Source organism: Ictidomys tridecemlineatus, chromosome 9, assembly GCF_052094955.1.
Source record: "Ictidomys tridecemlineatus isolate mIctTri1 chromosome 9, mIctTri1.hap1, whole genome shotgun sequence".
Taxonomy (NCBI): domain Eukaryota; kingdom Metazoa; phylum Chordata; class Mammalia; order Rodentia; family Sciuridae; genus Ictidomys; species Ictidomys tridecemlineatus.
In genome coordinates, this window is record NC_135485.1 from 26,544,109 (window position 1) to 26,616,197 (window position 72,089).

Here is a 72,089-nt window from a genome sequence, read left to right on the forward strand (position 1 = left end):
ATTCTCTGACAGTTCTTTTTATATATCATATGTAATGTACGCCTCATGAGAAATGCATTGCATTCCCAAATAATTAAGAATAATATTGTCTAATCACATTTTCTCTGTGTGTGTGTGTGTTTGTGTGTGAAATTTTAATTATGAGCTACAATTAAAATTAAGGATCTTTGGGCTGGAGTTGTGGCTTAGTGGTAAAGCACTTTCCTAGCATGCATGAGGCCCTGGATTCTATTATGATATTTTAAATAATTTTAAATTTTTTCTTCGATCTAATTCATATCTGAAGAATGTACAAAAATACAGCACTAATTTTGGTAAATATCACTATGTAGAATTATACAATTTATCACTAGCCAATTCACATTTTTAAAAGTACAAATTCATAAAACAGCAAAATCTGAATTCAAAACTATTTCCACTTGAATTTTTCTTTGAAGATATCAGGAAATGACATAAGTGTATTAGTGTTCATTGTTACAAATCAAAATGGCAAGCAAACTCTTCATGCTATGTGCTTGTCCAAAGTAGCCTCTGACTATTACTTCATAATGAAATGATGAATCAAAAACAGTCAAAAATAAATCTTCTGCACTGAAAATAACTCACTTACTCTTTGTTTTGTTTGCCAAAGGTAACTTTGGGAAAGTTACTCCACTTCTCTTTATCTCATATGCCTCTTTGGTAAAATGTAAATAATGTGCTTAATTTTCTTAGTGCACAATATTCTTATAAGAATAAATGAAAATCAGTAAAAAGCCTTATAAATTACAAAGATTACGTACAGTTTACCAAGACAGAAATTTCTTAAAACAAATTTTGTAAAAAAAAAAAACAACAACAAAAAAAATTGGCATCTTATGAGACCACAAAGAGAAATTTTATTAAATATTCTTGCTACTTCTTTCCTTTACCTCACATTCCTCCCATTTCCAAAACCACCTATTAACCTAATGCCCTTATTATTACATGAAAACTGGTCTGGAAAATGTTCCTAAATATCCCTACCACTTAAAAAAATAATGAATTCTTAGCAGGATTTAACAAAAGTTGGCTTTTCAAGGGAAATCTAGGGGACGGCTCACACCTATCATTTTCTCTAGGACCACAATATGATGTAAATTAAACTAGTCCCTGCTTCCACCTTTCCTGCCCCCCACTTCATGCTGTCCTTAATGAGGTTCTCCTGTGTAAAATTCTAGAGCTGTCACCCTTGCATATCTACTTCTAAATCAAGTGCTTTTTCTCTTGTTTTTATCAACACACTCTCTTGATTTCCTAGGTCATTTGTGGCCACTCTTTGTAAGAACATTTGCTGAATTCTCATCTTTCATCTGGCTTCTAAATGCTGGAACTCTTTAGAACTTAAGTTCCTCTTCTATTTCATTTTCTTTCTCTGAAACATGTTTCTTTCTCTAAATAAACATAAGTATTCCTCGGTTTTCTGCTAGCTATATTCTTATTCACAATTTTACACAGACACAGTATAGAAATATGTGTTGTATAACTGATATGGGATTCTTGTTTTGTAAACATTTTCATTTATCATTTCTAAAATTTAAAATATTTGTCCCCCACTTTTTTTTTTTTTTGCTTTCTAGGAAGATTTCTCTTGCAGTAATTGTCAATTCTATCAAAGTCAAGATATTGTAAATCACCAAACCATTCTACTTATCACACCCAATATCTACTCATCCGAAACTTAATTTGTTTATACTGACTAAAAAACCATCTCTAGGGTAGCCAGGATTCTACTGCCAGCTACTCTGTCTACTTTTACCTCTTAAATCAATTCCCTACAGAACACTCAGGTTATATTTTAAAAACACTCCCTACACATAATAAAGTCTTACAATTGTCTATCCATGTCCAATCTTCTTTACATACCTTCATGAGCCCTTGCTTACTTTTCTTACTCTGTCCAGTGTTATTATTTCTACTCAGCTAAGGTCTTCAAATCTTTCTCTTAATCACTTTCTTGACTCATGGCTTGGAAAGCGCTGCTATTTATGTCATGAATGAAATCAATCCACATACTCACAAGCCATCTGACTCCCTTTATCGCTTCTCCAGATCTCTACTGGTCATTCAGGTGATGTCTTGTCACCCTCTGCCAACGACCTTCCCTAACTATTTGGAACATGACCATCTCATACTATACCTCAAAAAGTTGTGCTTTTTTTTTTCTCCCTTGTGATTCTTTTTATTTATTCTGTTATTCACTAATGTCTCTTTTTATCACATTAATTGCTTATCTGAAGGGGGCAAGAATCACAATTCATCTCGTACTTACCTCAAGGCGCAGTAGTTACCTCAAGGCGCAGTTTACAAAAGGAACAGGGCAGCAGAGGATTATAAATGATACAGCCTAATAGTAATTTTCTATGTTTGCAAAATATTAGAGAAGTCAATGCAGTGATGCCTCTCTACCAAATAAGCTAAAATATCTAGGTCATTCATGTATTCTCACTTAAGTATTTCTATTTATTTCACATACCACATACCTTAAATACAATAGTTTCAAGTTTAAAGTGTTTTCAATATATTCATCAATGTACCACTTGTGATCATTGACTTTAATTTGTGGCTGTGTCATCTAAAATTTAGAATAGGTGGATGATTTTTTCAAGATAATAGGATGAACCAAGAATAGAACGAAAAGCCCTGCTCATTCTTTAGATTATGATAGTAGGTATTAAAAAATCACTTCAGGTGATTATGTTTCAAATGAAGACTCTACTTATCTGTACATTATAATTAACTCTTGTCATTTCTCCATTAAGCGCCCATTAACTTCAAACTCTGACTTTTCTGCAAAAGGTCAATGTGCATGTTCTTCACCCCCACTTCATCTCTACCATCACTGTTAGTCTGAGTGAAAGGTTATGTTTCTTGAGGGCTCAAGGTTGGAAGGACTCAGGCAGGAAAATTATTTCTTATGGCCCTTATATAAAAGTGAAATCACTGAACTATTAATGAAAATTAGAAATTAATCACGTATCCATTAGCTTGCAAAGCATATGTGCAGCTTAGCTAGAACAAACTTAAGATGACTTATGGTCAAAACTTTCACTAAATTTTCCTGTGAGAAGAAGGAATGATTTCAATCAAAGAAACAGCAAAGGTAGATTTTCTTAGATATATTAATTGCTAATTGTGAGCTTTGTCACCTTTTGAAATAATTCATTCAAATCACATACCACATCTTGGAACTAACTTGGCATGCAGCACCCACATGACAAAAGTGAGGGTAATATATTCATGTTAATTAGTCTGAATAATTATCTCATGTACAAAATTGGTCATACACATCATTTATGATTTAATTTTATATAAATCAATATGAATACAGTGAAGAGATGTTAATGATATGATGAATAATAATTTCCTGATTGCTACAATTTTATTGTTGAGCAGATGAGGAGGAGGAGAAAAATGGGAGTAGTTAGTTCCTGTAGCTCAATACAACATATGGAAATGAACATTTTCATTAATTATTAGAAAAATAATGGAGAAAATGTTCTCCTTTCCCTTAGAGAAGATTATTCAAATATTTGTTTTTGGCAGAGCCAGATAATTATTTAAGGAACTTATATCTCTAAAATCCTATGATTATAAAGAATATTTACTCTAAATGAGGGTTATTTGCCTCAATGATTCCTCTAATTATATACCACATATTCCCCTTGCTTGAGTGTCAAGCTAAAAAGTCAAGTTAGGATATAAATTCATGTATTTTGTCTTTAAATAACTCACCGTTTACCATTTGAATCTTATCCCTTTCACTCTTTTAAACACTTGCTACAAACTGGTCATTTTAAGATACAAATTTAGACTTTCCCCATATTTATTCAATTGAGGTAAAGATTAAGTCTATAAAATTAAATTCAGTTCAAAAATTAATCAAATAGTATATGTTAGCAAAGAAAAAGCAAAGCTAGGCAGTAAAATGGCATAGCAGATTGTATTTACAAACTGTTGCAGTAGGAGAGGAAAAACAGCATAGATCCGAGCTCCATATCAACTTCAATAGGAGAAGAGGTTTGGGGCCAAACCGATCTAGCAAGATCCTTGCTGAAGACAGGCCAGAGTCATCAAATAGCACCTCAGTGGAAGTTGAAGAACCCAATAGGATATTGGATACTGAGTGTGGTGAGTACTGGCTAAGCTGACTTATCAGAATCTTTGAAAACACTGGAAAATAAGGGAACAAATTCAAAAGCACAGAAACCAGAGCCTATTTGAGAAGAAACTTCACAGAGGGCTGACTGAAGTTTATTCACAGAAAGGATTATGAAAGTTTTCAGCACAATATTGGAGGTTGAAGACATAAAGTTTTTTAATGAATAGCCCTTATCTTCCAAAAACTGAGTGTCTAGTGAAATCTGATGAAAAACTAAAGAAAAACAACAAGACAATAATGAAATTGCTGAAATAAAGGCAAGGGGAATTACAGGGATTTTAGAAATGCTTCACAGAAGTGATATTGCAGTTGAATCTAGAAGGTTGTATTTTTTTCCTAAGCAGAAAATGGGACAATTGTAGATAGAAGGAAAGCATATATGAAGTTGTACATTGTTAGAATCTGAGTATGTATAGAAGTTGAAGAGAAATAAGAAATAAAGAAGATGAATAGGGGCAAGGTTAGGAGATAACACCACTAAAGTAAGCTGGATTCAAATTGATATGCAATGTATGTGTATTATATTGTAAATGGGATTCTTTCTTGAATTTTTTATCAGATAGTTCACTACTGAATTTTGTGTATTGATTTTATATCCTGCAAGTTTATTGTATTCATTCATTCTAACAGTTTTTTTTTGGTGGAGTTTTTAGAGTTTACTGTCTTTAAAATCATGTCATCTGCAAACACAGACAATTTGATTATACCATTTCCAAATTGATTGCCTTTCGTTTTCTTCTCTTGCCTAATTGCTCAAGCTAAACCTTCAAAACCTTCTTAAGATATAAATGGTGAAAGCAAGCATCCATCTTTTATTTCAGATCTTAAAGGAAAATTTTCCCTATTCAGTATGATACTGAATATGTAATATATGTCCTCACATTGAATTGTCTATTTTCTATGCCTAATTTGTGAGCTTTTGTCATGAGGGATGTGGAATTTCGTCAAATATTTATTTCTACCTCATATATTTATTTTGACTTGTTTTGTGGCCTAACATATGCTCTTTCCTGAAAAATGTTCCAAATGCACTAGAAATGAGTATATGTTCTGCTTTTGCTTGACAGAAACTTCTGCATGTATCTGTTAGTTCTATGTAGTCTAATGAGCTTTTCAATTCTGGTATCAAATTAATTTTGTTTGGTTCATCTGTTTTTTATTAAAAGTGAAATTGTGAAGTCTTCTAGTTCTCACTTCATGTACATTAATATTTGCTTTGCATATTTAGAAACTGCAATGTTGTATGCATATATATTTAAAATTGTTTTTTTCCTCTTGGTGAATTTAGTTGTCTACCCTTAAATAATGACCTTCTTTCTCTCTTTAACAATTTTTGACTTAAACTCCATTTTACCTGATCTAAATATAGCCACCATGCACTCTTTTGATGGCCACTTGCATGTAATATTTTATATCCCTTTACCTGTAACCTCTGTGTGTCCTTAAGTCCAAAGTGGGTCTCTTGTAGGCAAAATAAAGTTGGATTTTTATTTTTAAACCATTCACCACATTTTATCTTTTGACTGGGAAATTTAATCAATTTACCCTAAGAGTAATTTCTTATAGGTAAGAATTTATTACTGCCATTTGTGTTGTCTTTTTTTAAATTATTTTGTAGATCTGTCATTTTATCTTTTTTTTTCTCCAATTGTTTATCTTTGTGCCTTCATGATTTTCCTTAGTGCTGTCCTGATTTTTAGCCTCATTCCACACGTGTATACCTTTTTCGGACTCTGTGTGCCTTATTATATTATGTATTTCTTAATAACTTATTATAGTTCTTATTATTGAACAGTTTGACTTGTAACCTGGAAACATATAAATTTATAGAGCATCATAACAACATTGTAATGCCCTGAATTTCATCCTGTATTTGCCTTCACAGGCGGACGTTTTACTTTCATGTTTTCCTGTTCATGTTTTCACTGTCACTTGAAGAATTGCCTTAAGCATTTCTTGTAAGTCTTGACTCATAATGCTGAATTTCCCCAGCTCTTGTTTGTTGGGAAAGATGTTATTTCTCCTTTACTTCTAAAAGGCAGCTTTGCTAAGTATAGTATTTTTGTTGGATTTTTTTGTTTTGGCTTTGTTTGTTTGTTTCTAGCTGGTAGATAGTTAGCTTATTATTTTTTTGTTTTCATTTTAGCACCTTAAATATATCAAATTCACAGTCTTTTCTGGCCTGCAGGATATCTGCTGAGAAATCCACCTGTACTCTCATGGGGATGTTCTTCTATACTTTTCTCTTGATGCTTTTAAAATTTTCTCTTTGCCTCTGACTTTTGACCGTTCGATTATGCTGTGCCATTTGTGAGGACTGCTTTATTTGAAACTATTTGGGGATCTTTGAGATTTCATACATGTGGTGGTCCATCTTGCTTCCAAATTTTCAGCAACTATTTTATGAAATAAGATGATCTTTGTTTTTTCTCTTTATGAAATTCCCATATTGCAAATATGCCTTCACTCAATGGTGTTCTTTAAGTATCAGAGATTATCTAAACCCTTTTTTATTTATTCTTTCTCTCCCCACCATGGGTAATTTTCAAAGATCTGTCTTCAGTTCAAAGATTCTTTCTTCTATCTGACTAGTCTGCTGTTGAAACTATGTACTGAATTTTTATTCCTTTATTAAATTACTCAGCACCAATGTTTATATCTGATTCTTCTTATTATATCTCCGTTAAATTTTTATTGGGTCATGAGTTGTTTTCCTGATTTAATGGTATTTTTGTCTGAATTCTCTGTTATCTTGCTGGTTTAAAAAGTCTTATTTTTAATTTATTAATATTATTATTTATTTATTATTATTATTACTTTCATAAATTTTCTCATTTTTAGAGTCAGTTAGTAGAGAGTTATTGTGTTTCTTTGGTGGCAACATGCTTCCTTTCTTTTCTTTGTTCCTGTGTCCCTGAATTCACATCCCTGCCTTTGGAGGAGCAACCCCTTCTTCCAAACATTACAGAAGGTCATTTATAGAAAAAGACTTGCCTGAAAAATATGTTGGCATGTGCAATTGAGAAAGAAATGGTGTCCCTGGTTCCAAGCAGATGCAGTGGAACAGGCTCTGTGCACCTTCTTTAGCTCCCGTCAACATCAGTGACAAAACTGGATAGCTCAGTGCCCCAAGATAAACGAGCGTAGGCAGTGGAGACGGTAGTGTAGGTAGTTGGAGTTCAAGAGAAAAAGGATTTTGGTATCCTCTTATTCTTGTTTTCCCCACAGTGAAGAGATTAAGCCAACAGTAATCAGTCTTGGCATGAGGTCTGACATGGCCTCAAAGCAGCTATAGCAGCATTAAGTTCCAGGACCACCCAGGATGGCGATGGGGCCATTGTCCTGGTTTCAGGGGTCCTATAAGCAATAGTGGCACCTGGGTCTTAGAGTTACATTCAATCTATGAAGTAATGTCCCATGAAGATTGTCCACAGAATCAAGTTCTGAGACTCTGGGTTATCCTCCAGCAGATCAGAGCTATGAGTTCAGGCTGTGGCTATACCTCTTGACTCTGGAGTGTAGGGCACAGCGCTGGTGCATCTCAGAAGAAAAAGTGCTCTAGGGATTTCAGGCTGGGGAATAGTTTTCTACTACAGTTGGGGAACCAGAGACATTACGGAACAGTGCTAATTCAGGCCCTGGGTTACAATGATGTAGTAGTAAATCTGAGCCCTAATACTGTGATACCAAGAGGAGCAGCAACAAGCCCACCAGAAAGATGTAACAGGGACCAGAATTTTTCCCTCTGTTCTGATGTGACCACCTATGTTCTATAGAGTTTCTGCTACTCTGAGACTCTGTTAGTTACTCACACCAAAAAGTAACCGCTTATTCACTGTTTTGGCTGTGGGCGATTAAGTATCAAGGGCTTCCATTAGCCCACGCAGCTAATAACACTCCCACAATGTACAGATATTTCAGAACTTTCTGTTCATAATAAATATACACAATTCTCATTTTAAAACTTTAAAAAGTAAATAAGGATAAAAAAAGAAAACTATAAGTTTGGGTATAAAAAGAAGATTAAGAAACTTTTTTTTTCCTTACACAATGACTAACCTTTATTTACTAAAGAATGAAATAGGTAGAAAAATAAAATTTAGAGTTTGGTACTTAAAGTGCATACTATCCTATTTTCTGAACTATTAGATTTCATGGTATATGCTACTTAACCTTATAAAGAGCATTCCACAAAGTCCCATATTTTATAAAGAATAAATAAAAATGTCCTTTCCTGAAAGGCATAAGTAGGAATAAATTAAAGCAATTGTTAAGATATATTCTCCTGATTATTGTAGAGAGGTAGCTGCTGTAATAGTTTTCTATTGTTGCATATACTAAAATTTTTATATGGTTTTCCTTGTTAAATGTTTAATATGTTACATTGTATAAATAGATGGAATAGTACTCTTTTAATTCATTACTGAGGTGAGTTCAGTCAATGACATTACATTTACATGCATTATTAGATTCATTTTATTCTCATATTTTTATTTAGGTCATTTTATATTTATGAGCAAACTTTGCCATCAATTCTTATCTCATTTTGTTTTTAAAGCTATATCATATACTATTTAAGTGGTGATCATTTTATCTTTTCTAGAACATTCTATAAATAATTGCATTTATCTTATTCCAGATTTGTTGAGTAATATTTGTTGCAGCATAAGATTATAAGACATTGTCTGTTTTCTATATAATATAAAGGAATACACAGCATGTTAATTGTCATTACGTATATACATACATATATGTATGTCTCATGCAGGAAGGAAACTTTTCAGAAATGATGCAAATGTTTGACATTATTTAAAATAGATTTGATACACCCAGTTCAAATCAGATTGTTTCATACAACACAAAAAGAGGAGAAAACTTTTCTTTTTCCTACCACTTTAACTTAAATTACCATGCTTTCTTCCAGAATAATGGATTTATATTTTAAAGTATAGAAGAACAAGGTATCTAGATTAAGTGTGTGTGTATACACACACACACACACACACACACACACACACACATACATTCACACTTTCTCTGGCTTGCTCAACCACATAAATAATTTTCCTCTTTCTTCATGTTATATAATTGTAATGTAGACCTCAAATAAGACAGAATTCATTTCCTTCCTTTTGTTCTCAAGCATTTTTGAGAATATAGTTAACATTGTATAAGCGAAATGACAAGAAAGATTAAGAATCTCTTTATGTAAAATAAAAATGTATAGTCTCTGCTAATAATGAAACAATCTCAATCTATGTTTTAGTATTCTATGTACTAACTTCTGAAGCATTTCTTTGTGTTTCTTTAAGAGATCTGTCTTGAGAAAAAAAAGTGTACATTCTTCATCCAAATAAAATATTATCTATCTGGATTGTTTTTGTTTGTTTGTTTTTGTTTGGGTACTTGGGATTGAATCTAGGGACACTTTACCTTTGAGTTACATAGTTACATCCCCAGATCTTTTATTTTTTATTTTGACACAGGGTCTCTCTGAATTTCTGTGGGTCTTGCTAAGTTGCTGAGGCAGGCCTTGAATTTGGCATCCTCCTGCCTCAGTCTCCCTGTTTCTGAGATATAGGAGCACACCATCAGTTCTGGCTACTTATCAGCATCATTTAAGTTTAAAGGTATCAACTTAAGACACCGAAGTCAACTGAAATTTTACTTTGAAAGCAGACAAGGAGACATTCTATTTTCAGCATCGGTCCCTGAACTGACTTCAGTATTCTCTGTCTGCACATGCAGGACACAATTACATTACTTAGAAACTGAATTAGCACTAATCTCATTAATTCTATTAGACTAAATTATTTTATGCATTTTCTTTTAATTGAGAGTGCAGAATTCATCAAAATATCATGCTCCTTGGGAAACAGAGATAGCATGACTTGACTTGTGGCTATTCTCATATTCTCAATTGGTCACTTAAGAGATCAAGGGATGGCCTAGTAATAGATGCCAGCAGGAAAGGATAACATAGTTCTGGATACTTATTCTATGTTGACCTTAAAATATAATCTTGTTTATAGTCCCTATGAGTCACTTTTTCTCCCTGTTTCTCATTGTGATAAATGATTTTGAAATATAATTAAAATCATTTTTGAGTAGATAGAAAGTGAAATACGCTATTGATATTCTTATTTTGTATTATAAATCTTAGTTTATGCAGTAAAAGCAGCCTTTTCTCATAAACTTGCCAACTGCTCTTCCTTTTTAACTTTAGAGTATAGTATAAATAAAGAACACACAGAATTTAATCTATGTTTATTGATATAAAAGGACTATTCATTATGTAGTTGAAGGGAGTCATAATGTGTGAGAAATAATTCATGATACATGAAAGACTTCATCACTCTTTGTTCTTATTTTTATATTCTAATTTTGGAAATAATTCTAAGTTAAATAAAATGTCTTTCCTAAGCCTTTCAATTTCACACTTGCTTTTTATCCCCCTGAAGTTATAAATTTGTTAAGTCTGTAAGCTTTTTAAGTATGAAAGTTATCAATTGCTAAATATACCTGCAGCACAGGCAATATCATATCTGAATGTCCTCAATTGAATTTGTTTTTTTTTTCTTCTCCATTATAACACTTGTGGGAGATCCTGATGTCGTCTTTGGTAGGTCTACCTTGCCTGCTCCTGTCCTCCATAAATTGAGGATTGTGACAAGCTTCATCTATTTTGCAGATTTCCCAAATCTGAATGGCTCATTTGAAAACATACCACAAGATAGTTCTTGTATTTCTTTATTTGCCAGTTTGGGAGATATTCAGCAGGGATCCTGAATACTGTGACTTCTACAAGGTTGCCACCTGCTTCCCCATAATCATGGATGGGACAGTTTTTGGGAACCTGTTGTTTTGCACATGCAGATGAGCATGCAGTTCATGACACTTCAGTCCTCTGGCATCAAACACAACTTGGATGAGGGCTGCTGCTTATCTTTTAAGTTAAGGTATAAATCATTGTCTTCCTTATTTAGAAAATCCAACATAGCATACACATGCACACACATACATTAATCTAGAGAAATAACTTGAGGTCACATCATAGAAAATAGTGTATTGATGCATCCTGGAATGGAATTATGGTTGATATTTGAGTTATTTTTCATTCATGCTAATGAGCCTATCCATTCAAAAATGCCATATAATTTTTCAACAATTTTTCTACCTACATTGCATTTTTAAAAGTATGATCTCATTCTATTGTACTCCTAAAATTATATATTATTATATACTGAATAATGTAAATTCCTAAATTAAAATGAATATATATTTATGCAACTACTCAGAACTTAAATATGAATATATGTATATATATGCATGTATATAAACACATATATCCATTTGTGTATGTGTGTATATGTGTGTGTATATATAATCAGGACATCAGGTAATCAGGACAATGGAAATATTACAATACGTTAAATAATTTCTGTTTTTATTCTCCTTCAATATTACATTCTATAACCACTTTTTATACACTTTCTAAAGGCTGACTCTCATAAACATTAATCTATAGTTTCCACACCCTGTATAAATATCTCTGATGTTTCTCCTTTGACCCAAATGGAAATTTTCAACATTGTTTACTTTTCACCTGGAAGTAACTATAACAAATTGTCTGTCTCTGACTTCATAGTTAAGATTATTTACATGCAAAAAATAATTTATGGCACTATAATATATATATTCATACATATATGAATATATAAATATAATCAACTGCTTTCCCAATGCATGTGTATAACATCATACAAGTGAATGACAAGTATTGCTATTGGGCTACATTTTATATAATTCTAATTAAAATTTTAAAAATAAATAAATTGTGTCCAATTAGAAATTAATTAATAGCAAATCAATTTCTCATATTTAAATCAGAATTTTTAGATTGAACAATAAATGTAATGTTCAAATTTACAGTAAAACAAATCCTGCAAATACCAATGCCTATTTATTTCCTTACCTTTTTTTTTTTCAAGTATGACTATTCTATAACATTCTCATAGGGTAGTTGTGCTCATAGTATACAGGACACTGTATGTACCACCCTCTCCACTGCTTTTCCTAGTCTTATCTCCTTTTACTTAATACTTTATAGCAAATATTTAACATGGATAAAGTTCATAAAACTCAGATGAATCAGATCAATCTCTTTGAAATCAAGTAAGACGATTTTGAAAATGTTTGATTTTATTAATATAATTTCTTTAAAATATATATATATATATATATATATATATATATATATATGCTGAGGGCCATTACCAAGTAGGAATGACGCATCGAAATTTCCTTGCCAAGCGTACCCCATGCTGCTTAGAGGACATTTGATGGGACATTGCATGCATGCTTTAATGAGGTGACCTTGCTCAAGGACCAAGGCAGATCCGGGTTTAGAGCTGATCAGGTTTGAGGAAGTAACCGGCTCCTTGAGTTTAAGGCGTTGCCAGTTTAAGATAATGGGTTTTAGGGAAGTTGGCGGTTGAAGATTATTGCTGGGATTAGGGTGTTCCTGCTGCTTGTTCCCGTTGAGTTCTCGTGAGATTAAAATGGGATTTGGAGATAGCCTCGTGGAGTAGGTGAATTGTGCGGGAGACGAGAGAACGTGTTTGCCCCTGGACCTGTGTGGAGGCGGTGTGAGAGCGGGAATAAAGAATTGCTGTTTGAACCTACAAAGCTGTGAGTGCCTCGTGATTCTGGTGCCAAGCCGAGACATTGGCCTTGGCATATATATATATATAAATTACACACATGTACACATAAACACACATGTACAACATATATATTTATATGTATATATGTACACATGATCCCGAACTCACTATAAAATGTTTATGCCTAGCATCTGAACATGAGGTATTCTCTAAGACACTTGAAATAATCTCAGTTCTCCAATAGGGAATTGTCCTAACCAACACATTTAACAGCTTGTAGGGACATACTGTTGAAATCAGATTTATCATTTTAGGTTGGGAGCCATTTTATCCAGAGGTTCCAAAGTTTTGATTCTGAGGCAAAGCTGCTTAACTTCCATAAGAACACATGTCTGCTATCAACCCCACCCCAGCTTCAACTCTTAAGCAGTTTATGAAATTCCTTTTGTGGGCTATAAAGCTGCTCTGTGAGTGCTGACAGGCTGCCGCTCTCCTCAGAGGAACAGCCTTGTTGGCATACTTCATGTTACCAACAATAAATCTCTTGTGTGGTGTGGTCCTTGGACTTTGCAGGGATTCTGCAAGTGTCCTTTCACATACAATCTTATAATTGAACACAACTTCACGTTGACTTCAAATTTCACATGCCTTGATGCTTGCTGTGGGTACCTGGACTACCTGCTTCTGATCTCTTCTCACTGTGCTGCACGTACCTGGGCATGCAATTTTATCATGGCGCTCCATTCCAGAGAGTTGAGAGAGAGACAGAGAGACAGAGTTAAAGAAAATATTTTATTTTTAGCCTGTCTGTGTGCTCAAGACTAAAGCATGTTTTAAAGAAATTGAAACAGGACTTGAGGTAGAGTGTAGGTACTGAAGTTTAAGAAACAGTCAACAACACTGCTCTTTGAAGTGTTTCTGCCACTTTGCCATAAAGAATTGTATTGATCTCTTTCCCCCTAGGATTCGACATTCTACAATATGGCCTGTTCTGTGTTCTCTACTTTCTCTCTGCCCTTGCCCTTTCCTTTGTTTCTTAATTTCTCTTTATTTATTCTGTGGCCTCTTGGCTATTTCTTTCTTTTTTTTTTTTTTTTTATAGCTCTCAATATAGACTGAATGGTGCCCTCCCTCCAAGTTTACATGTCAAACCCTAAATATCAGTTGGACTATATTTAGACAGAGCTTTTAGGAAGTAATTGGAAGCCAGAATTAGAGAGGCAGTCAATATCGATAAGTAAATCAAGCCAGGTCAGATCAAGGAGGCCAATTTGAGTAAGTCCTAGAACTTGGAAACTGCCCCCTGAGAGACTGAAATGCCTTCAGAGCCCTTCCTCCAACCTGTTACTAAGGCAATCTGTCCCAGGAATTGCCACTCTCTACAGGGAATTATAAAGTCCTTAATTAACGTGTCCTGGGCTGCTGGCCCTTCCCCCATCCATCTGCATCTCACCTTTTGGCCCTTCCACCTACATCTCTTAGGCCTAGTCACTACACAGGAAGGAGAGAGATAAGGGGAAGAGAGCAGGAGGACAAAGCAAGCCTAGGACACAATAAAAGGCAAAACACCCTCCCTTCTTTGATATCAAGATACTATCTATGGCCCCTTCTCCCTCCCAGAAAAAGTCTGTTACCCTTTTTGAAATAAACCCTCCTTTATATGCTCGCCTTTGGAGTGCTTTTTAATGTTATACTTCAACATATGAGGAAGCAGTGCTTATCACTGGTAACTGGCAGTATCACATTTACGGTTAAATGATGTCATGACGGTTTGTAAGGTCCTTGCTTAGCACCTGGATGGCCATCTTAAGTGACAGCCACCATCTTAAGAAAAAATTTTGCTTTCCCACCCAAGGATATTTCTGAGACAGGCTCACCACTCTTTCATACCAACCCCACCCTTCTCCATCTGCACTTGCCTCTAATTCCTGAGCCTGCCCCATAAAAGTCCCAAACCCCAATCCAGTTTTGCCACTCTCCATCTACAGAGAGATTTGCCTTAATTTTTCATCTCTGACAAATAAATCCTTACGTGTATCTCTGCCTGGTCTCCATCTTTTCTTTCTTGCTCGCCCTCTCCCCATTCCTCGCTTTCCTTTCATGGGTGCCAAAACCCAGGATCAGGTTTCCCAGTGTGCCCACTCCCCTCTTGGAGGATCACTAAATGTCTCTGGGCCCTGATCTGGATTCCATCATGGCCAGGTCCTCCTTCTGCCAAACGCCCTCTCTGAACCTTTCAAGTAAGAACCCTGTCTCTGGTCAACCTAAATGACCTATGGGTCCTGGGAAGTGATCATTGATCTTCCCGCACTCCCAGAGTCACTGTGTGGTTGGGGGCACCCCTAGGCACAGCTTTCACAGCTGATCTCTACTGTCGACCAGGTCTGTAGGTGGTCTTTTATTTGAGTCCTGGGTTTTGAGAAAAACCATCAAGGGTGAATGGGAGTTGTTCCTGGTGAGACCTCTCAGGGTTGGGTTAATCTCTACAGGTTTCTGCTCCTTCTATGGGCTTCTGCCCCTTCTACGAGCTTCTGCCACTACAACATAGTAGCAGCCAAGCACCCAAGTGCCTCTAAGGGACCTGCTCCCAACACTTACCCAGCGGTGGTGACGACCCCTTGAATATAACCATCCTCTTAACTGGGTGATACTAGAGACTGGGAGACCTCCACCTCTAAACTCACCTCCTACATCTTACTGTGGTCGGCTCCTCATCATACCCTCCCATAGTCCTCTAGGCTGCCTCCTGGCTAACCTAGAGTCTCTCTCTCTCTCTCTCACCCCAGACCTAAGCCACCCCAAACTTATCCTTTGGTGCAATCAGATCTGGCCTCAATATCCTTTGGACTCTAAATGGCCACTTAATGGCACTCTATATCCCAATATTATCAGGAATCTTTTCAACTATTGTGAGCATTTGGGAAAATGGAAAGAGATATTATACATTCAGGCTTTCTCCTCTCTATATTCTAAGCCCTCTCTCTGCAACTCTTGCTCTCCTACAAGTCCTCTTAGTTGTCACCTCCCCTAAGCCTGCTTCCAAAGGGACAGAAAATCCTACCCAGGACACCTCCTCCTTCCACCCAGGGGGTGAGCTCCTGCCATACCACAATCCTCTTTCTGATGAAGCTTCCACAGCAACAGTCCCCTCGATCCCTCCACCCTTCTCTCTTCCTACTACACACTCAGAGGCTTCCTCTGCCCAACCCCCATCTCTGTGTCCTCTATGTGAGGTGGCTGGGGTATATGGTGTCATCTGGGTTCAAGTGCCCTTCTCTTTAAATTTCACAGATAGAAAAGTGCCTTGGGTCCTATACTTCAAGTCAAAGGGTTTCAATCTCTGACTCAGTCATATAATTTGACCTTCCAGGATGTCCTTATGATCTTGTAACCTCCTGCCCAAGGAGTGCAAGCGAGTTTGGGAGCAAGCTAGAAATCATGTTGATGAGATACATCTTCAGCCCTCTCCTGCCCGTCCAATTGGCACTGAAGTGGTCCCTGATCGGGAACTCAATTGGGATTTTAATTTGCCTGGAGGAATAACTAATAGAAACCAATTCATTACTTGCCTCATGGCGGGGCATAGAAAGGCAGCCCATAGGCTATCAATTATGAAAAGCTCCAGGAAGTCATCCAAGATAAAAATGAAAACCCTTCAGCCTTTTTAGATTTCTTGACCAAGGTTTTATTACAATATCCTAATCTGGACCCTGAGACTCCAGATGGGAGACAACTATTAATGACCTACTTTTTCTCTCAGAGTTTCCCTGCTATTAAGGTCAAACTAAGGTGCCTCAAGAAAAGGCCCCTAACTCCTCAAGCTGAGTTTCTGGGAGTGGTTTTTAAGGTGTGTAATGGGAGAGACAAGAAGGCCCGGAAGCAGAAATATCAGATGCTCGCTCAAGCCATCTGTCCAGCCTTAGCATCTGTCCTTGTTTCCACTGATCTATGGAAGGATCCTTCTGGACCACCCAGACCCTGTTTTAAATGTTGTCTTATGGGTCACTGGGCTAGTACATGTCCCAAGCCTCAAAAGCCTCCAGGCTCTTGTCCTAAATGCCATCAGAAGGGACACTGGGCCATTGACTGTCCTCAAACCTATAGAGGCCCGCAGGCATCCAGCCCTTCTGGTTCCCCTTTCCACCTCTTAGGACTGGCTGCAGAGGACTGACGAAGCCCAGGTCCCCATCACCCGACAACTACCATCATTCTACGAGAACCCAGGGTAACTCTCCATATTACAGGTAGGCCTGTCTCCTTCTTCCTGGTCACCGGGGCTATATATACAGTCTTCAAGGATTTCCGGGGGCCTACTACCAACCCTTACAGGTACCTAGCCTTGTTTGTGCTTTTGGCTCTCTAATTTTCACCTACTCCTTTTTGGTCTTTCGATAGTGCCCTGTTCCCCTTATGGAAAGGGATCTCCTCACAAAGTTGGGGGCTACACTTTCCTTCTCCCCTTATATATGTTTCCATCCAACTCACTGGCCGCTCCGCTGATCCTCACCCTTACCTTAGGACCATCCCATATTCCATCTGCCAGTGACTTTCCATTGCCCACTTTTGAGGTGGACACTGCTGTCTAGCATGTTTGAAGTCTTTCTACCACCTCACACCATGAACTCATTCACATCCATCTCAAAAACCCCTTCCATTTTTTGGCCCAATCACAATGCCTGCTCTCCCTCCTTGCTGTTGCTGTCCCTCTCTTCTTGAAGAGCAGCCTTGTCAGGCTCCTGACAATGTGCCCACTTCTTATCCCAGATGTGTGTGTGATTAGTACTGCACCATTTTTTGTTCATTGGACTTGATCATGTTCTGCCATCAGCTTTGCTGTCTCCTCTAGAGATTTAAGCTTCTTGGGGATCCTGGCCTGACAGCCCAGGACAATTACCATATACCTTCTTCCATTCACCTAGTGCTCTTTTTCTTCATCCACACTCAGGCCTCATTTGGGCCTCAAAGCTTCCCACTGCCATTGGAACTGAAGGAGGCAGCTAAGTAACCCCCTTATCCAGTGGGCACTTCTTTTCCTGACCTCTGTCTTTGTCACAGGCCTTTTGCTAATGTTTGTCCCCTGCATTATTAGATTTATTCAAGACCAGATTCAAAGGATCTCTAACCAAAGGGTGGACCAGCTTCTGTTACAAGACTTCCAGCCCCTGACCAAAATTGTGCCCCTGGGAGTCAGCATTACCTGGCACCTCCTGCCATCACCACTGCTTTAATGACACTCTGCATCCCTAACAAGGGTCCGGACCCCACCCTTTCCCAGCAGAAAGAAGCTACAGAAGATTAGTCTACATCCCTATCCCTTAAGGGTCCCATTAACAAAAAGCAAGAGAATGTAAGGTCCTTGTTTAGCATCTGAATGGCCATCTTAAGTGACAGCCACTATCCTAAGTTTTGCTTTCTGCCCAAGGGCATTTCTGAGAAAGGCTCACCACTTCCTCATACCAACCTCACCCTTAACTGCCTGCCTTGGACCAGCCAGGCTCTAATCCATGAGCCTGCCCCATAAAAGTCCTGAACCCCAAGCCTGTTCTGGCTCTCTCCGTTTATGGAGAGATGACCTTTATTTGTCAGCTCTGACAAACTCTCCTGTGTATCTCTGCCGGGTCTCTGTCTTTCATTTCTCACTTGCCTGTCTCCCAATTCCTCACTTTCCTTTCACTCTTTGGTTCTGATTTAAAAGAACTGCTAGCCTTATAAGTAGAAGGGAATTATCTCTCTCCTCAAAGTCCCCATCAGCCACACACACAAAGAAAATGCCAGGGTTCCATGACACAATGAAAATGTGTCAGTTTTCTTACCGAAATAAGAGCCCCCACCAGGAAACAAATCACTGGTATTATTTAATTTATTTATTTGTTCATTGGTTTCTTTGGTACTTTACTACTGAGCTACTTCCCAGCTCTTTTTTTCTTTTTATTTTGATACAGGGTCTTGCAGAGGTTTATCTCAAACTTGTGATCCTCCTGCCTCAGCCCTCTTAGTTTCTGGGATTACAGGCATGCTCCACCACATTCTGCATCGGCATCTCAATTGAGCACTTCCAGCCTCCAGTTGTCAGAGAAATATATTTCTGTTGTACAAGCCACACATTCCTTCTGACAGCCAAAATCAACAAATAGCCATTATGAAGCCTCTAAAATTGTATTATTCATAAAACATTTTATAATATTGAGGCCAGGGGACAAAAAGGCAGTTAATGTAGATAATAAATAATTGGCTCTAATAGGGGAGATGGGGACTGATTCAAAAGGAAAAGAAATCAAATGCTAATACCTCCAGAGCCCTTCCCCTCTTCCTCCAGCTGTTGCCAAGGTAACCTGCTCCCTACAACAGGCTGTTATTAATGCCTCCTGGGCTGCTTCCTTCCTGGCCAGGATCACTCCACTTTTTTTTGTCTAAAAGGAAATCTAAAATGTATCAAAGGGGCAGGACACCTCTACTTCTTTGGATATCAACTCTGGATCTGCTTCTTCCTCCCAGGAGAAGTCTGTCTCTGTTCTATCCTTTAGATAAAAGTTGCATTCTACACTTGCTTTGGTATTTCTCAGGTATTCCATTTTCACATCTGGGGAAATGGAACTTGCCCTGATTGATTCTCCTAATCACCAGCATCAAGATTTTTTTTTTTTACATTTGTTTCAATTTCTCCTTTTTCTTCTTTTGTTTTTCACCTTTCATTAAGCTCAACCTACAAGAAAAAATTTGGCATTCTTGTTTGAATCTGTGATGCCTATTAAGAAGCCTGATCATCCTGGAATGGATAAGATTGATGATAGTGGTAATGACCCAGTCCTGGCTTGATTCAACCTATGTTACATTCTCAAATCTATGAATTTCAATTTATTAGAATTTATAAATGTAGTTAAGTGTCATTTCTTATTAACTGCTTTTTCTGTAATTTTATTATCTCTACCTGCCTACATTTGCCTTGGAAAGATTTATTTTTTTTTCAGCAAAAAGCAGTGTTTCTAGTCAATATGGTATTTTAAATTATTTAGATTTAATACAGTTCCAAGCCTTAACCAGAATTTTTTTCTCCTTCTCCTCTTCTCTATTTTCTACTTCATCTTCTACAAAACAATTGTTTGTCCAAGAAAGAAACACATCTTCATTCTTCTTACCTAATATTTTATCAATACTGAGGACTTTAAAACAGTCTTTATACCTTTTCTAGACAATACAGACTAGGGTTACTTTTATTTAAAAGCAAAGCTCAGAAGAAAGTTAAACTATATATTTCTTCCTAAATACATCTGAGAATATTGCTTAGAGATAACAATGTTGCTTTGAGACTTTGGCTCCTCAGTAAAATTCCAATTTGGACTTCAGTCTGGACAAGTCAACTCAATTTATTCTGGTGAATTGAAACTTGTGCTCTTTTTTATCATATTAAAATTATTAATGATAGTCTTATTAATAATAGAAGATTATGTAACATAAAAAATTAAAGATTTTATTCTTTCATGAAAAAAAATATTAGTGGAAGTTCATTTGTCTCATTTTAATCTTAAACTAAAACCAAATCCAGGACCAAATAGTTTTGATATATTTTTTTTTATTGATTGTTCAAAACATTACAGAGCTCATGATATATCATCTTTCCCATTTTTACCCCAAATACGGATTGCAGAATCACATCTGTTACACACTCACATTTTTACATAATGGCATATTAGTGACTGTTGTATTCTGCTACCATTCCTATCTCCTACTATCCCCCTAGTTTTGATATTTTTATTTTTGTAATGTTCTAAGAAGTATTGACATTGAATCTGACTTTAGCAAATTATCAAAAACCACATGAGGTTCAATATCAATGTAAGTTACTTGTCAGATTTCTAAATCAATTAATGTATGGCATTTTGTAACTGAGCTAAAAATTACTGATTATAAAAAAACTCTAAGTGTTTTGAATTTATCTAGTCATAGATTTAACTTCTGTTTTACCTTTCTGTATAGTTCTAGCAAATTTTGCAATATAACCTGTCAAAATTAACCTCTATGAATTTATAAAATGAAATAATCATGACTATTTTATTGATATTTTTTCTGAGAACTAAATTTAAAAATAACTAAAATGAATGTTTCTCTCCATAATACTTCTTATCTTTTAGGTATTCAAGATAGGAAAATCATTATAATAGCCATTATGATTTTCAATGATTATTGCTATCAGTACAAATAAAATATGAAAAATATGGACAGAATTGATTTTATTATATATCCCTGTTGGTTCTTGGTAGACCAAAAGGTAAAATTTATACTCCTTTTCTTAGAATACAAGATAGCTCAAAACCTGAACACATTCTACCTTTGAAAAACCTTAGCCCCTAACAATCCTGCCCTAGTTCCAATCTCTCTACATGACTAATAATAAATGTCTCAAATGAACAAAAAACAAAATTCATGAAAACAGAGAGAGTAGAGTAAAAGTAGGGATCCAAGGATTAAGGAGATGGGATGGAAAGAGGAAGAGCTGGGGAATAAAATTGACCAGATTATGTCATGTGCATGTATGAATATATCACAGTGCCATCCAATTTTTTTTGAGAAATAAAGATTTTTATTGTTCAAACAAGAGGTCATAAGAGAAGGCCCAAATGATTCAGTCATTCTGATCATTTTAGACTCCTGGGCTTCTCTAAGAGAATGAGGAGGCATTTCTGGTTGTCTAGAAGCTGAGAGACAGATGTTAATAAGGAAATTGTCCAGATTCTATGAATTAGCAAAGCTTTTCAGAAGAGTTCAACCAGTGGTTGGTTTCAGAGGTCTCAGTCCATAGATGGCTAATTCCACTGTTCTGGGTCCAAGGTGGGGCAACACAGTGTGGATAAAGGACCCAGTGGAGAAAAGCTGCTCATCTCATAGTGATCCTGAAACCCATTTCAATTTTTATATGGCTATAAAGAACCATTAAAATAAATAAGTAGAGGGTAGACCAATAATGTAGAGAAAAGGGTTTAGGAGAAGTAGGAAGGGAGGGGAAGGGGTAGTGCTGGGAATGAAATGGATAAAACTATGTTATATGTATTTATGAATATGTCAAAATGAACTCCACTATTATGTGTAACATGCATTAAAAAATAAAAATTTTTAAAAATTTCTTTTTACACACACACACACACACAAATACACATATGTATATACATATATTTTTCCCTATGAGAACTTTTCTTCAAAAAATTCTACTTAATCTCTAAGTACATTCTCGTTGATACTTCTCTCCTTTTTCCTAGTTTATTGTTTTCCTATTCAGAAAAGCATTGTTTGATGTATCGATACCAGTATAGAGCATCAGGCATTATGAGATGTCTACTTGCACATCTAAATAGCTTGATAGTAGTAGTATCTCAAATAAAACATGACTTTCTTGCCAACATTGATCAAAGTGCAATTTGTTGGAAAAATTAAGCATGTGCTTTATCCACTCCTCTACCATGGATATCTTGGTTGTCATTATCATTGACTAATTATTTTCCAATGACTAGCAACAGGCTTGCATCAGGTTGAATTAATAATATCCACTCATAGATTGGTCTCTTGGTCTCTTGACTTTTAAGGAATGAAAAATGAAGTGCATAGTAAAAACTGTCCTTTAGCAAATCAGAGAAAATCAAAGGCATACTTTGAAAGAACACTAATAAGTAGCTTAATCAGACTGCACCAACTAAGTGAGTATATTAGGTCCAGGAGGCAGTGGGGTGAGAGTAAGTGATGAAATAGATCATGGAATGCTCTTGGAAATAATCATAGAGGATTTTTCCTTGCTCAGCAACAATTCAAAAAGTTTAACCAATTCTTTGCCAAAAAGAAGTATAGTAACTTTCAATGGATAGTTTATTATTAAAGTCTCTTAAGGTTATTTTCACACTAATTATTTAATCAATGCCTATTTAGAAATCACAAATACAGACTGATCTCATTAAAATAGAATGACAGTGGATTTCTAAAAACTTTTATAGTAAAGCAGTTTTCATGTGTATTATAATTACATAAAACAGAGTCAATCAACAGGAAAAGTAGCCATAGTTTCTTATGTGAAAGAAACAGTTTCATTCTGAATTGTTTCAGTACCACTCAATTTGAAAAGAAACAACATAAATAACTTGTATTTTGAAGAGAAAAAATGAATAACTTGGAAAGTAATATAAATTTAAATTACATAAAATTACCAGTCCTTTGAATAGAACAGAGAACTCTAGATGTCAAGAATCTACTCTTTCATTCTGTGCTTGAATTTCATGACATCTGCAAACCAGCCATCAAAACTTTTGGAAATGATCTTGACTTTGTTTCAATTCTACATTTATTAAAAGTCAGTATAAAAATACATTTTGTTCATTTACTATTCAATGTGTAACTATTTGAATAACAGTTATACAGACACATCTACGTGATATACAAATGTATTTTTAAAAGACAATAACTAAATTATGGAATACACAGCATACTGTGACTATACTGAATGCTTTCCATTGGCACATCCAGATCATTCACCCTTCTTCTTTCACTCTGAACTTTACTCCATGAAACTGAACTTCATAGGGTGTGACAAAGCATCTCATTGCCTTCAGAGTGCTAATCTGCCCCTGGAAGGCAGGGGCAGGAGATTCCAGTCACTAGAATAAGCTCATGGTAGTTCTCCTCCCCATTCCATAACTAGTATTTTTTTTTCATAAACATATTGATTTTACATGTCAATTTTCTGCTGATAATGCTGTGCTAAAATTGTACCAAATTTTCATTTTAGCTAACTCAAAAGTGTCAAAAGCAAAATCAACCATCTAAAGATTTCTTCTCTTCTTTAACACAGATATGTTATAATGGAAATTTACTCTCGTCTCAAGATTATAATATACAAATATATTGCATTATAATACAATTGTTAAAATTTTACACATTGCAGCTAAAATCACTAGAAGTAAATCTGCATTTGCCCTATTGCATCAAGGATATAAAACATTCTTTCTAGGCACATTACGTTTAACAAGTAAACATCAGTGTGTTGTTATATTTTTGTAGGAATGCATCATAGACAAAATGAACAAATTTTCCCTCTAAACTCATTATTAAATCTATAATTTTTAAAGCATTGCCATTAAACTGGTCTCTCTCCATTTTTTTTAATCACTATGTCATTTAAAATGCTGATTCAGTTTTTTAGTTTACATAATCAAATTGCCAATTTTGTTATTAAAAGGAAAAACTTTCTACATATGTCATTATTTTTCCTGTTTCTGAGTAGCATTTTTTCACTTTTCTTTATTTTCCTCCACGTAATTCTCCTTGGATTACGTGAAGTTACAATTTTGAGCCCACATTTCATCCTCTACCCAGAATCACACAGCTTATTGGCTCAATAGTTTTATCATGTCCAGTTTGTCTACATCTTCCTGATATCCACACTCTTCGATTAGCTATCTCTCTTACTTTACATCTCCAATTTCCTGTCCACTTACGTCCCCTTCTCATTCTCATGAGAATGAGGAGTATCAGGCATCAAGCTGCAGCATCAGGCATCACTGCCATTTCCTTCCATGGCATTCCCAAAATCCTGAATTAAACTTTATTTTCCAGTCAGATATCAAGATCTACTACTCCTTTTCTCATCCTTTTAGTATGGTGGCTTTATAAAGACAATTGGTATTTCCACATAATTTCAAACGGAGATTGAGGCAATTGATAGAAATAATAATATCCCATATTTATATGCTAAGTGAAAGGTTAAAAATCTCATGAGGGAACAGGGGAGAGCTTTTCATTAAAACCTAGAATGTACGTGATAACAATAAATAGGCACAATACTTAAATGCTATTGTATTGTGTTATTAAATGTCAGTCAATGTCCTATGTGCATGATTTAGTCGTCTCCATGAATTGCAAGGATTAAAATCGGGGAATTTCAGTAACTTCTATATTTCTTAAATAATATGATGTGAAGCCTATAATATATGTACAGTTACCATTAATTGACTCATTGACTAGTAGACATACTAAGTCTGTTTTACAGTTTGTAGCTACAGTTTTTATTTTTTCCAATTCATAGATTAGTTCGTCTTTTAAACTTACATTTTGCTTTTAACTAAAATCTACCAGCCCATGTATTCAGCATATCGTATTCAGGATAATCTTTATATTTCTGAATCTGCTGTGTGGGATATTTTTATTTCTGTAAATCAATGAAGTTTAGCATTGTAGACAAGACCATAGGCTATGTCTTCTATTAAGTCACTAAGTAATTCCAAACATATATATGTACAACAGTGATGAACCAATAGAAATTTGAATTAAGAATAAGAAAAAAAGAAAGATTCAAGAAGGAAATTTTACATGTTTTCTAGGCAAGGGGAAATTTTCAACAAAATAATTTTTATTTTATTTTTAAAAATTTCTGTAGTATTGAAGTACATTAGCCACAGTAGGCATTCTTTTGTACATTCTTAGGTAGTGAATATAGCAGAATGATAAATGAAAATGTATCTTAAAATTCACTTTCTGAGAACTTAATTAAACTGTGACTTTCATCCCATGTGTGGCTACTAAACTATCCTTACCTATCACTGAACAACCCCTGTGGTGCCAGAGGGGATGCAACCCACAAACTAACAGATTTCCAAGCCTCTCTCAAATTTGCATTCTAGGGCTTTTATTTCTCTGTTAAACACTTTTTTAAAGTTATAAATAAGTGCTCTGGAAAAAATATTTTGAATACAGAAAAGGTATTAAAAGGATTACTTCTAACAAAATCTAATAACAGTTAATATTTTTAAATTAAAAGCTTAGATTACATTTCATTAGAATGAGCAGAAGAAAATGGAAGCAAACATTATGATTAAAAGTTACAGCTCAGGAAGATTAGCTTCAAGAAAAAAACAAGACATACTAGCTTCAAAGAGTTTCTACTAAATTTAAAAGATTAAAATAAGGTTTAAAAGAATGGTATTTTTTAAAGTAATAGGATATTAAAAGAAATATGTTCATGTTTTCAGATAGAGAATTTTTTTATTATTTTGTAATAAAAAATAAGTTCACAATGCTATCTTTTAATAAAAAATGATTTTACATAATACAGAAGTATCAAAGAATTAATGTATTTAAATATTGACCACTTGGCATAATTTCCCACAAAAACAGCACATCATTGTCTGGAAAAATGTCAATGATTAAGTGAATATAATATTAGAAAATTAACATAGCTTTTTACCAAATAAGGATCCCCAAATTTTAGATATGAATTCAGAACAGCAGTTATTTCTTACCTTCCTCCTGAAGTACTTAATCTAACATGTAGATATATGTTGGTGGATATGTTTATTTTCAGAAAACATGCTTTTATTATAGAATTTTAAGATACTTATTCATTAGTTCATGTAATTTAATTTCAAGACAAAACTTTCACACAAAATTTTTTTTCCTACTTTATCACCTACCATACCAGTTCCCCTTTTGTTGTTGATGATAATGGTAATGTTATTGAGTTCTATGTTTTCTTTCATGCCTTTGTACAATTTTCAGGAGAAAATACCTGATTAATTCTATGCAGGAAAAGTGGTGAGTTGTAAATCTTATATATATATATTATGACTATAAAATGTATTCACTGCTCAAAAAGCTTGAATAAAAGACTACATAAAAATCTAGGAATAATCTAATTGTCATTCTAAACATGATAAATCATTCTTGTTACAGACCACATAGGTCATTTGCTTATTTGATTCTTGGCTACATATTCAATTGTAATATTTTATCTTTTTCTTCCTTCTCTTCTTCAATCTCCATATCCAGAATTCAAGATTTATATCACTTTTGCTCAACTTTTCCAAAATAAAGTATTTTCACTGCATTCTCATCTATGACTCTGTTTACATTAAAATATTCTTTGAGATATTAGATTTTCCAGTATTTATTATTTCTCATCCTCCATTTGTGAGTTTAAGGTCACTAACCTAATATTCTCCTCTTCTGTGAAGATACAGAAAGGACACAATTGTTAAGTATCAGAGAGGAAGTGAGACATCACATCTGTTTACATCCTTAGCAAACATCACAGAATTTCACTTATGTGAAAAGTGTCTGGGGAATGTAGCCTTCAATTGGACAGTAAGGTAACCTACTAAGTTTCACTTATTACAAAGAATGGGTAAAAAGATAGAATGAATATGAACAATGTTTCACATTTGGTGATTCTAGAAAGTTCATTTATATTGATAGTTTCAATTAAGAAATGAGTTGAAATTGTCACATATTTTAGAGGACAGAATAATCCAATGGGGTTAGGATATTAATTACCTGCATTTGAATCTTATTTCTACCCATAAATACTGTAAACTTGGGCAATTACTTTTATTCTCGGTAATTCTTCCTAACACATAGAATGCACCAAGGAATTACTCAAATTGCTTTTACCTTTTCTTTTCCTTTTTTTTTTCATTTTTTTCATTCTTATTTAACTACTTCTGCTTTTATAGCAATAACCTACACTTGAATGCTCATATAAATTAGTTGGTCCTTTGGATCAAATGACAGTGTATCCCATAATAGAAGATTATAATAGTTAAATAATGAGCACAAATCTATTGTCATATATATATTCGTACTGGGATTGAACTCAGGGGCACTTAACCACTGAGCCACATCCCCAGCCCTTTTTTATACTTTATTTAAAAACAGGATCTCACTGAGTCACTTGGTGCCTCCCTAAGTAGCTGAGGCTGGCTTTCAACTCAGGATTCTCCTGTCTCAGTCTCCCGAACCACTGCAATTACAGATATGTGCCCACAAATATTTTTTATTATTATTATCTGTATAAACCACAAATAATTTGTGTGTCAGTGTAATGGAAATCCAAAATTAGATTTTCTTTCTCCATAAATAATTATCTTTTAATTATTGAATTAAATACTATTTGCAAATATAACTTTGATACTTTCCTGAATACTGATTTTCAATAAATTATGACAGCTATCTTATTTATTATTTTTTTAAATATTTTTTAAAATTTTTTCTTTTAGTTTTCAATAAACCTTTATTTTATTTATTTCTATGCAGTGCTAAGAATTGAACCCAGGGCATCACATGTGCTAAGCAAGCACTTTACCACTGAGCCACAACCCCAGCCCTATTGATTTCTTATTTTTGAATCATATAAATGGCAATATCATTAGAAACAAAAAAGCAAAATCTTCCAGTATGAAGAATATCCTTTTCAATGGAGGACAAATGAATAAAATCATGTCTTCAGTATCAACAATAAACATGGATATAGTGTTAATAATATCTATAAAGAAATTTCTTACACTTTCATCATTGATCAAGCTGATAATTCAATTTTATCAGGTTTAAATTGGAGAAGAAATTTATTTTCAAATATCATTGAAACTATATAAAATGCTTAATTTGTTAAACTTCCATCTTTCTATTGTACTTGGCAAATTCTTTTTCCCCCTTCATTTTCCTGTTAATTTTTCAATATTTATTTGTTTGATATACAATAGAATTTTATTACTTGTCTATATGAAAATTTGCATAATTATTAGTGTTGTAATTTTCAAATGAATCATCCATGATGATCAAGAAAATTCTGTTAACCAAAATTTAAATATCCATTTCTATATTAAAAATGGCATACTAAATATTTAAAAACAGAATATCTTTGTTATTCTAGTCTCATATTTTCTTAGACTATATGCATTAGCAATATCAAAATGTCTGAGAAGTTCCAAAAAGTAATTCACCATTTTTTTTTTCCTTTTGGAATACTATGTTTTTTGCCATTAATGCACTAAGCTCCAAAAAAATTTTTTTGCTTAATTAAAAGAAAGAAAACTTATGAGTGAGTGCCCCTTTTTTTTTTTTTTTTTTAAGAAGGACAACCAAAAACATTGCTTGGATATTCTATCTCTAGAATTCTTTAGGGAAAATCATAGCATGTCATTTCTATTAAATCTTGATTACAAATCAAATATCTCTAATAAGTAAGTTAACAGTTTCATAGAGCTTCTCTTAACATTCCCCCTCTACCCCCTCTATTCCCTTATAAATACCAGCGTCTATAAAGTGCTCCTGTCTTGCAGATGGGGGAATAACTCTCTTCTGTTGGAGGACAGGTTTCAGAAAGTGGATTTGGAGGTGAACCAGAAGCTCGCAAGAAATTGAGTAATTTGATGGAAAAAAAAAAGGATGTTTATGGAAACATTTTAAGCATAAGAGCAGAACAGTAGCTTGAATACTAGCTATTAAAAAGAGATGCCTATGGTCCATCAATGTAGGGATTGTGACCGTGGATGTACAGGGAAGCGTTCCCCTGGTGAGAAAACTCCTGGGGGGTAATGGGCACTCTGTTTCCCACCTTTAGAATGCCCCATAATCTTTCTTGGGATCTAATAATATAGCTAATACATGTGCATTGTCTGGCTGATATGACAATGCCCTGAGATACCTGTGTGTTAGAGCCTTATCAAGCCTGGACCTTGATTGCAGGCACATAGCTCCTGGAAAAGGAAGAACTTATTTGCTAGATAACTACAATGTTTCACCAAGCATCCTGGAACTGCCCCCATAACAGTAACTTCAGACAAAGGACTTTCTTGAGAACTGCACAAAGCTCATAATATTACATACTGTAATTATGAAATGTAGCTGCAGAATAAGCAACCTTACTGATTCTCTAAACAATAATGTGTTCATGGTACTAATGACCTAATGTAACCTATTGGTATAAACAAAGGTGGCCATTTGGACAAAGAGCTACTCTGCCACCTTCCCCGCCTCTGCACCTTGTTTCTGTTTCTCTCTTTATTATCTTTCCTTACACATCAACCAGAATGTGTGAAAGTGACTATGTCTGGAGAAAGGGTCTTTACAAATGTAATTAAAAATATAAAAATGAGATCATTCTGCATTATTCAAGTGGGCCCTAAATCTAATGACAATGTTAGGCAAGTGCTCTAGCTCTGAGTTATCTCCCAGCCCCTGATGATGATGATGAAGAAGAAGAAGAAGAAGGAGGAGGAGCAGGAGGAGGAGGAGGAGGAAGAGAAGAAGAAGAAGATTTTTAAACCATACCCAGTAAGTTGCCCAGGTTGGCTCCAAATTTGCATAAAAAATCAATCTTCATAATAGCCAGTGACAATGTTTTTATAAGGAACCTGCAGAGAAGAGACATGCTCACACAGAGGAGGCCATGTGAAGATGGTGGTTTATATATTGAGTTATGCATTCAAAAGTCAAGTTAGCCCTAAAGCCAATGGAAAATTTAGGAAGAAAAAAGGATTCTCTTGTATAGTTTTTCCAGAGAACAGGGCCTTTCCAACACCCTGATTTCAGACTTCTGTCCTCCTTCAGAATTGGAAGATAAATTGCTTTTGGCAAATCATTGAGTTTGTGAAAATGTGTTATAGCAGAACTAGAAAATTAATACAACACAAGTGAATTTTTTTTCTAAAGGACCCAATGTCATTTTCTAAATGAGCATAAGTATAAGCAGTGAGCAAGATGACTTTAACTGATTCCTCAGCTTCACTAAATTTTATAACTGACCCTAGTCTGCTGACCTTCCTTTTCTTAGCATTTACTTTAAAGAGACATGTAATTATAAAGGCTATCTCTGTCCCTATGAAATGTACTTGCAAATCTTCTTAAAAGTTTCTTGCTTATTATATACCCCAGGATTGTCTTTTTTTCAGGAAACTAGGAGCCATATTTTTGAAATGTAACTGTCAGGGAAGATAGCCGCCCCCCAGTCTCTCAGTCTCTGGTAGGGTAGAAGTCCAATGGGTGGGGTAAACAGGGCCCTGCTCCACTTGGAAAACTATCCCATGTCATAAAGTTATAAGAAATTTAATTTTCTTAGAAAAAAAGACAATTAGCAAATATAAAAGGCCTAGCAACCGCCAATACTTTTCCACTAGAATAACTCAAACCTTAACATTTCTGTAGTCTTTTGTTTCAGCAAAATTGAGTTCAAAGTGAATCCTGACCACTCTCTCATACTGCAATAGCCTTGAATAATTTTTCTGACCTGTTTAACTTTTTCAAGTGCAATTTTTGCTTCCACAGCAAGAAGACTAGTACTTATTCCATTACCATATCTGACTACAAATACCTTAAGGACATTAATAACCCTGGGAATTCACACCAAAAGCCTTTTTCAGCCTTTGAGGGAGGGAAAAAAAAATCCAAATAAGCTTCTGTGACTTCAGTGAAATATGAGAGGCTTGATATTACTCTGCCTGTAGCAAAACTAATCATTTAAAATGGACAAGGCCAGAGCTACAAATGAGGAAAAAGAGCAAGCTGTGGCATCTGGAGAACACAGGGGGAAACCAGTAAGTACAGTATAGTTAAAGAGCCTAGGCTTGTCTGTACTTGTGCTCTGTTTGCTAGCACCGAGTGGAAGTTCAGAGCTGATTGATGAAAAAGAGAACGTGACTTGAAACTGGGACTGCATTCACGGAAACATGCTTACATACTCTCTATCTTTGTACAATATCCACTTTAAACTGATCTCAGTTCATTGGAGCTCTACCTTCATGCATGGCCAAGAAAACAATTGATAATATCCCCTGACAGGAAGTTTTACTCACTCAACCTAAACACTTGACAAGGAATTGTCATGCTTAAATCCTTACTCTGATTTTCCTATTGAATCTATTGTATCATAAAACAGATTCTGGAGAGGAAACTGGTTTCCCTTTATTATGGAATTTGAGACAAGAATATTCGGAGAAACCTGAGGGCAGAAGTATTTTTTTCTTTCTTTCTATTTTTTTTTTTTGCCAGAAGAAATCAAATGTAGTAAAAGGACAAACGCAGTAAGTTCACGCTTTTGACAACATTAACTGGGCTGGGAATGAAGCTCAGGGTAGAGTGCTGGCCTAGCATGCATGAAACTGTGGGTTTAATTCCTAGTACTGAAAAAATAGAAAAAAAAAATTAAAAAAAAGAGGGTTTTCATGTATTTGCTTTATTTAAGGAAGAATAAAATAATTAAGCTTCTAGAGATTTTGTTAGCTAGGTATTATTTTTATGACCTCAGAAAAGCCATGGTACCAGAGCAATTTAGAAAACAAAGTCAATGGTTATAGAAACTGAGTTAGTAAATGGACCATAGTTTTAAGAGATTATCTAATGAAATCATCTGTTTCTGAAGACTTTGCAGAGTGCACCAGGGAAAACAAAGAGGTTCTTATGAGGACGTTTCAGCAGGGCCCACACAGGAGTCTGTGGATTAGCATACTATGTAAACATCTTTCCACATAATACTAATAATACATTGCCTATTATTTTCAATTATGGTTTTTTATTGTTGACCAGAAATGTAAGAAACTTTCTACATTGACCAAGGATAGAATTATTTAAATGTGATAATATCTTCCTTCTTTCCTTCCTTCCTTCCTTCCTTCCTTCCTTCCTTCCTTCCTTCCTTCCTTCCTTCCTTCCTTTCTTTCTTTCTTTCTTTCTTTCTTTCTTTTCCTGTCATTTTTAGTTGTCTAGAATCCTTGTTTGCTCAAAAAATGCTCCTTGGACAAACAACATCAACATCACCCAGGAAATTTTTGGTAAAACATTCTCAGGCCCTTTATCCAAACTCCTGAATCATAATTTGCATATTAATTTAACCCCTTTAATAATTTGTACATTAAATTTTAAAAAGCACTATACTAGAAGTGTTTGATGGATGTCATTTCATAGCTTTCCTAATTCAAAATTCACAGCACTTTTTGAAGTAAAATTTCCTTTAATGTGTTTATTTTCCTATAAGCACTGCATAATCTATAAATAATTTCATTATTGTTCAACATCATATATTTTTGTCCGTAATAATCCACTAGTTGGTGCTTAATAGTCTATCAAATGATGACTTAAACATAAGGTGCATATTCTAATTTTTATCTCCCTCCAAACACTGCTTTTCATATTTGTAATTAAAAAATAGAATAAAACCTGTAAAGTTTTTGTAAAGATCCCCAACGCTGGAAGCTGAACAGCTGTCTGTCTCCTGATAGGTCTGTTACAGATGAGCACCAGCCAGATTAGTATTCTATAACAACCCTACAGGTGTTAATGCTTTGATTTCAAATTTACTTGTCAAACTGAGATTCATATTTTTTTCCTAAAACAAATGCAGTATCAATCTTATATGTTACCAAGTTATTAACATTGAAATATTATTTGTTAAAATTTGCTATGCTGATACTCACAAATTACATATCTATCATTAGTTGTGAAAGGTAGGTTTGAACATTGGTCTCATATGGGTCTACTCTGAAAAGTTTCTAATTACATAATGATTTGCATTGATATCATATCATGAAAATACCAAAATTACCCAAAGGTAATTTGGTTCCAAGACTGAGACCCTACCATACACACACATACACATATACACTTATCCCTTCAAAATTTAGCTTCAAATCAAACTACACATTTAACTTATTCATATTGTAAGGTACAAACACACTATGTAAGCTATTTTGAAAAACTGGAATTAAAATTAGGGCACTTCTGGATTTAAGCAATATGACTTTTATTTGAAAAGTATAAGGAAAATATGAAATGCAAAACTGAGTAGGAGAAAGCTTTTTAGATAGCCCCTGCTTTTATTTGTTTTTACTTATATAAATAAGATTAATAATAAAAATAATTTATTGAGTGCTTACTATGTCTTTAATTTTTGGCAGAAATATAAAAATTTTCTATTTCAACCTTAGGATATATATTTTTTTCATTTTTGTGATTTTTAAAAAATATTTTCTAGTTGCCTACCACTGTGAAAATTAAAAGATGACAAGCACTTTATAGTTTTTATCTACTTTGATACATACAAGAATACTAAGATACCATATTAAGGCTGCCATCAAAATGTATATTCTGAGTTAAGTCTTTTCTCAGTGTCTCTTACTGTGATCCTAGTCCAAAGTCATACTCTTTCACCCAGACTACTTGATTGCCCTGAACCCATCTCCTATTTAAACTTTCAAACCAGGGTACTGTCTTAAATTTTGCAGTTAAATTGTATTAAGTAAAAACACTGCTGAAAATATTCCAAAAGCTTCGTATAACATTTAAAATAAACTTAAAATTATTTACATAAAATTTAATAATCATTCTACAGTTTTCCCTTCTTCTTTTTTCCCATTTGTTCAGTTCCAAACCAAAATACTCTTTTCATTCAGTAGCCCAAGTTTTGTTCAAATTTGGAGTATTTCCTCTACCTGCTTGATGTGGTATGAATGTTTGTGTGTGCCAAAGGTCATTTGTTGAAATTCTAAAAACCAAAGTGATGGCATGAACAGGTAGCACCTTTGGAAATAATTAGTTCATGAGAGTGGAGCCCTCAAGAATGGTATTAGTGACCTTATAAAAGAGACCACCCAGCTGCCTCTCCTTCTTCCATGTGAGAATACAGCAGAAGGTCCCATCTTTGAATCAGAAAACACAGGTCCTCACCAGACAGCAAATCTGCCAATGACTTTGTTTGAATGCACCAACCTTTGGAACTATGAAAATTAAATTGCACTGTATGTAAGCGACTCAGTATATGGTTTTGTTATAGCATGCCAAATGAACTAAGGCATGGCTCTTTCTGGCCTAGACTTATTTTCAGAACTCTCTTCCATTTCTATTCATAGAAGAGCCCTTCAGAAAGGCTTGATTATTCATCCATTTTAAAATACCTCTAACCAATCTGGAACTCTGATTTATTTCTCTCAAGTGAACCCCCTTCTAACTGAACTTATATCATGTAATTCATTCAATTATGGTTATTTTTTATTTAACTAGAATGTAGTATGAGGACAAGTTTCTTTCCTTAGATCATAGCTCCATCTTTTCATTTCTAACATAATGTTTTATTAATAATATGTAATTTATAAACACTTTCAATTAGTAGGAATGTTCTCTTGAAAACTAAAACAAAGTAAATGGTTTAAGATTGGTGGGGAATATTTTAGAATAGTTTGATAAAGCATTTTTGAAGAGATAACATTTGAATTAAAACTGTAATGAAATGTGGGAGAGAAATCTGCAGGTAAACTTGGGCCAAAATGAGCAATGTCTTAATCTCATTGGGCAGCAATGAAAAAATACCATAGACTGAGTGGCTTACTAACAGTAGAATTTATTTCTCACAGTTCTGGAGACTAGTAAGTCACCCCCAAAAAATCACTAACAGATATAATGACTGGTGAGGGTCTTTATTTTATGATTCAAAGGCAGTGCATTCTATTGTGTCTTCACATGTTTGAAGGGATAAGGCAGCTCTTTGAACCTTTCAAAAGGCCACTAATTCCTTTTATAAGGGCTACACCCCTCATGAACAAATTCCTCCCAATGAAACCACCCCTTAATACCATGTTTTGATGAATAGGATTTTGATAAGTAAATTTGGGGATTCTGGACAATATTTACTGAATACATAAAAAGATTTACTTGATATGACCCATTCAACTGAATTTGCTTATCCACAAAAAGTTTAAAATGTCCTCCTAAGTATGCATTTAATTATGAGAATAAATGAAAAATATTAAAATATCCCTCTGCTAACTTCTGCCTTGATTATAAGAATTAGATGAGATAGAATAGTGTTGTTCCAATTTCCTTTAAAATAGTTGAAGTTCAATTAATGCCTTTCTTTTTTGCTTCATAGTTAACTGAAAGTCTCATTAGCATCACAGTTCACATGTTTCACTTCTTTTTCTTTTCTTTACTTTTTTTTTCTCATATAACAAGTATCCGAAGCAGTGAATTGATATTTAACAATCTTGAGTTGAAGGAAAGAGTTTCAAACTTTACTGGGACTAACTCAAGAGTAAACAGGATTGCTGCTAATTACAAGTCATAAATTAGCACTTTGAAAGTCTGTTTTCTTATCTCAAGCCACATATTTTAAATACTTCTTTTCAAGTGACTGTTTCTTAGGTGTTCAATGAAAAAGGACTCAAAATTAAAGCAGATTTCCTTGAAACCAATCAGTAGAATATATATATCAAAAGATTCACTTTATATGTATTTCAGATTTATTAAAACCCATGGCTCAATCATTTGGTTAGCCTGAAACTTTAATGTGGTCTTAAAGTAATTATAGTGTGAAATCAAGTCTCAGATAATGAACAAGGTGTCAAGTTTACTCTGGGGCAATGACTATTTCATTTTCCAATTAAAAGTCTGTAACAGCTCCTTGAATGATTATATTGTATCTTTGACTGATGCTCTGAAAAGTTTTATTTTAATTTAAAAGGCACATCTTTGACAATTTTGTTTGTATCGCAGATCATAGGAGAATATTATTTAAAGATCATAAGATGATTTCAAAACAATAAATCTCATCAGTAAAATATATGTTAATACTCATTCATATCATAACATAATTGCATCTTTATATGGTGATTGAAAATTTTCAAGATGAACTCAAATTTATTTTCTTATTTTTATCTTACAGTAACCCATTGACCAGGAAGGAATTATTACCTTCATTTTGAAATGAGAAATGGGGTTCCAAGGAAGACTCACAAAACATCACACTGTGAGCTATAACTCCAAGATTAGGAGAAGGGGACAGGGAACTCTATCCAGGAGCCAGAGAATTGAAAGGGCAGCTTCTTTAGTCCTTTGTAGGAAGTTAGGATGTTGGGGAGTGGAGTCTGATCTAGACATCTGGGAACTCTAGTACTTCCCTGCTTCTCAAAAAAAGCTACACTGTTTTGTGCAGTCCTCAAGGTAAGCCCATAGAAGTCATTTCCTATTTTAAGGAATCTACTTCTTTAATCTATGTAGATGGCCATATCAATGTATCACCTTACTTATTAGATTGCAAGTCTCTTGAAGTGTTCTATAAATATCTACTTCCCCTAAATCAAATGCTGCCTAGTAGGTATTCAACAAATGGATGGATGAATGAATGAATGAATGAATGAATGAATGAGATGCCAGTCATAAGAGGAAGTGATTGAAAGGAAACATTAAAGACTGGTCATTCTCTAACTTTCAATTCATCCCTCCAGTCAAATACAAATCATTCAAGGCTGAGTCCAGTGTATTTATTTTTTTAATGTATATTTATAAAAGAATTAGAATCTCTGAGTCATACACAAAAGTAATTAATATATTAATGTTTTGAGTAGGGTTCTTTCACTTGTTTCATTGAGAAAAGTACATGCTCTCCTTCTAAAGTTCTCCACAGCATGAAGTATGACAGATCTTAAATCACCCTTTGATCTATACACTCTGTATAGCAGAGGAGCAAATACAGTTTTAAGCTGTGTGGGGAACAAACAATTCTATACTGTTGTTCTCTTTAAGCCTTTATTCTAATGTAGTTTTCTAAGTAGAAAATATTTCAATTCAACTACATAGCTGATCAAGTTAATTTATTTAAACAAAATAGCTTCTTTGTTCTTATTTTGAGAATTCATAAAAAAATTCCCATTACACATTCTAAAACGATAATTCTAGAATAAAAATGCTTGAACAATGTGTTTGAAGTAAGACTTGCTGTTCTATTCTATTCTCTTTAGATATGACCTGAAAGACATATTGAAGAACTAATCAATTAAAAGTAACAATATTCAACAACTTAGACAAATGTTAAAAGTATACTTTGAATTAAATTTTGGTAAAGCATTTCCTATCATCTGAATGTTTGCGTAACCCTATCAATATATTGAAATCCAACACTCCAAGGTGACAATATCAAGAGGTAAGGCCTTTGAGAGAGGATTAGTGCCATTATAACAAAAAAGACCACAGAGAGCCATCTAGGGAGCAGGCCTCACCAGACACTAAATCTGCCAGGGCCTTGATCCTGGATTTACCAACCTCCATTGAATCCCTGCTGTATACAAGTTACCTAATGTATGAGATTCTGTTGAAGCAGCCTGAATGGACTGAAACAATAATATTTAGAGTCCATCAGATATTCTTTACTATATGTAATAAAATGTTAAATAAGTGCGAGGAAGAAATGCTCAAAGATTTCAAGATATTAACAATTTCAGTGCAGTAAAAAGGGAAGTAGGATGAGAAAATAACAGGCAACTATCCGGGAGGGACATGACATCAGGGCTACGTATAATGTGTTTCCCCAAAAGACAATCATATCCATGTGTGCATGTAGTTGTTTGGTAAACTGCATGAGTGGATTTCCTCGAACTTCTTTAAGGTACTCTCTTTTTGCTTTTGATAATCTTCATAATTATTAAAATAGCTACATTAACTAATACAAAACCATTTTGGCAAGATGATATAAATAGTGACATGTCTATGCCCTATTAACTATTTTTTTTTCTAAAAAATGCTTGACAAAGTATAAAAATAATAATAAAGCAAGCATTGTCTCCAACATATAAGTAAGATAGGCCTACCACTCATACAATACATTAGGTATCTGAAATAAATTTTGATAAATTATGTCCAAGGAATCTTTTAGTAATAGTAAAAGGTAAAAATGAATAATAGTAAACAAAAACACTCAGAGAGACTGTTGGTGGGCTTTCTGAAGTGTAAAAGATTGTGAAGAAAGCCTCTTGACATTAAAAGTTGCAAAAACACCACTTAGGATTTTAAGGAACTCTCTACTTCAAAAATTGACTTCCTTCAGGAAACTTTTGTTTTATTCCCAATATTATTCAAAAGAATACTGTATCAATAAAAAGTAAGAAAAGTTTTCTAGAAAGGTAATACATTAAAACAAAGATCTCAGGAAAATGGAAAACAAGTTTGTATAGTTTAGAATCAGAGTGAAAGAGCTTTCGACTTTAAAGAATTAATATTGCATTTCTTTAGATGGTGATGTTTCATATGATTTTTAAAAATCCTCTTTGTTCTCTGTGTTTTCATGATATTTTGTAGTAAAAATTATATTTATATAGTGAGACAAAATAATTTTTTACTGGAAGTCTTTTTCTTACAAAATTATTCTAAATATTTATTGAGATCGTGTCCATAAAAACCACTTACCAGACAAGAGATATCTATTAAGAACAATAATGAAGAGCAATAAAAATTTAGACTATGTGTTTAGAGACCTGAGTTCAAATCCAGATTGTACATCTTTCTAACAGTGTGACCTTGAGCTACTAATTTAATCTCTCTGAACTTAATTGCTTCAATACTAAATTGAGTATAACATCAGAATGAGCCTCATAGGATTTGATGAAGATTAAATAAGCTAATTCTCTTTGAACAGTGCTTGACCCAGCTGAAGTGCTTAATAATCAGTAACTACTAGTTTCTTTTACGTGATGTAAAGAGATAAATGGACACAAATAAACCAAACCAAAACAAGAACTCCCCAGTAAAAAAGTCATTTTAAATTATTCTGTGACATTAAAGTTATCATAAATCATGTAAAATTGGTAAACCCTATCATAATGAAATGGGAATAATTTAAGCTCACTTCAATTTAAGCGTCTATCCACTTTAGATCATTTCCTGTGTAATGTTCCTTTTACTTCTAGTCATTAGATGTGTTCATTTACATAAGCACTATTCCTCTCAAAGATCATATGGATGAACACAAACATTTTGAAGGCAAAAGCTTGTTACAGTTGATTATTTTGTCGTCACGTGAAATAGAATTGCTCAAGTGGAAAATTTAAGTTATGTGTATAGTAAGTTCCTATTTGCTTGCATACAGCACTAGAAAGCTATTTATATTAAAATAAACATGATCCCTTCATAGATAGATATTTTGCACATAAATGCACAATGCACACATTTATTTAAGTGAAGAGATATATGGTGGTGGGTATTGGATCTATTACTAATAAACTATAAGTCAAGTTTTGTGATGGAAGAACTAGTTGAGAAATTGGTATTTTCCTAAAGGAAAAAAAATGCACATTTTTGTTGTTATATCTGTTCATGTTTGAATTTTCCATTTGAAGCATCGAGACCAGGAAACATATCAACTGTGTGTAACTGAAACATATGCATAGAAATAATGCAACATGGGATGTATTCTGTTATTTGTTTACTCAATGATTCTGTATTTTTAAATGTGGTGTTCAGCCTACTGAACAGATTTCATGAAGTGCTATGTAATGTCATATATTAGCTGCTATGGTTTGGATCCAAAAAGTTCTCTAAAGGCTCCTGTGTTGAAGGCCTGGTCCATGATGCAGCAATGTTCAAAGGTGGGGCTTTTGGGGAGTGACAGGACCTTGAAGACTTTGATTTCATCAATGGATGGGTAATTTGATGGCATTATGGGAAGGTGGTGGAAACTTAGGAAGTGGAGTGTAGTTGGAGGAAACAGGTCTCTGGGTGGTGTGCCTAGGAAGGGCATTTTTGGTCTCCAGCCCCTTCTTCTATCTCTTTGCTTTCTGACAGCCAAATTCAGCTTTCCTCCACCACGCCCTTCCATAGTGATATTTGTGTTTTGAAACCTGCTGATCACAATCTGCAATGCATGAAACTGTGAGCTAAAGTCAACTTTTTCTTCTTTAAGTTGCTTAGTCAAGTAGTTTGGTCACTGGGATGAGAAATTAACACATGAATTATTTAAGATTCAAGTGTGTCCGTGTGTTCAAAGGGCTCCCATCTAAGAGGAATGCTACCCAGTAGAATCCCTTATAGAATGAGTGAACATTCATTGTTTATTATGGAACAAACACTTACTGAACACCAGTAGACGCTAAGATCTAGAAGTCATGAATATAGTATAAACAATATTTAGTATTTTCTTCAAAAATTCTTCCATTATAAATTAATTGTACCTCTCCCATTTTCTTAATTAAAGACCTAATAATAAGCCAGATAACCCAAGTCTTACTGAAGAAATGGAGGAAGAGTACAAAACTATTCTTATATCTAAGTTGTGAACAGAGAAAAATTAGAGCTTAAATTTTTTCTCCACCAGAAAAAAATTATAAAGCTATAATAGAGTTTGTATTGACAAAGAAGGAAGTCTGGGATTCTAATTTTTCCCAAGCCATGGAATGAGGTTCTTTCATGTAACTGGAGCCCACTTAGTTAACTCTTTTGCTCTATTAGCTGAATCCCAAGAATTTAGTTAGATGCTGGTCAAATAATCTACCTAAAGTTGCAACTGAAGTTGCAAGTTAACTTAAATAACACTTGGTACAGTAATATGCATATTGTGACAACATTAGGCAGCATTAGAATTCTAATGCATTGTAAACTGCCACTGAAAAATTTTGTCAATCTATTATTCTAACCATGTGATTATTTCTTCTTATCTTCAATAACTTGTGTCTCTCACTGGTCAGCAAAATGCAGAGTATTAAAACAGTGATGGAAAATACCAAAGTACTTCCACTCTTACCGCTTCTATTACTATTACTGTTACATGTTCCTAAGTCCCTACTACTGTCAGCTTCTGATGTATGCAATTATATTACTTACAAAGTATAATTTCGTTTTTTAAACAAATCAGAAAGGTTAATATATAAGTTGTACAAGAACAAATGTATAACATGTAAATGGAATAACAATAATGAAGAATGAATGATTTTTCAAAATCAGGGAATATGAACAAATAAGAATTTTGGTTGAAAAATGAATTTATAATACAGGTATAATCATTTGAATTTATGTGACGACATTATGTAATTGAGATTATCAAGATTTATAGTGAAAATCAATGTGACTGAATTGCTATAGAAGCCATTAAACTGTGAATATTCTTTGCTAACAATATAAAAAAATTGTAGAGTTAATTCATTTTCCTTTAGCATAGACAAATAAACCTGTTTATTATTCTATTGTAAAACAAGGAAAATAGCCAAGTTTCCTTATTGGAGATACCAGAGAGGCATTGCATAATATGTAGTATTATTCTGTTTTATTTTGTTCATTTTAATACTGTTTTTATTCAATTCTATCTGTTGCAGGAATAGAATTGTTTTATATATTGCAAGTTATAGTTTGAGATAAAATTAGAGTTGATGTCTTTATTTTTTCCCATCTCACAATACTCACGTTGCTATCTTTTAATAAGAAACAATTTAGTTAAATTATTTTCCATGCAAGCTACTGATTGTATTCTAAAAGGAAAATAGGAAAGAAGGGGTAGGCAAGAATTCACTTCTGTTATTATTTCTTCCATCATTTCAATTTCTAAATTCAATTACCACAGTAATGAATCCATGCAAGTTTATATAACAATGAAACATGGTTTCCTCTCAAGATTACATTGACTATTATAAAAACTATTTATTAAAATATGGGAAAATATAGATAATCTTATATGTGCTTGTTACTAATTATTTTATAAATATAGACTGAATATTGTTCTCAATTAAAAGGTATTCTGGGAGAGTAGCTCAGTGGTAGAGTGCTTTCCCAGCATGAGTGAAGCCCTCACTTCAATCTTGAGCAGTCACACACACACATGCACATAAAGAACTCAAAATATTTACTCCCTGTTATAAATTACTATTTATTTTAAACAGATAGGCAGAAATGTCTTCATATTCCCTATTACTTCAATAATTTTCAACATTTCCTTATTCTTTCTTTTTCTGAAATTCTCAAAGAACACAGCTGCAACACCATCTCATTTTTTTTTCTTTTGGGAATATTTAGCATAAAAAGAAATTTACTATGGAGACAAGATGGTGTGGATACCGAAAACAATTCACACCTCTCCAGAGTTGGCCCTAGCATTAGCATCATTAGAGTAACAGTCCTGCTGGCATTTCTTGTATCATAAATCTGTATAATTCAAATCCAACATGTCTTTATAAGAACAGACATGGAGTAAAAGGTATGAGTATTTTTTATGAGAAAACATGCCCTTTGAAATAAGTAATAGCAACTGTGTATATATGTATTCAATGAATGAGTAAATGCTTGAGAGAAATAGCATATGTGCATTATATTCTGATTAGTGTTCTAGCAAATTACCACTAAATGAGTCCCTCAAAAAGAGATTTATTGTCCTACATTTATTGTGGTCAAAAGTCTAAAATGGGAGACAGTGGCATAACTCAGGATGTCAGCACATCTCTGATTTTTCTAGAGTTTCTACGGGAGAACCCTCTTTTGTTTGCCTTTGCAAGCATCAGAAGCCCCTTAAGTTCCATTATTCATGGCCCTATTCTGCTTTGTTGCCAGCAATGCCAGTCCTCCTCACACTCCATCTCCCTGATTCTCTTTTCTATTTCCTCTTCCACTCCTAAGGAGTCTTGTAATTACATTAGGCCCACTGGGATACTCCAGAATGATCTCTTTATTTTAAGAGATCCCTTTATATTAAGATCAGCAAACTTAATTCCATCTGGAATGTTAATTCGCTCTTTTGCCATGTTACTTAAAATGTCCACAAATACAGGATATAAGACATAGAAATTTTGAAAGATGGGAGTGATTTTACTGCCTACCACACCATGTTACTAAATAACTAAAACGAACAGAGACTATGTCAGGAACAGTTTTTAGATGATAAAGAATTTAGATTATATCTTAAATGGGAATAAGTTTAGCAATTTAAGCAGGAGAAGCATTATTATGATATGGATATGAGGTGTCCCCTAAAAGCTCATATGGGAGACAATGCAAGATAGTTTTAGAGGGGAAATGAGTGGGTTATGACTTAACCTAATCTGTGTATTCATCCACTTGAATGGATTAATTGATTGCTAATATTAGGCAGGTAGGATAAGACTGGAGGATGTGGTCAATATGAGCACACTTTGGGGTTTATGTTTTGTTCCTGGTGAATAAGAGTTCTCTTTGCTTCCTGGTGCCATGTTCTGAAATGCTTTCCGCTGCCTCACCCTTCTGCCTCACCTCAAGCCCAGAACGCTGGAGTTGGCTGTAAAAGAACTGAATCCTCTGAAACCACCAGCACCAAATAAACTCCCCCCCCCCCGCCTCTAAAACAAGCATCACTTCTTTTTCAAAGATCCCCCTTACCATATATGAATTAGTAAATGGGTTAAAGTGAATTGGTTGTTGAATTCTATGAAGACATGAGAACAAGAAAAATTAACAGAACATAGACCCTAACATTAAGGCGTTTAAATCAAATGTTGTGTTCTCACTTAACAAGCTCTATAACCTAGGAATATTCTGTTCCAGTTTCCTCACAGATGAACTAAGGATAAGAGTAGTAGAGTTATGGTGTGGATGTAAGGTGTCTTCCCAAAGCTCACATGTGAGACAATGAACGAAGGTTCAGGGGAGAAATGATTGAGCTGTGAGAGTCTTAACCTAATCAGTAACTTAATCCTCTGATAGGGATGAATTAGGTGGTAACTGCAGTGGTAGGGTGTGACTGGAGGAGGTGGAAATTAGGGCATGGTTTGATGCACATATTTTGTATCTGGCAAGCAGAGATCTCTCTCTCTCTCTCTCTGTTTCTTGATGACCGTGATATGAGCTGCTTCCTTCCGCCACCCTCTCCGGGCCATGGTGTTCAGTCTCATCTGCAGCCCCGAGAAGGGAAGCCGGTCTGCTGTGGACTAAGACCTCTGAAACTGTGAGCCCTCAAATAAACTCTTCCTCCTCTATAATTGGGCTGGTCAGGTCCCTTAGTCACTGCAGTGAGAAAGCTGACTAGAACAAATAGTTAATATACAGATCTTTGTTGTTGTCGACTTAACTGTTTTATTTTTTTCAATAAAACGATGACACTATGTGTAAATAACCTGAAATGAGAGTGACACATTTCTTAAGAAGTAACAATACCTTTGCCTGTGTATGGTGAATTCAAGATACTTGTGGAAAATGTAAGTATAAATGATGAGAAGTTGAGAGATGCATGTAACTTGATTTGCTAAAAAGCAGATCTGAGTTAGAAGGGAATCAATAGGTGTTAGCCTATGCAATGCTGACTAACTTCATATGGAAGATGCTGTAGATTGAAATATACACTGATATTGTTGATATACACAAAAATAAAGGAATAAAAATTGCCAATAGGAAATATGAAATGTTATAAATTGACAGTTAAAACATTTTTGATATTAAAATGTGAAGGGAATTTGCAGCTTAGAGTAAATATAAAAATGTTGGCATTTTCCACGAATTGTGAGAAGATTACATCATCAAGGTGAGTGCAAGAGTGAAAGTGAAGACTTTGGGGGAGAAATGACACAACAGTTAGAGGCCGAGGAAAGGAAACAAGGAAATAGAGGTCTCGTTACAGTCAAATCCTCTGTGAAGCCTGGCTGTTAACCTGAAACCTGGAAGAATGTGTGTTGTCTCATGAATCTTCTTTTTTTAGTGACAGGAGCAAGCAGAACATGTGTAAATGCTGAAAAACAATTAAAAGCATGGGGCAGGGAGGATTTAATTATATTTTTAAAAGGAATAATAACAAACAATACCTGCAAGAGGCCAGTTATGTGGACAGAAATGGGTGTTTTTCAGGAAATTTGGGAATCCTTTCTCCCTGATCAGGGGAAAGGTAATAATTCTGCCATGTAAGCAAGAGGAAAAGGGTTGTGTAAAGATGCTGAAGTGTGAAGGTGGAGGGAAGATGAGGGAGATCAACTGGAAAACATGAGAGAACAGAGTATGAAAAAATCATTGTGTCAAGGGATAGATAAATGAATTCAAGGAATGGATGCATGAATTCAATACAAAAAATGTCTAAGCACAGAGAAGTAAAATAGAAAATTCCCATTAATATAGTGATAAAATTACTGTATTCAGATATTATAAAATTAAATTAATTTTAGGTCTGGCATGTGATAAGAGCAATCATTACTAATCTTGCCATGTAAAAATTTCTGGATTATAAAATGTTGTTCAGTGGCATTAATCTTCTTCAATGCAAAAAAGGCTTTATTTAGAATTAATATTTAGAAAGTAGAGAAAATATCAATGGTTTTAGGAAATTTCTGTCAGTTAAAGATGATGCTGGATAATACGATTCAAGTTGGGCAAGTCAAGATCACTGGCAGGAGTGTGTGTATCACTTGCCTGATGTTTATAGATATGAATACACCCAGGCTAACAGGAATCTGGCTGAACAATGAAACTGAGACTCATGTGCTAAAAGCATAATAAATCACAAACTACCCAAAGAATAACAAGAGATCACAACACTAAAGTTGCATGTGCAATTAATTATATGGCAGAAGATCCAAAGGAGTCAACAGATTAATCCAAACTTACAGGACCAATAGCTATTGAACAGAAGCATGCACACTCTCATAGGTTAGTAACATTTAACATCTATTTTGGATTTTAGTGCCCATAAGAAGGAAGAAAAAGGAATCATCATGTGGGATTTCATGCTTACTCATGTATAGTTTTGTATCGTGGATTTATTTCTTCAGGTAACCATCATGGTGTTTATGCAACTTGGTCACTGAGCTAGTCCTAGGAATGCTGGACAGAGAAGAGAGAAAAAGAGAGAGAGAGAAAGAGTGAATATATACATATAAATGTACACATGGGACATTTATTTCTCTGCGTTCCTATCTCTCCGTAGCTCCCAATCAATCTATGTGTCACACACACACACACACACACACACACACACACGCACACACACACAGTATGAACACTGAAACATGATGATGAACTGGAAGTGAGTAAATTATAATTGAAATGAGTTACACATTACCTCTAACTGTAAGCACAAAATATACCTATTTTTATCCATTGTAAGTAAGCTAATTTGAAATTAATGTTCTATTGAAGTTGATTTATTTTTTCTGAAAATATTAAGGGCCATTCTTCCAGTGATATTAAACTCTAAGGAACATCCCAACACAAATAAGTGAAAAATCTAGAAGTTTATGTGAAAGAATTGAAAATAGAGAAGCTATCGGTATGATATACAGAAGATTTCTTCAGTCTCCGAGGGGCAGAGGAGGAAACAATGAAACAGAATCAATAGCAGCCTTTAAAAAACATGGCTACCAAAACAGTTGCTTCTCTGAATCTTCTTTCTGCATCTCTTTACAGGAAGGCTTTTTAAAAAACATTTTTCCAAATATTTTACCTTACTAAAATATTTATTGACTAAAATGTCCAAAGAGATAACTATATCTCACTTCAGCGCCTCTCCACAATCTGGCAATTCACCTCTACAATGTGTTAAGATGCTTGTGTCCTATCCTTTTGCCCACACATCTCCTGCTTGCCAGAATATTTTTTCCATCCCTATCACAACCCTGATTTTTAAAATTTCATCAAGTGTCATTACTAACCTGTTTTCTTCAGCCACATATCACTCTGTACACCAGAAGTACTTCATCCAAATGCATACAAAAGCATTTCTCTCTAGCATACTAGGAATAATATTTTTACTAGAATGTCAAAAGCACATCTTTCATTGTCCATGGACTCCATTCAGATTATAAACAGATGCTGAAAATCAAGGACTTAATTTGTACAAATACTTTTTTATAAAATGTCAACAGTGTGAGACTCAAGCCCTCACTTCCGTCTCTCATTCATAAATCAGTTTGGATTTGAGTAAAACCAATTTATTTTCAAAGTTGAAGGTAGTAATCATATTTTGTCATTCTTGTCATATTGCTTTACTAATATTGCCAAATATTTCAGAGAGAAAGAAAAATTCTATTCATGAGCTGGGTTTAAAAATCAATAGGCCCCGTCTTTTGAACTATACCATGTTCATAATTTCTGACAGTCATAGCGAAAAAGAGTGGCAGACTACACTGCTATCAGTAACTCCTGTTTAGAGGTTATATAAGCAAAACAAAGTCAATGCAAAGTCTGCTCTGCTCCCAAAGGGGGTTTTAAAAGTCCAGAAACGAGGTTTGCGATGCACATTGAAGAATCCAATCATTCTGACACTACAATAGGGGTTCTTGAAAGTAAAATGTACAAGATAAATCTACATATGAAGGCCTCGATCCATTTATAGACTGGGACAGTCCATTTACATTTTATTTAAAAGTATGTAGGGCCAATTGAAACAAGTTACATTTGACAGGAGAATGGATTTATGCAGCAATTCAGAGAACTGCAGAAGCAGGTTTTTATCCTGTTTGACCTAGTGTGAACCAATGCTTTCCCCTTAGACATTCTGATTTGAATTCTCATTAAGACATGTAAAACATCACACTTTTAACATCCTATGCATTCTAGAAATAAAGGCTATTAAATTTCAGCATCCATGGAAAGCCTATAATTTATGTCCTCGATGATGAGTCTTCAGATGGCTTTAAAACTGATTACATTTACATTTTTTTGATTTAATCAGTTGTTAGCATTACAGAATGATAGTGCCATGTTGTATGTGAGCAAAGCTAATCTTTCTGTCTTATGAAAAATAAAAGTAGTATTGGAAAGTGTCCCTGGTTATCTCTGCTTCTGTGTTAGTGTAAATACTTGAAAGTTCATACCACTTATTCTGAAACTTGCATTACATTTTAGTCTTAAATGCAGTATAATGACCATCAGCTTCCAGTTCATCAACACTCTCTTTATAAAGTACTTGTGATCTACTGTTCAAAATCGGGTGGCACAGAACATTTACAAGTCTTATTTATCATTTTGTGATATGGTAACGCAAAAGAGTGGATTTGTATTTTGAGGAGTTGATTGTGTAACACCTAAATAATATAAATATTTCCTCAATTTGTGGTAAAGATATGATGGAGATGCATATTTGGAGACATATTTGTGGGATACATTTAACTTAGTACTACAAATCAGTCAGTATTTGAGATAATAAAAAGGCAGTTTTGATAAGATTAATTAACTGCATCTTGAAATAATTGGTCTTTCAGAGTCTGTTGGTCATTAGTTGATTTGATTTAATAATTTAATCATGAATATTTATTAAATGTATATCATTTGAAATAAATAATAAAAATTAAATTCTAATAGTTTTGTAAAAGATGGCAGAGAAAAGGCATGATCTCTAACTTTAAAAAGTTTAACTCTAGTAGAAAAGATGCACAATGTATATAATATATAAATTACAAGATATCAAAACGCTTACCCATTAATATTATTCAACAATGTATTTTTGGATTGGGAGTTGTTCTGTGTCAGTACTATTCTAGGCTCCTTTCTGTAAGGTTCTAAAGTCTAGAAGGGTAACAGTCAATAACAGGAAGGGAAGTAATCGAATGACTTCATTTCATAAAGTGAGAAGTTCAATGCACAATGAAATCAGATGATAGGAAAGACTGACCTTTGCAGGTGTAGGTAGAAATGGACATGAATACATGGCCTCTAAACTCATGAGCTTCCTAAAGAAAGACATTTGTCCTACTCATAACCACCTCCTCAACAAACCTGAATATAGAAAAGCAATTTTAATTTATATTCTTTTCTTCTTTGGTACTGGGGATTGAACCCAGGAACCTTTAACCACTGAGCTATACCTGGAGTCCTTTTAATGAACCAGAGTCTCACTAGGTTGCTTAGGGCCTTACTAAATTGTTCAGGCTAGAGTTGATTTTTTACTCCTCTTGTCTTAGCTTCCAGAGTTGCTGGGATTACAGACATGTACCACTGTGTGCAGATGAATTACATAGTACTAGTTATTTTAAATTGTTTTGTGCTGTCATATCCCAAATATCTAGAAGAGTATCTGGAAGATTGTAGTTTCATTTGTTGAATTAATGAATTTACATTTTCTAAATTAGTGAACAATCAGATATGGGAAAAAACTCATACATCTAGGAAGCAGAGAAGGTAAGATTCAAGCTGTAAATTTTATAAATTATACTCAATTATGTATCTTATTAAAAGTAGTAGTTGTATGAGCTGGAGATATAGCTCACCTGGTAGAGTGCTTGCCTCATATGCACAAGGCTCTGAGTTCAATCCCTAGTACCACACACAAAGTAGTTACATTAATGATTTGCAAACCAAATTTTAATTTTATATTGATTTCACATTTAATTTATGATATTTAAATTCATACTTGTATACTTTTTGCTTTAGTTATAATGAATTTTGCACAGGACGTCAAATACAATTTTATTATTTCTACTTAGTAAATTCATCTTTCTCTCTTTTCCCCCACAAATATATCTAGTTTGGGAAAAAAAATTCTCCAAAGTAAGTTGTTTATTAACTAAATGATAGATATTATTCAAATTTTAAGGTGTAAATAATAGCCTGAGACTGGAGTTGGGAATATGAATAAATAGCATACATGGAATACAAAATTTATGATTGATGATGTTAGTGAACATTATAAGTCAGTTTAAGGTTAACAATTGCACCCTTATAGTATTACACTGAACCACGTCTAAAAATACAGAAACATATAGATGTTAATCCAGAAAACAAAAACAAGAGACTTCTGAAATTTGATTATTACCACACATACAGAATCAATAGGGAGTTGCCATTAAAGAACAATTAGAGACTTTTGAATTAATACATTTTTAGCATATTTTGGAAATCAATAGAAAAGTTTTAAAATCATTTTGATTACAGTTATGACATTACTCCCAAATTGGATTTTGTCAATAGAAGGGTGGAAAAAAGAAACAAACTTCAACTTTGTGGCCAAAATATTCATCATGGTTTTGCTGTCAGATGGATAGAGCCATCAATCAAACTAAGAAAATAAAAATAGAGCACAATTTTTGTTAGAAAATATCAGGTATAGTTTTGCTTAAAAATCAGTCATGATTATAGTTTTACAGATCACTTAAATTGTTAACCACTACACAACTAATAAATTGTGTTGTATAATTTTACTCCTTTTATTGGCTAATTCGCCACAATCATATAATTCTACCTCTCAATTCCATGTGGGAGAATAAAATTTAGCTGATATTAGAATATAAGAACCTATTACAATGAATTGAGTTTAACCTACATATACTAAATACAAACTAATTTATTCCAAACAAGTGCACTAAAATGGATGGATGCAGAGTGAATCAGAAACAATGCTTTCCCTATTCTTCAAGAACACATGTGAAATAGAAGTATAACACTTCCCAAGTCAAACTCATTGCTTCATGGAATACGTGTGGACTTTTCTTATGTAGCGATTCATGTTTCTAAACATTTCAAAATGTTTTATAAACCAAAGCACCTTGGGGAAAATAATTTCAGCAGAATGTTTTTTTAAAAAATAATCTGGATAGTTTGTTTGCTTCTCTAGTCTTGCTAATTTGTAAGCATGATAGAGTAGCAACCTCATTTTGTAAAAAATGCAAGAACTATAATTTTATACTCTCTGCTAAGCATAAATATGGTAAACGGAGTGCCATATGGCCCATCATTATAAAAGTTAGTATTTCCACTTGCTTTGTAAATCTCTTCAATTTTATGGAGCATAGAAAGAAAACTAATTGCTAACTGAGGTCACCACATTCTCTCTCTGAAACACTAAATATTCATGAGTTTACTATATATTTTTTTTTTCAAGAGAAAAGTAAACTATTTGTAAAGGGAGGCTAATATGATGTAGGTATTATTTCTTTTTCATTTTTTTCCCCATAAGATGTGTGTTTACTGGATATCTAACAAAAAAATTGATTCTCTTTTCAGGAAAATTAGATGAATTTATTAAAAAGTACAATGATGAGCCTTTTTAGTAATCCAATGTAAATTAGTTTTCACATAAATGAGGACTTTCAGAAAGCCAAACTTAAACTCTTTATAAAACTGTGCAAACTCATTTAGCTATGCAAGTATTACATTTTATTGAATATTTCTTAAGCCAGCAATTAATTTTAATCATACAAATAACATTTATTTTGTAAGGTTATTTACTTTTTTATTAATTTTACCAGTATGTACTGTTATGCATCACAATGAAGAAAATGTCATCACATAAGTCTTTTACTTAATGCATTAAAATTGTTTCCATTGCTTATAAACCATTACTGATGATTTTGATTCTAAACATGGTTGCAATCAATATGATGCCAAAATATTTTAGAAAAGCTGTAACATAAATTTTAATTGATAAATAGAATAATTCTTCAGATTGTGATGGTAGTTGTGGTGATCACTTTGTGTGTGCATGTTTGCATGTGTGTGTCTTAAAACTGGCAATATACTACTACTTCACCTATAATTTAATGAGTACCTGATTATTACAAGAACTTATAAGAACTAATTATCTGCTTTTTAATAATGTTATTTTGAAAATGTAGCATGTTAAATAGCATAAGGATATTATAGTAGTTTACTTTTCATTGTTTTTATTTTGTTTCAAAAGGCTTTCATTTTATTTGTATCATTTTGTTCGAAAGAAAGTGTTTGTATTCATAGTCACCACTATCACACACATATCAATATAAAAGATAATGAAAATCCATACTCATGTTAATATTATTTCCAAGTTTTAGATCAGCTAACAACACACATGAAAAAAATTACATGAAAGGTAATACCTTAAATAAATAAATAAAAATTTCTCACAAAAAAATAAAAATTTCTGGCAATTTAGAACATTTTCCAGTACTACAGACTCATTAACAAAGTAATTGCTATAAGGGATTTTTTGTTCAAACTGTTAAGTGATTCGTTTTTCAAGTGTGGAATGCTTGATATACTAGTATCTTCTGCACTCTACTATAAATACTGCAATTAGCATTAGGAATAATTTTATGGAAAATTCCATCATTACTTGAAACCCTGTGTTAATTATTATAAATGAGAAAAAAAACATAGGATTAGGTAGTGCAGACAAAGGTGTTCTGAGATTGATAGTGTTGGTAATTATCCTGAGAGTTGCCAGAATTGGTAAGTAGGCTTGTGACAGTTTGTTAGGCTTGGAGTATTTCCACAAAATAACAAAAGAAAAAATGCTTTCTTCTGAATCATTAATTGAGTGGCTTTTTAAAAATTAAATTTATTGGGGGAATTTGTTATTTCCAAATAAACTATATTCCGTTTCTCCTTTTCTTAAGATTAAATGAAATGCATCTAATTACTGTCAACAGATACCATCAATGTTTGCTCAATATATGAAACTTCACATTTCAATTTATCTTTTCCAATAAATTGCATTTGAGAATAAAACTTTATGGATGAGGCCCTTCGAAAGAAATCTTGTACTACAGAAGGTTCAGTAATGCTCTTCAACAGTTATATTTACAGAAACAGACCACCCATTTGTGCATGAATGCAGCACAATTTGTAAAGTGCCAGGAAATGTACTAAGGCTCAGAATACACAGGAGGGGCCAAAGGGCAGAAGAAGACACAGTGTGCTTGTCTGCATAAAGATTGCAATTTAATGCACTAATCAGATAATCACAAACAATTTAAAACAATTCTTCAATTGATACAAATGTCATGTAGGAACCTAAATAGCACTATAAGAAGCCAGTAAGGAAAAATTATGACTGAAACCTATCAGACAATTTTAACAATTCTGCTGCAGATCCTCAAAATTTATTTTTCCATTGCTTTAATGAGAGTAAGTTGAAATAGTTCTTTGCCTTCATGAACTTAGTTCATGATTTTCAAACCTGACACACTAGTTTGAATTAGAATAACCAATTATGTGTATTTTAACAAAAAGCTATTTATATGCATTGGCCCAAAAGTCTGTCTCTAACAGTAATAATTTCTACATTATAATTTGAGAATAATAAGAAAAATATATGTATAAAAGAGTATATATAATGTGTTTATGCCATTTTATAACTCATTACATTGTGTCATTTAGTCTCATGTCTTAAACTCTGAAAGGCACCAAAAACTGGTTTTTGACTTATTAAAATCATGTTCCAGTACACTTCTTAAATCTAATATAACTTAATGAGAATAGAATTTAGTAAAACAGAAATAATAAATTATTTAAAAGCAAGAGCTATACTGAATAGAACCCTGAAAATGCCCTGAGGTGATTCATAGGATCCCAAAATAATGTATTTCTGCCAAATTGGAGAGGCTGGTTCATCACTTTTATATACATTGCTAGTTCACAATTGCAATTTGCATTGTATATTTGAGTGCTGGTTGCTGAACAGCTAGCTAACAGCTGATGATAAAAATTTTAAAACTCAGGTGTCAGACAACGTTTTTCCTGATTTTATGATAAAACGGGAATTAAGCAACTGCTTTATTATATAGTAATCACGTGGGATATTTTAATTTTCTTTGAAAACTTGTATTGGATACTAAATTAGAACTTTATAGTGAGACTAGAGCAAATTATAATGCTCAATGCATACCGGAAATAAAATCATTATTTAGAAACACAGCAATGTAATTTAAGAATTAAGAATAGGAAGCACAAGTACATTGTGAGTTCCAGAAAGTATAATACACAAAGTATAATACACCTCAGAACATCTCTACCCATATAAGTGGGATGAATCTTTAGTAATTATTATATTTTATCACATATTAGCCTCGTAGCATTCTAGAAATGTAAATTTTATTTTAGGTTAAAATATTTATGTTAGAATAAAATATTAATTGTTAATAAGACAAATTGCATGCTATAATTCTACTTCTTTCATTAAACTTCTATTTGATTTTAAGGACAAATACAATAAGATTCCAGTTCATAGGACAAATTAAACAATGCTGCTATTATATGAAAATAAATTTGATTTTAATTTTCATTATCCATTAAGGCTCATTTTGAAATAATACAATCTCAGTCACAATTATCTAAGTATAATTTTTATAAATTAATATGATCTTTCTGGAAAATAAATTAGCAGTATATATCAAGAATTCAAAACTATTTATAATTCTAATGCAGTAATTCTATTTCTACTAATTATTTCTAGGTAAATATTATCAAATATTTATGTACAAACACCTTAATAAAAATGTTATATTTGTATTATATAAATTATAGAACAAGAACAAGTTTTGACCATGCTTGTGCCACTAAACTTTATTATAAGATTGGATAAATATATACACAATGTCACTATTGTTTTTAATTTTCATTTATTTCAACATGCTTCAATATTAAGTTGTCATAGCAGTTGTTCTCTGAATTTTGAATTTTTTTATCATTGTTTCCCATGTATTCATTATTATATGTTATATTACATAGTTACATATATCAAAAACTTCAAAATTAAATTTATCAACATATTTTTATTGATTAAAGTTTTTATTACAGAAATAAGCCTGTGTTAAGTGATGTCTACACTTGAATTGCAAAGAAAATATTGCATATACCTATAAAATTTATAAATTAAATGTGTATACTCTTAGGTTTTTAATTGACACATAGTATTTGCACATATTGGGTGCAGTGTGAAGTCTTTTTAATGTAATGAACAGATTAGGGCAACAGGCATATCTATTTTCTAAATATATGTACACTTTTTCCAAGTTTAATATCATTTATAACAGATTCTTTTATATTTAGCATGTATAATTTGTAATACATGTATATTAACATTTAAGTATTCTTACATAATCTCAAATTCTTTTTAAATTTATTTATTTGTACTAATTAGTTATACATGATGTTAGAATGTATTTTTTACATATTATACATATATGGAGTATAACTTCTCATTTTTCTGGTTGTACATGGTGTAGAATTACATTGTCATACAATCATATATACATATGGGATGTTAGTGTTCTATTCATTCTACCATCTTTCTATTTCCATTCTCTCCCCTTTATACTCATTCCAATTCTTCTAATCCAAAGTACCTCTATTTTTCCTTACCCTTCCAACCCTTATTGTGAAACAGCATCCACATATTGCAGAAAACATTTGGCCTTTGATTCTATGGGATTGACTTATTTCACTTAGCATAATATTCTCCACCCATCAATTTATCAGCAAACGCCATAATTTTATTCGTCTTCAAGGCTGAGTAATATTCCATTGTGAATATATACCACAGTTTCTTTATTCATTTATATGTTGAAGGATAGCTAAGTTGGTTCCATAGTTTAGCTATTGTGAATTTAGCTGCTTTAAACATCAATGTTGCTGAGTCACTGTAGTATGTGATTTTAAGTCCATGTATCCCACTCCTGGGATACATATGTCAAATGGTGGTTCCATTCCAAGTTTTCTAAGGAATCTCCATACTGCTTTCCATAGTAGTTGCATCAATTTGCAGTCCCACCAGTGTATTTCTTGATAGTTGAAATCTCAATATAGTTTTGATTTGCATTTCTCAAATTTCTAGATATGTCACATTTTTTTTCATGTATTTGTTGATCAATTGTATTTCATCTTCTGTGAAGTATCTCTTCAGTTCCTTAGCCCATTTATTGATTGAGTTATTTCTCTTTGTTGTTGCTGTTTTTGTTTTATTTGTTTGATTGTTTGTTTGTTTGTTTTGTGTGTGTGTGTGTGTGTGTGTGTGTGTGTGTGTGTGTTAAGTTTTTTGAGTTCCTTTTATATCCTGGAGATTAGTGATCTGTCTGAGGTGCATGTGATCAAGATTCTCTCCCATTCTGTAGGCTCTCTCTTCATGTTATTAATTGTTTCTTTTCCTGTGAAGAAACATTTTAGTTTGATTCCATCTCTTTGACTGATTCTTGATTTTACTTCTTGAGCTTTAGAATCCTTGCTAAGGAAATCAGCTCCTAGCCAACATGGTAGACATTTGAGCCTACTTTTTCTTCTATTAGGCACAGTGTCTCTATGATGGTGTGCGCTTTAAGTTGACTTTTGTACAGGGTAAGAGAGGTTTAATTTCATTTTGCTACCTATGGATTCCAGTTTTCCTGGTACCATTTGTTAAATATGCTATCTTTTCTCCAATGTATATTTTTTGCACTTTTGTCTAGTATGAGATAACTACATTTATGTGGGTTTGTCTCTGTGTCTTCTATTCTGTACCATTGCTCTATGTGTCTGTTTTGGTGTCAATGCTGTGTCATTTTTGTTACTGTGGCTCTGTATTATAAAATTATAATTATGATGCCTCCTGCTACACTTTTCTTGTTAAGATTTGCTTTGTCTATTCCAGGCCTCTAATTTTTCCAAATATTTTCATGACTTATATTTCTATTTGTATGAAGAATTTCATTGGAATTTTAATAGGGATTGCATTAAATCTGTATAACGCTTTTGGTAGTATGGCCATTTTGACAGTGTGAATTCTGCCTAAGAGCATGGGAGATCTATTTCTTCCTTTAGTGTTCTATAGTTTTCATTATTGAGATATTTTATATTTTTCATTAGATTGATTCCCAAATATTTTATTTTTGAGGCTATTATGAATGGGGTAATTTTTTATAATTTTTTGTTCAGTAGATTCATTAATGATGTATAGAAATGCAATTGATTTATGGGTGTTAATTTTATATCATGCTGACTTGCTGAATTCATTTATTAGTTCTAAAAGTTTTCTGGTGGAATTTCTTGGATCTTCTAAATATATAATCATGTCATCAGCAAATAGTGATAGTTTGAGTTCTTCTTTTCCTATTTGATTTTTCTTTAACATTTTTAAGGAAATAGAAGACACCATCAAAAGCCTAAAAGTTAAGAAAAGCCCAGGATCAGACAGATCCTCAATTGAGTTTTTCAGTTAATTCTTTAATTAACACCAATACTTCTCAAATTATACCATGAAATGGGAAAATATGAAATCCTTCCAAACTTGTTCTGTGAAGCTAGTATCACCCTGATACGGCAATCAGACAAAGACACATCAAGAAAAGAAAACTTCAGACCAATATCCTTGATGAACATAAATGCAAAAATTCTCAATAAAATTCTGAAAAATTTTATACAAAAACATATTAAAAGGATAGTGCACCACGTTCAAGTGGGTTCATCACAGGGTTGCAAGGTTGGTTCAACATATGGAAATTAATAGATGTAACTCATCACATCAATAGACAAACATAAGAATCATATGATAATCTCAATAGACATCGAAAAAGAATAAGACAAAATATAGCACAAAACGAGGGATAATAGGAGCATACCTCAACATTATAAAAGCTATATATGCTAAACCCAAGGCCAACATCATTCCAAATGGGGGAAAAATTGAAAGCATTCCAGTAAGAACTGGAACAAGGCAAGTGTAGCCTGTTTCACCAATCTCAAAATCTAAATAGTGTTTTTAATTTTTTTTTACTTTTACAGTGCTTTAAATTTTAACAACAAATATATGCATAATTGCTATATTTAAACACAAAATTTAATGTAATTATCATTTTTCTCAAATAGTTAAATAAAAACTTTAGTACTTCAATTTTCAGACAAAGCTGTTGAATATTGTAATTTTCACTATAGTTTGATATTGTTTATTTTTAAACACAGAACTAAATGGTTATCACAAACTTAAGAAATTAAATGTCAACATTCTATTCATAAACACTTCCACATAAATAAGAGTATATGTCAAAAATGAGTGTTAGGAAATGATATTTTTGTTATGTTTTGAGAATTTTCTTTAAATAAATCACTCTTTTGAGGTATAAATGGTATACAAAAAACTTAATGTACAATTTAAAAAAAAATAAGATCTAATGTTTAACATCCTTTGACATGTTCAGTGAACCATGAATCAGCTACTTCCTAGGAAACCAGACCCTATAACCTTTAATTGCTTTCTGTGCATGAAAAAAAAAATCTACCTACTGCAGTATTCAATTGCTTACATTGGTAAAGAAAATAATTTTTAGATTTTCAATAAATAATTATCATTGAAGTGCTTATAATGCAACCTGATTTAATTGCTTCTGGCAATTAAAACTTGTTCTTGGTATGAAAGCTAAAGTTATGAATATATTGATATTTCCAATGATATTAATCCTCTAAAATCTGTAACTTTAAAGCAAAATATATTTTCCCAAATTTTCATTTTGTGGAAATCCACTTACCCAATGTTTTTGTCAGATTTAAACCTAAGTATGTTATTAATCAATGTGAAGAAATTTTCAGACAAATAAAGAAAAAGGACAGTTCTAAAATATACATAGTTTTTCAAATAGGTGAAATTAGATGTCCCTGACAAATATAAATTCTCTCACTAAATGTTAAAAGTTAAACTTGAGCTCCTGGATCTCACTTGTGTATTAGGTGAATAGTTGAGTTCCAGTCTAGGCATTAATGCCATTGTTGATAATTAAAGTATTGTTTGCATTTAGGTGATTTGATAAATTTAGCATCTGAATGCTTTATGTTAGTCTTTTGAAAAGAGGACTTCTTACAATATGTTAGTAATTTTCAACAAAGCGCATGGCATGAATTAAATAATAAAATATTTATGGAAATAGATTTCACATATGTATGCAAAAGTAATTGAATAAATCATTATGAGTGAGTCATGAAAGGAAATTTGAAAATAATACTCTTTCCTAGTATTGTTTGAATAGATAATTTGGTTATCACTTTAGATGTCATAAATCCTACGTCAACATTTTTAGACATCAGTTTAGTTTTCTAATTAATAATGATTTATTTTTCAAAAAGTATCTCCGATAAGCGTAAAGTTAGTTGGTAAATAAATCACTGTGTATGTGTTTGAATGTTCTGAATTGTTTTTTTATTCATTATGTTAATTTCACTCAGCTTATACTGTGACTGAATCACATTATACATTTATTCTTTGAAATATTGAGTTAGAAAAATATAGAGAGAGTTTGAAAAAAAATTTTCCCCCAAATTCATTGCTAAGTCCTTGTACCATTATGCTATTAGATCCATTTGGCCAATGATAATTAAAATGACTCCTAGAAGTCATGGATATTCTATTTTATTATTTCAAATATAGATCACAGCAACAATTCCATGTATCTTCTTCAATATCAATATTTTACAAAATAAAATATAAATTCTTTTGATATCTTTTCTTAAAGAAACTTTCAATGTATCACTTTCACAATGTATCACTGTCCACAGATTGTCAGAATTTTCTTGATAATAAAAATTCTCCAAAGTTTAAATAGTGTACATAATTCTTATCATAAAAATCTATATTTTCTTTTGTTCAGTGTTCAAAGAATTAGCAGGTAGATTCCAATAATTATTTACAATTCACACATTACAAAATTTAAATTGATCCTCACATGCATTAAAGTCTTAGTTAGCCAGAAATTGGAGAAAGCAAGAAAGACTATTTGTCTGATTAGAAGAAGAAGGATGTGTTTAGAATCTGGTCCAAAAAAATATTTAAAGGGCAACAGTTAACTAAGTTCTACAGAACAGTCTTTAAAATTAATTTGAAGGTAGCATTAGGAAAAAAGATCTGGGAAGAATATTTGAATATGAAAACTAGTTCCTTTATCACAGTTTTCTCAAACAAATCAGGAAAGAAAGAAATACCCCAGTGGCAGAACTAGGAAGCAAGTTTGCCTTCTGCAGGCGAGGTGGACCACATCTTAATAAATAAATTTTGTGGACCAAATACCAACAGTTGTTGTATAGAAATTAATGCATTGTAAGACCTCCTAAGTGTTTTCAAATTTTATAATTGTATTTGAAAATGCCAATGTGATGTGGAATGGTATATGTAGTCATTTAAAAAACAATTAACAAAATGTCAATTATAACATGGTTTTAAAGGGCCAAATATGGTTGCAAAAATAAACATTTTGGAGAAACAAATATAAGAAAATTGAAATATGAAAACTCTTCCCAACATGTAAGCTGTAAGTCCATATTCACATTGGGAACATCAGAAATTATATCAAGGGAGTATTCTTCAAAAGCAATTAGTTTTTGAGCACCACCTATGAATAAATGCTAAATGTTTGGTTAAACATTTTTACAGAGATGATTTGATGAGTGAATGATTGCAGGAGTATTTTTGTGGTAGTAAATTTTGGAACCATTTTCGTACCAGTATTTTAACCGAAAAGAACATCACAGTTGTCATTGGGACTGGGTAGTTTTGGTCTGAGCTTTGTCTTTGGCCTAGTTCCTTTATCACAGAAAAATTCCTAGATCAAGTAGGCCAGGAATACAGGATGGGGAGATTGACAGGGAAATTTATGTATATCTCATCCTAAGAGTTTCCACTGAATTTCAGCAAATCCTTCTCATGTGTGAATATAGTATCCTTCCTCAGTTAAAATAATGGTTTTTGATGAGTACCTATAAGACACTGAAAATATTTTTTATTTGCTCTCTCCTTCAGATTAACTGATAGCATCAGAGTAGATACCAGTTAAGAAATTTTATAGAAACATATGCCCTTTGGTAGTTAGCAGCACCTATTTTAAAGATATAATTCATCATACACTTAAGTTTTGTTAAAGTATATGGATAATTTTCACAAAATTTGTAATATAATAAAAGATTACAATCCTCCCAAATAAGAGCAGATATCAAGTTTAGCAAACATGTAGTTTAATGCACGATAGTATGTTAGAAAAACCTCAATTTGGGATGGGTTTGAGGCTCAGTGGTAGAGTGCTTGCCTAGCACTCATGAGGCACTGGGCTTGATCTTCAGCACCACATTAAACAAACAAACAAACAACAAAAGAAACTTACTAAATATACAAAATAAAGGTATTAAAATGAAATAAAAAAGAAAACCCTCAATTTCATGTGACTTCAACACTTAGCAAATGCATAACTTTGGACAAATTACTCAACCTCATAAGCTTCACTTTTGTCATGTATACAACTTGGACAATCATACCAAATTATGGTGGGAAGAAAAGAGTAATGCTTGTATCTCCATATGTGTATATACCAAATAACCTAAAGCTCAGCAAAAATGGGGCAATCGAAAATTATTTTTACATTAATATTACCACATCTATGAGGAATATTTTCTCAAGTAAAAAGAAAAATATTAATTTTGGTCTCCTGTGCTATATTGAAAATGCAAGCTGTAATTGAGACTGAAAGAGATATATATGCAAAAAATGAAAACAAAAATTGAAACCTCAAATTAAATATATAGAACAATGGTAGGGCCACAATTGTCAGTGCAAAAAGGAAAAATAATCATTATAGGAAGGATATAAATAAATAATGCAGAGGAAGAGGGCATGGAGAAGAAAATGCTTCCTGCTAGTCATGAAGATAGCTATAAAAAATAATGCATACTTCTATTTTACAAATGAAGGAATGAAATTCAGAAATATTTTGTGACTTTCCCAAGGTTACCAATGATTGAAAACTGAACAAGCTATTTCATAACTAAATCCAATTTCACTCTACTATATCAAACTAAACGACTTCATTTTATGATTCCACCTTTCTGAACATTAACCACACCTACATTTTAGATTAAGTATGTAAGATAAACACCTTAATTTCAAAAATATTTACACAACATTTCTGTTCTTTATTTTATCAATACCTAGGTTTCTGTTCTTTTATACCTTAACTTGTAGCTCAAAAGAAAGTATGCAAACCAATTCATTTTCATAGATTTTTTTCTTTCTGGTGTATTTACTTATGAATTTCTGGTATCACATGTAATGAAAAGAAAGTATATTAAAATATAATTGTTTTATATAGACTGTTAGTTGTGCTTTTAAAAGTCTTATTATGTAAAACTTCTTATTTCTAGAGTTTGCTCCATTTATAAAAATTATAAATATAATTGGAACATGATCTGAAAGTAATCTAGAGCACTTTTTTTCTAATACTATATTCTCTTCACATCTAAAATTGTAATGGGGAAATTATGCTTATTATGCTTATCAGAAAACTATTAGTAATGAGATTCAGGAAACATTGCTCATTCATTGACGTGTCAGTGAAAATATATTTGTTAAGTTTTTGGTTTATATATATGTACTTTATTTTTTAAGGTAAACAGCATTCAGAGAATCATGCTTTGTCTTGTATTGTGTTAAAAATATTTACAGTTTTCTAGATATGGGTGTTTTTATGTAGTAACTCATCATAAAAAGTAATGTTCCAGAAATTTAGCTACTTACTTCCCAAAAGAAAAGGGTAAGAGTCATTACTTTAACAATTAACAAATGTATTGAATTCTTCACACAATTGTCAAGGACTATTCTAGTCATCAAATTATAGGGAGAATCATATCTCACAAAGGCCTAGTACTTTGTTATTTAGAGACAAAAATTTATCAATAATCTGGTGACCTGATAAAGTAATTTAAGTTACTGGTAAGTTTAGTAAAAAATAATGTCAATATCTGGAGCATAATTTGAGCTTGATTTAAGAAGATATTTTTATGTTTTTATTTTAAAGTATACCTATGATCTAAGGCCAAAACAATGATACAGAGCCAGTTGTGTGAACATTTGGGGCCAGAGTTCTCCTAGGCCTTGGAAGAACTATAAGAGGACAGGAACTTGGTGATATTGGTTCCCTTGGGTAGGAACATAGGCCCTGGAATCACAGATACCAAAAGAGCCCAGACTGTGCAGGCCTATGGGTCCCTGGTAAATAATTCATATTTTAAGGATGATGGGAAGACATTGGGAGGTGTTGAGACAGAAATAACATAATCTGCTTTATTATTGTAAATAAAGACCATACTTCTGCTTAGTAGACCCCGTATTAAGAAAATAAATAAATAGTACCATATTAAGAAAAAGAAATACCTAAAAGACCCTTGACAGGAGATTTTAGGATAAATATTTCATTAACATTTTAAGAATGCCACTGATAATAACATTGGGAAACCTTACCAAGCCCCTTATTTGTATCAGACACTCTCCATATATTATTATATTTTTCTATTACAACAACCCTGTTAAGTATTTGAGGAGAACACAAATTGTATTCCTTGGAAGTCTTGCCTGTAATCACTAAGGGATAATTTATGACAGAGTTGCAGAGGGATATATCAGCTTGCCCAACTAATACAGTGGTAGGCAGACTGTCTCTTAACCCAAGGACATTATTTACTCAGTTGTATAAATTTAAAAGATTGAAAAGAGCTATCATTTTTCAGCATTTTCTAGATGCCAGGCACTATGTGAAATGATTTATGTGCATTAACTCACTTAATCCTTGGTAATTCAAGAGTTATATTTAGATACCAGTTTTATTCCCATTTTTAGGAGAATAAAATGAACCAGAAAGAAGCTAAATAAATTTCCAAGGTTTTATAGCTATAAATTTGCAGAAACAAGGTTCAAATCAAGTTGTCTAATTTTAACTTGCATGCTTAAATATGGCTCTACTGTAAATTCACTTCAGCATGAATTGTAGTTTGTATTTTATCTTTATATATTGTCTATACATGTGACTTTATACACAGAATACCTGGGCTGCAGACCTGGGAGCTCCTAAGAAAGTTGTGTTTATATAACAATTTTAGAAACTTGGTTAAAATTATACAAAATAGGAACATTAACAAATGTGGTTTTGCAGGTGGGAAAAAAAAACGTCAAACATAACTGAGTTAATAAGGTTGTGGAAGTTTCTAGCAGCTGGCCTTCCTTGAACCTTCTTCTCCACAAGATCATAATTTACTAGGACCTTATTTATTTCAATTTTCTATAAGTGCTTTGACTATGCACACACACAAAAAAAGTGAATAAATCACCTTTGGCTACATTATTCAGCTATCACAATCAATTCCCATATGTTACAGTTTTTAATGTCAAAAGGTTTGTCACTTTTATATTTACTATATGTTTGTTTTGTTATGTTTTTATCCCAGGCTAAAAGAGGAACTTCCCTTATTGGGAATATTTTGAACTGGTAAAAACAATGGTAGAACCCAGCAATGACTCTTAAAATTTCCTTTTAGACTCTCTTAAGTTGCTTCTACTTACAATGCTCTGATCAAAGCACAGCACACAGAAAAGGACAATATTACTGCAGCAACCTGTATAATTCTGCTTTAGGGAATAGTAGGAGATACTTGGAAACAAAATACAATCAATAAATATCTATACTCTAAGCAATAAATAACAAATTACCCGATTCTAGTCCTCCTCTTTAAAAAGACACCCTCTTCCCAGACTAAAAACCCATAACCCCATCCAATAATAATATCAGTGTCTAAGTCTAGGATTGAGTTATAATATCTCTTTCTACCCAGGTATGGCTGACTATTGTGATACAGAGACCTATGAAAAATAGAAATCTACACAGCAAACAACCAATGCAGGAGGCGGGGTAAGGGAAGTAACCAAATATAGGTGAAAAGCTCTAGGACTTTGGCCTGGGCGACGGTTATTTTGATATGAACTCAAAGGCAACAAAAGCAAAACTAGACAAGTGAGATTGCACCCTACTAAAAGGCTTGTTCACAACAAAGGAAACAGCAGAGTGAAGAAACAAATTACAGATCTGGAGAAAATATTCATGAACCACGTATCTGACAAGGAGTTAATTCCCAGAAAATATAATGGACTTAATAGCAAAGAAATAATGAAATTAAAAACTGGTAAATAATCTGAACAGACTTTCTTGAAAGAGTACATACAAATTCCAACATATAATTCGAAACACTAGTAAGCATCACTAATTCTTCAGGGAATTGCAAATTAAAACCACAGTGAAGATATCATTTCACATCTGTTAGACTGGCTACTATTAAAAATATCAAAGATAGGTGTTGGTGAGGGTGTGGAAAAGAGAATATTGTATATAGTTTGTGGGAATGTTAATTAGTATAGCCATTATCAAATATAATATAGAGGTTCCTCAAAAAATTAAAAATACAACTACTTCATGATCCAGTGATATCAACACTGAGCATATATACAAAGAAAATGTAATCAGTGTGTCAACTCCCAACTTTATAATAGCTAAGATTTGGAAACAAATGTCTATCAATGGATGAATAGACAAAGAAAGTGTGTTTATATGTGTGTGTGTGTGTGTGTGTGTATGTATGTATGTGTGTGTGTGTGTGTGTGTGTGTGTATATATATATATATATATATATATATATATATCCAACTTTAAGAAAAAAAAGGAAATCCTGTCATTTGCAAAACATGGGTGAACGTGAAGACATCATGTTAAATGAAATAAACCAGACACAGAGAGACATGTACAGTGTTTCTTATCTGAAATCAAAACTACTGAACTCACAGAAGCCTAGACTAGAATGTGGATCTACACAGACCATCACCTTTGTGGAGGAATTTGGTGAAAGAACAGGACAAAAATCTGATGGGAAAAAAATCTGACATGAGAAATAAACTTAAGAGAGCTATCAGACAGAGTGGTGACTATGGTTAAGAACAAGGTTACTGTGTGCACATTGATAAGAGTAGATTCTCACTAGTTTTAGTTTTCACTCTGAATGAATGATAAGTCTGTCAGGTAAGGAATGTGCTTATTAGCTTTATTTAGTCATTCCACATGTACATATAGTTGAAAACTTCATGTGGTACTTGAAAATATATGCAATTTTTATTTGTCAATTTAAAATAAATCAATAAAATATCCAAGTACGAATGACAATAAAGCAAATCGTTTGCTTTCTCTACTTTAAAAACACAGGGAACACACAATGCTGGAAAGGAAGAAGATCAATGCTATAACCACTCCTATTAAAGGAAAATATGGGAGGCCATAGTGATAACCAGTTCATAGCAATTATGAAATTATTGGTTACATATTGTGAGGTATCTTTGTATTCCTGCGCTTTAAAAAGCTACCTGACAAGACCGAAGTAGTGCTTCCTGGGAAGATGCATCTTGTCTACATTTTTCCATAGCTTTTGGATGAGCCATCCAGTGTATTTTCCCTTTCCTATTACACTTTTTGGCCATATACAAAGAACAAACTGAGAACTACTTCATATTTCTATTATTTCAGAATTTCAAAGTTCTTTCTGCTTGTGGGAAGTGGAGGTAGAAGTTTATTTTAAATTGAGGAAAGTCAATTTGGTTGCTCCTTTGACTATGTACCTCTCTCAAAAGAATAATATATTTTTTTCTTTTTGAAATCTGCTTGATTTCAACAAGGTGAACAGTCACTATAAGACTATCCTTATAAGGTATTGAGCTTAGTTTAATTACAGCTATACTAAGCCTAATCATGCTTTGTGGGAGGTTCAATGTTGAATGTTTTTCTAGAGTTTCTTAATGTAAGGATAGGTATTTAGAAAGCACCACTCAAATCAGAAATTTTGTCAGGAAAAGTTGTGGTTGGAATAGTAATTGCATCTGAGAATCTAGGAATTTTTATACTTTATTTTTTATACAAACTCTTGCCAGTTACTATTTAAATTCATTGATTTCTTTAAATATTTTGTCATAAGGAACCAAGAACAGCAATATCAACATTGTTTTCCCATATTTTGACCTAAAAACATGTTTATTCAATACATTTCTTTCTCTTTATGAGACTCAGACAACATTTTACATATCAGTTGAGACTGTGCAGCAGTATGGAGGGTTTCTTTCAAGACTTAAACTATTGTGTTCTTAAGACACACTGCCCCAATCCTGGCCACCATGACACATGTCATAGATTTTCTCTGCAGAAAACCCCTATTTTTTAATTAAATTATTTATTTATTTTAATTTGTTATACATGATGGCAGAATACAATTCATTTCATATTACACATATAGAGCACAATTTTTCAAGTCACTGATTTTACACAGAATATTTTCACATCATTCATGTCTTCATACATGCACTTAGGGTAATGATGTCTAACTCGTTCAACCTTCATTTCTACTCTCTTTGCCCTCTCCTTACCCCTCCCTCCCCTTTGCCCTATTTATTATAATTACTCATTTCTACATCAGTCACATTGAAAGTTACGCCATGGTTGGGGTAACTTTGTGACCTAAAATTGAAATGCTCATTTTCCTCTTACTTTACATGATTGAAAATTTGCTTTGGATCTGCTCCACATCTCCTTTAATATGGGACTGTTTATGAAAAATCTTATCTGGGACACACCAAGACATTGCTGAAGGAAACTGGTAGAATCTTAGAAATCTTTAATTTTGAAAGTGGCACAGTACAACTTACTGTCATCTCAAGAATATGTTAGTGGAATAAAATTCTAAAATGAAATAAAAGAAAAATATGAGAAGAAAATAGCATATCTATGCTGATAATAGTACCTCTAAGATCCAGAAATCTATGTAGAAAAAAAACATGAATTATATTAAACAAAATCCTGCATAAATACTGATTAGATTTTCATTTGCTTTTGATCATTTAAGCTATCAGAACCCTTAAATTAGGGTTGAAAAAGGAAAATCTGATTACCATGAATGGATTAAACTTACCAAATACTGTCAAATCAAATTTAAACATGGCCCCATTACTTTGTGAAATAATAGAAGGCAATTTTGTAAGTAAATATATAACTACATATAACAGATTATTATAATTATGTGCAGTAAATTGAATTATAATTTGTGAGTATATAACCTGAATCACAATATCAGTTTCTTTTTATTCATAAAAATTGGATTGATTTTAAAATTTTAAAAATATTCAAATATTATGTGTTATTTTAGTTGATTAAGAAATATCCACAAATGCTAATTTTTCATATATTAAAATATTGTGAAGAGTAATGAGAGCTCCTTTCATTAAAATGTGGAAACTTTCCCATCCCTTGAGACTGGGAAACCCTTGTCATTTGCTTTGGCTATTACCCACTTTGACACAGGCCAAAAAAAAAAAAATCAAAATCTGTTGATCAAAGATGTTTGAATACATCAGCTAGTGGTAACAATTCCAGGCTGTCCTCACCTACAGTGTGATGAGAGACAGTGAGCCTCAGCTGTTTTATCCATAAACCTACAAACACAAAGCATGTTAATGAAGTCATTCAGTGCAAGCCAGTCTCTGGACAATGCTATTGTTAAGTGCAGGAGAGGCAAAACTCTCCCTCTATACTTCTTGAGGGCTCTGTTAGGCCTGAGGATTAAATTGACATAGGACAGCTTAACAGGAGAATAGTATACTCACCTAAGTTTTCTGTGACACAGAACCTCACAAGGATGTGAAGATCCAGAGAAATGGTAAAGTCTACATACTTTTGTATTAGGTTGAATAAAGAGAGAAAAAAATTATATGTAGAGATTAAAAGAAAGTAAGATTTATTTTAACAAAGTCTGTTAGTACAGATTTCTCTCAGCTCAGCCATTCAAAGGAATTGTATATTTTCTCTTGGTACAGGATGGGCATTTTTCACATGGGAGTTTTTTACCTTCCTGTTTTCAGGAAGAAAAAGCAAAGTTAGAATCTCCTTCTTGCACCTGCAGTTTTTGAAAAGACTGTAACTCACAAAGTAATTCACAACTTAAAGTGGTGTATTTGGGGGTGGCATACTCTGCCACCTTCCAGAAGGAACTTGTGAATGAACCCTACTGAAACCATCTGAGCTTGACTAAAAGGAAAACTTAACAGATCAATCAAGAATAAAAGCAATGACACTGCTCAAACTGATGTGTGTTAGGGTTGTTGGCTTGCAACAAAACTGATGACAATGTCAGGTATTTTAATAGAAATATACCAATAAATAGTTCTCAGATAATTCTTAAAATAGATACCTAAGTCTCTTCTGGCAGCTTTGCTATGGAATAGCACAAAAAACATCTAGGTTCGGGCTGGGGATGTGGCTCAAGCGGTAGCGCGCTCTCCTGGCATGTGTGCGGCCCAGGTTCGATCCTCAGCACCACATACCAACAAAGATGTTGTGTCCACCAACTAAAAATTAAATATTAAAAATTCTCTCTCTCACTCTCTCTTTAAAAAAAAATCTAGGTTCTTTAATGAATCTTTATTTGTCTTATAAACAAAGAAAGATAGAATACAGCATACCAAATACACACACACACACACACACACACACACACACACACACACAGGATCTTGTGTGATTCTGTTTCATGGTACAGATTTGCTGTTATTAATTTACTTCTGATAAAGAAAATTTTCATATTTTTATAATAATTTATTATCAATTAAGGATTCAATTTATTTCTTTTAGTCATTTTAGGAAATAAAAGATGTAGTTTCACAAAAAGTTAGCTACTATTTATAAAACACTGAGAGGTGAAGGGAGGAGAAGAAACAGAAAGAGTTTAGTTTATCTCATACAAAAATGCAATAGTGCTTTATTTATCTTACATGCCTATTTATCTTTCAAAACTTCTTCAATTTAATATTAATTAGTAGCCTAGTTCTTTTAACTTTAATCATCTTGATCATTGCTGCCGTATGTGCAATACAGAGAAATTAAAGCATAGGTGACAAGTTGAAAAGAAATATAAAATCAGCAAGAAAGGACTACATTTTGCAAGACTGCATTTTCAAATATATTCTAATGTGCTTGAGACCTGTAGTAGACAAGAAGATTGAAGTTAGCTGTGCTTTAAATTACCTTAAGGTTATCTAGGACATTCTTTGAAGGCAACCTAATAGGGTACTGAGTGTTTTTGTTAGATCTGCAATAAGCAGTTTTATTTTACATCAAACAGAGGTGAGTTTTAATAGTTCGACCTAATTTCTTATGAACAGAGCTCTTTGTGTAAAAATACTTGAGAAGATTTTATTCTAGTGTACTCAAGGACATTAGGAAAATAGCATTTTGTTATGGTTTTACTTGCAGGTTCAGGAGTTGAACTATCCAAAATGACCTGTTCTTCATAAAATGCCCTTTTAATTTGCTGATTTTGCTCCCTGTGACATATAAGTCTGCTGATGTACTGATCACTAAGTTGTGTTAGGATAATTATTTCAAAATAATTTCCCTGAGTTGCAAGACAGGTCAAAAGTGAAAATAAAATTTATAAAGTTTAATGCTTAAAGGAAGGGCATTGGTAAATGTTTTCAAATTAATGGTGTAGGCAGAATTTAAAAGGCAAGCTAACCCCAAAGAGTTACTACATTTAAGTCAATGCTTCTTTCTAAATAAATACTTTATCCTAAGCCCCTGAAGGAATTACCTCAAAAGCATTTAGGAAAAGAAAAGTATAAAAATTGATGCCAGAAAAATATACTTTGTCAACACAAAAAAATCAGAGCTTGGAATATAAACGTTTAGGACTAATGTTTTATTAATATCTTTGCTTTCCAGTCACATTCAATGTGCTTTACAGATATATGTATGCAATTAAAATAGTGAGTGAGATCTAAAGAATGCTGAATATCACCAATTTGTGTACAGTTTTGCCTACAGATACATTCAGGATTTGGTTATTTAAACTCTTCATGCTCAGAATCTCTTTGTCTAACAAAAAGAAAGGAGACAAAAGTAATGATCTGATCTATTCCATTTTAATGGAATATGATGAAAGATTTAAAATGACTCTGAAAAGAAATGAATGTACCTTTGCACATATCCATCATATTATCTTATGCAAATAATAGCTAGATATTTTCAGACAGCTGAATCCAACTTTAAAAAGTCCAAACTATTCGATTCTCCTCATTTAAACTTAGTCATTTAGTCTTAACAATATCAAGAAGATAAGAGGATAGTTCAGACCTTAGAGACTAAATAGATATTGGAATACCTGTAAACACCTATGTTTAATAATACTAGTTTCAGGACACTTTTTTTTTCTTTTTTCTTTTGGTACCACAGATTGAACCTAGGGGTTCTTAACCAGCTCTTTCTCTTAAATTTTAGTGTGCAACATTCTCACTAAGTTACTAAGTTTGGCTTTGAACTTGCAGTCCTCCTGCCTCTGCCTCCCAATATTTGCCATTTTTGGAGGAAATGTTTCAGAATACATAATTATAGGTTGCCAAGCTTTTGAGAGTCTGTTTTGCTATTTGTTCTAATTAGTTGTACATGACTATAGCATGCACTTTGATGCACCATACATAAATGGAGTGTAACTTCTCATTTTTCTGGTTGTACATGATGCAGAATCATACTGGTCATGTAGTCATACATGCACATAGGGTAATAATGTCTGAGTCATTCTACCATCCCTCCTATCTCCATACCTCCTGCACTCCTCTTCCTCCCCTCTGCCTAATTCAGAGTAACTCTCTTCTTTCCTAGGCCACTCCCTTATTGTGAATTAGCATCCACATATCAGAGAAAAATTCGGCCTTTTGTTTTTTGGGGATTGGATTATCTTGTTTGCTGATGAGCTATTAAGTTCCTCTTAGGCATTTTTCACATCTGTCATACTTTCTTTTTCCAGTAGTGTACCTGGATTCCTTCTTAGGCTTCCCATTTCTTTGTTTTCATTGCCCCTCTGTTCCTGCATGTAGACCTTGTCATATCTGGTTTTATTGCTTGCTCATCCTCTTCAAAAATTGTTTTTAGCTTTTGGTATGTCTTGTAATTTCTTCTTGAGATACAGACTGGATGAAGTGGGTATAAAAATATTCTGTACCTAGAGTTCTAGTAACGTGACCACAACGTGAAGGGTGGAATTCTTTAGTCTGATAATTATGTCTTGATTTTTTAGTGTTTACACCTCTTAGATGAAGCAGGATGATTACAGTAGATAAAATCGGGCATTTCCCTTCCCCTAAGTCAGTTAGGCTCTTGATATATTCCAGAAGATTTGATGCTGGTTAGCTAGCCCTGCACCACCCCTGC